The following is a 67,934-nucleotide window of genomic DNA, read 5'->3' on the forward strand; positions in this document are numbered from 1 at the left end:
ACACCAAACTTAAATTGTTGCTTGTCCCCAGGCAACTGAAAATCAAATAGGATAAAAAGAAGAGAATATACTATAAATTTCAAACTAGCAATGAAACATAGTTTCAATCATATGAGCGGGACTTATAGCTTTTTGCCTCTTGAATAGTTTTGGCATCTCACTTTATCCATTGAAGTTTAGAATGATTGGCATCTATAGGAACTTCAGATTTCGAATAGTGTTATTGACTCTCCTAGTTCAGTATGATGATTCTTGAACACAGCTTCTTTATGAGTCTTGGCTGTGGCCCTAAGCACTTTGTTTTCCAGTATTACCACCGGATACATAAATGCCACAGACACATAATTGGGTGAACCTTTTCAGATTGTGACTCAGCTTTGCTAAAGTCCCCAATTAGAGGTGTCCAGGGTTCTTAAGCACACTCTTTGTTTTTGCTTTGGACCTTGACTTTAACCGCTCAGTCTCAAGTTTTCACTTGACACCTACACGCCACAAGCACATGGTTAGGGACAGCTTGGTTTAGCCGCTTAGACCAGGATTTTATTCCTTTAGGCCCTCCTATCCACTGATGCTCAAAGCCTTGGGATCCTTTTTATTTGCCCTTGCCTTTTGGTTTTAAGGGTTATTGGCTTTTTCTGCTTGCTTTTTCTTTTTCTTTCTATTTTTTTTTCTCTATTTTTTTCGCCCTATTTTTTTTTTTCTGCAAGCTTTGTTCTTTGCTGCTTTTTCTTGCTTCAAGAATCGTTTTTATGATTTTTCAGATTATCAAATAACATGTCTCCTAGTCATCATTCTTTCAAGAGCCAACATATTTAACATTCTTAAACAACAACTTCAAAAGACATATGCACTGTTCAAGCATACATTCAGAAAACAAGAAGCATTGTCACCACATCAACATAATTATGCTAAGTTCAAGGATAAATTCAAAACTCATGTACTTCTTGTTCTTTTGAATTAAAACATTTTTCATTTAAGAGAGGTGATGGATTCATAGGACATTCATATCTTTAAGACAAAGTTACTAACTACTAATGATCATGTAATGAAGGCACAAACATAGATAAGCACATAACATAGAAAATGAAAAACAGAGAAAGCAAGAACAAGGAATGAATCCACCTTAGTGATGGTGGCGTTTCCTTCTTGAGGAACCAATGATGTCCTTGAGCTCTTCTATGTCTCTTCCTTGTCTTTGTTGCTCCTCCCTCATTGCTTTTTGATCTTCTCTTATTTCATGAAGTATGATGGAGTGCTCTTGATGTTCCACCCTTAGTTGTCCCATATTGGAACTCAATTCTTCTAGGGAGGTGTTGATGTGCTCCCAATAGTTTTGTGGAGGAAAGTGCATTTGAGGCATTTTCGGAATCTCATGGTGATGAGCTTCTTGCGCCTCTTGAGCTCCATGACTGGGCTCTCTTGCTTGCTCCATCTTTTTCTTAGTGATGGGCTTTTCCTCTTTAATGAGGATATCTCCCTCTATGTCAATCCCAGCTGAATTGCATAGGTGGCAATTGAGGTGAGGAAAGGCTAACCTTGCCATGGTGGAGGACTTGTCAGCCACCTTGTAGAGTTCTTGAGGTATAATCTCATGAACTTCCACCTCTTCTCCAATCATGATGCTATGGATCATGATGGCCCGGTCTATAGTAACTTCAGACCGGTTGCTAGTGGGAATGATTGAGCATTGAATAAACTCCAACCATCCTCTAGCAATAGGCTTGAGGTCCAATCTTCTTAGTTGAACCGGCTTGCCTTTGGAGTCAATCTTCCATTGAGCTCCTTCTACACATATGTCCATAAGGACTTGGTCCAACCTTTGATCAAAGTTGACTCTCCTTGTGTAGGGGCGTGCGTTTTCTTCCATGTATGGCAAGTTGAACGCCAACCTCACATTCTCCGGACTAAAATCTAAGTATTTCCTCCGAACCATTGTAACATAGTTCTTTGGATCCGGGTTCTTACTTTGATCATGGTTCTTGGTGATCCATGCATTGGCATAGAACTCTTGAACTATTAGGATGCCGACTTGTTGGATGGGATTTGTTAGAACTTCCCAACCTCTTCTTTGAATTTCATGTCGGATCTCCGGATACTCATTTCTTTTGAGTTTAAAAGGGACCTCAGGGATCACCTTCTTCCTGGCCACAACATCATAGAAGTGGTCTTGATGGGCTTTGGAGATGAACCTTTCCATCTCCCATGACTCGGATGTGGAAGCTTTTATCTTTCCTTTCCCTCTTCTAGAGGATTCTCCGGTCTTAGGTGCCATCAATGGTAATGGAAAAACAAAAAAGCTATGCTTTTACCACACCAAACTTAGAATATTGCTCGCCCTCGAGCAATAAACAAAAAAATAGAAGAAGAAGAAGAAGAAATATGGAGAGGGAGAGGGAGATGTGGTTTCGGCTAAGGAGAGTGTAGAGGGGTGTGTTGTGTGAATTTGGTGAAGAATGGAGGTCTTTATATAGGGAATGGAGGGGGGGTTAAGGTTCGGCCATATGGGTGGGTTTGGGTGGGAAATTGGTTTTGAATTTTGAAGGTAGGTGGAGTTTATGAGGTAGGTTTATTGGGAAGAGTGGGTGGATATGAGTGGTGAAGAGGTGATGGGGAAGAGAGTTTGAGGTGATTGGTGAAGGGTTTTTGGGTAAGAGTGTTTATGGGGTTGTGTGAAAGAGAGTGGTGAGAAGAAGTGAGTGGAGGTAGGTGGGGATCTGTGGGGTCTACAGATCCTGAGTGGATCCTGTGGGATCCACAGATCCTGAGTGGATCCTGTGGGGTCCACAGATCCTGAGGTGTCCAAGGATTTACATCCCTGCACCCATTAGGCATGTAAAAATGCCTTTGTATCCAACTCTGGGCGTTCAGCGCCAGGTTGGTGGCCATTTTGGGCGTTCAACGCCCATCTGTGTGCCATTTCTGGCATTGAACGCCAGAACCATGCCTGTTCTGGCGTTCAGCGCCCAGAAGCTGCCCATTTTGGGCGTTCAGCGCCAGAACCATGCTCTGTTCTGGCGCTGAACGCCAGACAGATGCTCTTCCAGGGTGTAATTTTTCTTCTGCTGTTTTTGATTCCGTTTTCAATTTTTATATTTATTTTGTGACTCCACATGATCATGAACCTAAGAAAACATGAAAAACAATAAAAATAAGAATTAGATAAACATTGGGTTGCCTCCCAACAAGCGCTTCTTTAATGTCAATAGCTTGACAGTGGGCTCTCATGGAGCCTCACAGATGTGCAGAGCTTTGTTGAAACTCTCCAACACCAAACTTAGAGTTTGGATATGGGAGTTCAACACCAAACTTAGAGTTTGGTTGTGGCCTCCCAACACCAAACTTAGAGTTTGACTGTGGGGGCTTTGGTTGACTCTGCTTGGAGAGAAGCTTTTTCTGCTTCCTCTCCATGGTTGCAGAGGGAGATCCTCGAGTTTTAAACACAAGGGACTTCTCATTCCATTGAAGGAATATTTCACCTCTGTCAACATCAATCACAGCTCTTGCTGTGGCCAGGAAAGGTCTTCCTAGGATGATGGATTCATCCTCTTCCTTTCCAGTATCCAGGACTATGAAATCAGTAGGTATGTAAAGGCCCTCAACCTTTACTAATACATCTTCTACTTGTCCATAAGCCTGTTTTCTTGAGCTGTCTGCCATCTCCAGTGAGATTTTAGCAGCTTGCACCCCATAGATTCCCAGTTTCTCTATTACAGAGAGGGGCATGAGGTTTATCCCTGAACCAAGGTCACACAGAGCCTTAAAGATCATGGTGCCTATGGTACAAGGGATTATGAACTTTCCAGGATCCTGTCTCTTCTGAGGCAATGTCAGTTGATCCAGATCACTTAGTTCATTGATGAACAAGGGAGGTTCAACTTCCCAAGCATCAATGCCAAATAATTTGGCATTCAGCTTCATGATTGCACCAAGAAACTTGGCAGTTTGCTCTTCAGTGACATTCTCATTCTATTCAGAAGAGGAATACTCATCAGAGCTCATGAAGGGCATAAGGAGGTTCAATGGAATCTCTATGGTCTCTAGATGAGCCTCAGAGTCCTTTGGTTTCTCAGAGGGAAGCTCCTTATTGATCACTGGACGTCCCAGGAGGTCTTCCTCCTTGGGATTCACGTCCTCTCCTCTCCTCACAGGTTCGGCCATGGCGCTTATGTCAATGGCCTTGCACTCTCCTTTTGGGTTCTCTTCTGTATTGCTTGGGAGAGTACTAGGAGGGATTTCAGTGATCCTTTTACTCAGCTGGCCCACTTGTGCTTCCAAATTTCTAATGGAAGACCTTGTTTCATTCATGAAACTTACAGTGGCCTTAGATAGATCAGAGACTAGATTTGCTAAATTAGAAGCATTTTGTTCAGAGTTCTCTGTCTGTTGCTGAGTGGATGATGGAAAAGGCTTGCTATTGCTAAACCTGTTTCTTCCACCATTATTAAAGCCTTGTTGGGGCTTTTGATCCTTCCATGAGAAATTTGGATGATCTCTCCATGTTGAGTTATAGGTGTTTCCATAAGGTTCACCTAAGTAATTTACCTCTGCTATTGCAGGGTTCTCAGGATCATAAGCTTCTTCTTCAGAAGATGCCTCTTGAGTACTGTTGGATGCAGCTTGCATTCCATGCAGACTCTGAGAGATCATATTGACTTGCTGAGTCAATATTTTATTCTGTGCCAATATGGCATTCAGAGTATCAACTTCAAGAACTCCCTTCTTCATAGGCGTCCCATTACTCACAGGATTCCTTTTAGAAGTGTACATGAACTGGTTATTAGCAACCATGTCAATGAATTCTTGAGCTTCTGCAGGCGTTTTCTTTAGGTGAATGGATCCACCTGCAGAAGTGTCCAGTGACATCTTTGATAGCTCAGATAAACCATCATAGAATATATCCAGGATGGTCCATTCTGAAAGCATGTCAGAAGGACACTTTTTGGTCAACTGTTTGTATCTTTCCCAAGCTTCATAGAGGGATTCACCTTCTTTCTGTCTGAAGGTTTGAACATCAGCTCTAAGCTTGCTCAGCTTTTGAGGCGGAAAGTACTTGGCTAAGAAAGCCGTGACCAGCTTATCCCAAGAGTTCAGGCTGTCTTTGGGTTGGGAATCCAACCATAATCTAGCTCTGTCTCTTACAGCAAAAGGGAAAAGCATGAGCCTGTAGACTTCAGGATCTACTCCATTAGTCTTAACAGTATCACATATTTGCAAGAATTCAGTTAAGAACTGAAAAGGATCTTCAGATGGAAGTCCATGAAACTTGTAGTTCTGCTGCATCAGAGAAACTAATTGAGGTTTCAGCTCAAAATTGTTTGCTCCAATGGCAGGAATGGAGATGCTTCTTCCATGTAAATTGGAATTAGGTGCAGTAAAGTCACCAAGCATTCTCCTTGCATTGTTGTTGGGTTCGGCTGCCATCTCCTTTACTTGTTCGAAATTTTCAATCAAGTTGTCTCTGGATTGTTGTAATTTAGCTTCTCTTAATTTTCTTTTCAGAGTCCTTTCAGGTTCTGGATCAGCTTCAACAAGAATGCCTTTTTCTCTGTCCCTGCTCATAAGAAAGAAGAGAGAAGAAGAAAAGAAGAGGAATCCTCTATGTCACAGTAAAGAGGATCCTTATTGTTAGTAGAAGAAAAGAAGAAGAAATTCGAACACAGATAGAAGAGGGGGTTCGAATTTGGTGATGATGTGAGGAAGAGATGTTAGTAGATGAATAAATAAATAGAATAAGATGAGAGAGAAGGAGGGAATTTTCGAAAATTATTTTTGAAAAGGAGTTAGTGATTTTTGAAAATGGTTTTTGAAAAATGTTAGTAATTTTCGAAAATTTTTGAAATCAAAAATAAAAATAATTAGTTAATTAAAAAGAAATTTTTGAAAAAGAGGGAAGATATTTTCGAAAACGAGAGAGAGAGAGTTAGTTAGGTGGTTTTGAAAAAGATAAGAAACAAACAAAAAGTTAGTTAGTTAGTTGAAACAAATTTTTAAAAGGTAAGAGGTTAGGAAGTTAGAAAAGATATTTTGAAAAGATATTTTTTTGAAAAAGATAAGATGAGAAGATATTTTTGAAAAGATATGATAAAATTAGTTTTGAAAAAGATTTGATTTTTAAAATCACAATTAATGACTTGATTCATAAGAAATCACAAAATATGATTCTAGAACTTAAAGTTTGAATCTTTCTTAACAAGCAAGTAACAAACTTGAAATTTTGAATCAAAACATTAATTGTTTATGTTATTTTCGAAAATTTGATATAAAAATAAGAAAAAGATTTTTGAAAAATATTTTTGGAATTTTCGAAAATAATTAAGAATTTTGAAAAAGATTTGATTTTTGAAAAATATTTTGAAAAAGATAAGATTTTCAAATTGAAAATTTGAATTGACTCATGAGAAACAATTTGAATTTTTTTAAAAATTTTTGAAAAAGTCAACTCAATTTTCGAATTTGATGAGAGAAAAAGGGAAAGATATAATTTTTTTGATTTTTGAATTTTTATGATGCAAGAGAAAAACACTAAAAGGATGCAATGCATGAAATTTTTAGATCAAAACGATGAATGCATGCATGAATGCTATGAATGTCAAGATGAACACCAAGAACACTATGAAGAACATGATGAACATCAAGAACATATTTTTGAAAAAATTTTTTTTTTTAATGCAAAGAAAACATGCAAGACACCAAACTTAGAATTCTTTAATGCTTAGACACTAAGAATTCAAGAATGCATATGATAAACATGAAAATACACAAAACAAAAAATCATCAAGATCAAACAAGAAGACTTACCAAGAACAACTTGAAGATCATGAAGAACACTATGAATGCATGAATTTTCAAAATATGCAAGATGCATATGCAAGTGACACCAACTTATAATGTGACTCAAGACTCAAACAAGAAACAGAAAATATTTTTGATTTTTTTTTATTTTCTAAATTTTTTTTGGATTTTTTTCGAAAATTATATGAAAAAGAAAAATAAGGATTCCAAAATTTTTAATATGAATTTCAGGAATCTTGCATTCTTAGTCTAAAGCTTCAGTCCAGGAATTAGACATGGCTCACTAGCCAGCCAAGCTTTCAATGAAAGCTCCGGTCCAAAACACTAGACATGGCCAATGGCCAGCCAAGCTTCAGCATTTAACACCAGAGTATATTGCTCTTGATAACAAATTGCTGCTCATCATTTATCAAGTATGTAACTCACCTCTGATGGTTTGGAAGCCTCAGTCCAAAAGAATTTAGACATGGCTTTACAGCCAGCCAGGCTTCACATGCTTCATGAAACACTAGAATTCATTCTTAATAATTTTGAATAAAATTTTGAAAACATTTTTATTTTTTTCGAAAACAGATGAAAATTTTTTTTTTTTTGAAAATATTTTTGAAAAATTTTTGAAAAGAAAACAAAACGAAAAGAAAATTACCTAATCTGAGCAACAAGATGAACCGTCAGTTGTCCAAACTCAAACAATCCCCGGCAACGGCGCCAAAAACTTGGTGCACGAAATTGTGATGTCCAGGCTCAAACTATTCCTGGCACGTGAGCAACTTGGTACGCATGTGATTACACATTCATAATTGTCACAACTTCGATACAACTAACCAGCAAGTGCACTAGGTCGTCCAAGTAATACCTTACGTGAGTAAGGGTCGAATCCCACGGAGATTGTTGGTATGAAGCAAGCTATGGTCACCTTGTAAATCTCAGTCAGGCAGATATAAAGTGATAATGGTGTTTTCGAATTTAATATAATAAAATAGGGATAGAGATACTTATGTAAATCATTGGTAGGAATTTCAGATAAGCGAATGGAGATGCTTTTCGTTCCTCTGAACCTCTGCTTTCCTGCTATCTTCATCCAATCAGTCTTACTCCTTTCCATGGCTGGCTTTATGTGATACATCACCACTGTCAATGGCTACTTTCGGTCATCTCTCGGGAAAATGATCCAATGCCCTGTCACGGCACGGCTAATCGTCTGGAGGCATCACCCTTGCCAATGGCTTCATCTTATCCTCTCAGTGAATAATATGCTCACGCACCCTGTCACGGCACGGCTATTCATCTGTCGGTTCTCGATCATGCTGGAATAGGATTTACTATCCTTTTGCGTCTGTCACTAACGCCCTGCAATCGCGAGTTAGGAGCTCGTCACAGTCATTCAATCATTGAATCCTACTCGGAATACCACAGACAAGGTTTAGACTTTCCGGATTCTCTTGAATGCCGCCATCATTCTAGCTTATGCCACGAAGATTCTGGTTAGGAGATCTAAGAGATATTCATTCTAGCTTAATTCATGTAGAACAGAAGTGTTTGTCAGGCACGCGTTCATAAGGGAGAAGGATGATGAGCGTCACACATAATCATCACCTTCATCACGTTCTTGGGTGCGAATGGATATCTTAGAAGCGAAATAAGAAGAATTGAATAGAAAACAGTAGTACTTTGCATTAATCTTTGAGGAACAGCAGAGCTCCACACCTTAATCTATGGAGTGTAGAAACTCTACCGTTGAAAATACATAGTGAAGGTCCAGGCATGGCCGAGATGGCCAGCCCCCTTGATCTAAGAACAATGCATTCAAAGATGATCCTAAGATCCTAAGATGATCAAAAGATGCCTAATACAATAGTAAAAGGTCCTATTTATAATAAACTAGCTACTAGGGTTTACATGAGTAAGTAATTGATGCATAAATCCACTTCCGGGGCCCACTTGGTGTGTGTTTGGGCTGAGCCTGAGTGTTGCACGTGCAGAGGCCATTTGTGGAGTTGAACGCCAGTTTCTGTGCCAGTTTGGGCGTTCAACTCTGGTTTTGGATCCTTTTCTGGCGCTGGACGCCAGATTTGGGCAGAAGGCTGGCGTTGAACGCCAGTTTACGTCGTCAATTCTTGGCCAAAGTATGGACTATTATATATTGCTGGAAAGACCTGGATGTCTACTTTCCAACGCAATTGGAAGCGCGCCATTTCGAGTTTTGTAGCTCCAGAAAATCCACTTTGAGTGCAGGGAGGTCAGAATCCAACAGCATCAGCAGTCCTTCTTCAACCTCTGAATCTGATTTCTGCTCAAGTCCCTCAATTTCAGCCAGAAAATACCTGAAATCACAGAAAAACACACAAACTCATAGTAAAGTCCAGAAATGTGAATTTATCATAAAAACTAATGAAAACATCCCTAAAAGTAGCTAGATTCTACTAAAAACATACTAAAAGCAATGCCAAAAAGCATATAAATTATCCGCTCATCAATGAGCTCCAGTGGAATCCCCTCTCAACCATTACCCAATCCCAAGGGTGGCATTAATGTCATCACTCTAAGGTCCGGAACCACACTGCAGGAGAGGAACCAGGAGGAGCCAAGCCCACCAGAACACACCTCAGCTGAAGAGGTAGTGGAAATAGAAGATGTTGAAGAGGAAGAGGACATACAAGACATAGCTAAAAAAGAAGAAGTTCAACCACAGGAGAAAGCACCACAGGGCGCAGATACTGCAGAAAACACCACTCCCATTCCATTTCCACAACTTGCAAGGAAGCCCAGGAAGCAGCTGGAACCTGATCCCAAAATGGTAGAGATATTCAAAAAGGTTGAGGTAATTGTTCCTCTTTTTGATGTTATTTAACAGGTACCTAAATATGCAAAGTTTCTAAAAGATTTATGTATACATAAAGACAAAATTAATGAATTAGAAACTATTCCTTTAGGTAGTCTCCATATCTACTTTAATGGGAGGTTTACCTGAAAAGTGTAGTGACCCAGGTCCTTGTATGGTTAATTGTACTATTGGTGGTGTGATAATTTCTAACTGCATGTGTGATTTAAGAGCATGTGTGAGTATAATGCCTTTGTCTATATATGATATTTTGAGGCTCCCTCCCTTAAAAAGGTCGGCAGCTCGTTTTGTGTTCGCAGATAAAAGCATTATTACAGTGGTTGGAGTTGCTGAAGATGTATTAGTGGGTATTAAGGGACTCACATTCCCCACTGATTTTTATATCTGGAGATGCCCCAAAATGACTCAGAGAAGCTGTCATCAATCCTACTTGGAAGACCTTTCCTGAAGACATCAAGGTTTAAATTGGATGCTTTTTCAGGAACATACTCTTTTGAAATAGATGACCAATTAGTAAGTTTCAATCTGAATAGAGTTATGAAGCACCCTCCAGAAGATCATTCTATCTTCCAGTGTGACATCATTGATGAAACCGTAGCTGAAGTTCACCAGGAGGAGTTAGAAGAGAAGCACACAGGACAAGGTCCGAGTGTGGGGACACTCTTGAACGACAATGAGGGCACTTCGCCATTTTCACCAGCTTCAGACAAACCAGAGCCTGACCATGAGCAGAAGTTAGAGTTGAAATCCCTTCCTCCACACCTCAAATATGCTTACCTTGAGGACAAGCAAAAGTGTCCAGTTATCATTGCAACAGAACTCACTTCTCAACAAGAAGAGCAGTTACTCAGTGTGCTGAGGAGGCACTAGAAGGCAATTGGGTGGAGTTTGGAGGATATAGTAGGCATCAACCCTCAAGTATGTGAGCACAGAATATTTTTAGAAGAGGGAGCAAGACCCGTTCGTCAACCCCAGAGAAGACTGAACCCCACTATCTTAGAGGTTGTCAAGAAGGAAGTGACCAGACTACTAGAGGCAGATATCATCTATCCCATCTCAGACAATGAATGGGTGAGCCTAGTACAAGTGGTGCCAAAGAAGTCTGGAGTCACTACAGTGAAGAATGAGCATGGAGAGCTCATAGCAACTAGAGTATAGAATGCTTGGAGGGTCTGCATTGATTACAGACGCCTCAACCAAGCAACCCGTAAGGATCACTATCCTCTTCCATTCATTGATCAAATGCTGGATCGCCTGTCAGGTAAATCACACTATTTCTTTTTAGATGGTTACACAGGTTATTTCCAGATTCATATAGCTCCTGAGGATCAGGAAAAGACTACTTTTACATGTCCTTTTGGGACTTATGCTTACAAGAGAATGCCCTTTGGCTTGTGCAATGCACCAGCTACTTTCCAAAGGTGCATGATGAGTCTTTTCTCTGATCTTATTGAGGACTGTATGGAAGTTTTTATGGATGATTTTAGTGTTTATAGCGATTCCTTTAGCCTTTGCTTAGATGGATTATCTAGAGTATTAGATAGATGTGTCAGTACAAACCTTGTATTGAATTTCGAAAAATGTCATTTTATGGTTAAACAAGGTATTGTACTAGGACATGTTGTGTCTAATACTGTCATTTCTATAGATCCAGCAAAGGTGGATGTTATTTCTAGTTTACCTTACCCCTCTTCTGTGAGGAAAGTTCATTCGTTCCTTGGCCATGCAGGTTTTTACAGGAGATTCATTAAGGACTTCAGTAAGGTAGCGCTTCCCTTATCCAGACTACTGCAGAAAGATATTGAGTTCGAGTTCAGTGAGGATTGCAAACAAGCGTTTGATAAGCTGAAGACCGCCCTGACTCAAGCTCCAATTGTGAGAGGACCAGACTGGAGTCAGCCATTTGAAATAATGTGCGACGCTTCCAACCATGCAGTAGGATCAGCACTGGCTCAGCGTGAAGGTAAGGATCCTTTTGTTATTGCTTATGCGTCTAAGACTTTAGATGCCGCTCAGTCCAATTACACTACTACTAAGAAAGAGCTTCTTGCTATTGTTTTTGCTCTGGACAAATTCCGAGCCTATTTACTTGGTACGAAGGTAGTAGTGTACTCAGACCACACAGCTCTAAAGTATCTATTAGCTAAAAAGGAGTCCAAACCAAGGCTTATATGTTGGATACTGCTATTACAAGAATTTGATTTAGAAATTAAGGATAGGAGTGGTAACCAGAATTTAGTGGCAGACCTCTTGAGTCGCCTTGAGCACATTACAGATGACCCCACTCCTATAGCTGATAATTTCCCATTTGATAACCTGCAAGCAGTATCTGAGGTAGTCCCTCGGTATGCACCTGTAGCTAATTATCTAGTTAGCCGCACCTTCCCTCCAAACTTTTCTAAGCATCAAAGAGACAAGCTGAAAAGCGAGTCTAAATATTATATATGGGATGACCCATATTTATGGAGATGTGGCGCTGACCAAGTAATTAGATGGTGTGTGCCTCAATCAGAATTTCAGTCCATCTTAGAGGCCTGTCACTCATCTGAGAGTGGAGGACATTTTGGCCCTCAAAGAACAGCTAGAAAAATCTTAGACTGTGGATTCTGGTGGCCTACACTTTTTAGAGACGCTATTGAGTTTTGTAAATCTTGTTTTCCATGCCAAAAATTTGGTAATATATCCAAGAAGGATGAGATGCCTCAACAAATTATGCTTTTCTGTGAAATTTTTGACGCATGGGGCATTGATTTCATGGGTCCATTTCCAAATTCTAATGGTTATTTTTATATATTGTTAGCTGTGGATTACGTTTCCAAATGGGTGGAAGCAATTCCTACCCACACTGATGATGCTAACACTGTTGTTTCCTTTGTGAGAAACCACATTATTTGTCGCTTTGGATCACCACGAGCAATCGTGACGATCAAGGCACCCATTTTTGTAACAGGAGACTAACATGATTAATGAAGAAGCATGGGATCATTCATAAGGTTGCAACAGCATACCACCCTCAGACTAATGGATAAGCCGAGGTGTCAAACAGAGAGATAAAGCGTATCTTGCAGAAGATAGTCAAACCCCATAGAAGAGACTGGAGCACCAGGCTACAAGATGCACTCTAGGCATACAGAACAGCATACAAAACACCCATTGGGATGAGTCCTTTCCGCTTAGTTTATGGAAAAGCTTGTCATCTCCCTGTTGAAGTAGATCACAAAGCCTTTTGGGCAGTAAATGAGTGCAACATGGGAATTGAGAAAGCTGGAGCTGAAAGGAAATTGCAACTGCAAGAATTGGAAAGCCTTCGCCTAGAAGCTTATGAGAACTCAAGACTATACAAGGAGAAGATGAAGGCTGTACATGATCAGCACATCAGGAAGAAAGAGTTCCATCCTGGGGACTTAGTCCTCCTTTACAAATCTCGACTGAGGCTCATGCCAGGCAAGTTGAGATCAAGATGGGAAGGTCCATACAGAGTAGAGAAGGCCGAACCGTACGGAGTTTATCACCTAAGCCATCCTTCAAGCTCTGAACTTATCAAAGTTAATGGACATCGTTTAAAGCTGTACCATGGAGAGAGGATGTAGAAGAACAAGGAGCTCGAGATCTTCCTCTTGGAAGATCCTCACGTAGCCGAAGAATGAGCTAGTGGAGCGTCCAAGTTACGGACGTTAAAGCAAAGTGCTAGGTGGGAGACAACCCACCATGGTATGATCGTTCTTTTCTTTATTTTTAGTTTTTCTATTTAATAACTCTTCTCCTTATTAGTACATTTCGTGCATCTGCATTTACATACTTTTATTTAAAAAAAATTTCACACGATGCGACCGCATCATTGACACATCCGCGTCGCCAGGAGATGGGAGAAATAATAAACGAACAGCGGGTCACGCAGGAGCGTGGCTGGAGGCGTGCCAATGGCACAAATTACCTCACGCGACCGCGTCGCCGACGCGTCCGCGTCACTAAGGAACATTGGCCTCCTACGCGACCGCGTGCCCTGGATTTCGACGTAAAAAGGGTGCACGACCGAAAGTTGTGCAAGAGTGGTGCTGGATTGGTGCTAACGCACAAATTCTTCCCACGTGGCGCGTGACCAACGCGACCGCGTCATATCCTTCTTATGACCACTCGCGCGATCGCATGCCCCACGCGATCGCGTCACCCAATATTTGGCAACTAATGATTTTGAACAGAGAGTTGTGCGAGTGCGAGGCTGCCCTCGCGCCAGTAGCATATAACGGGTCACGCGACCGCGTGACCGACGCGACCGCGTCGATTATCGTAAGCGCAATTCACGCAACCACGTGCCCCACGTGGCCGCGTCGCTTGCGCCGCACAGCTTCCCTGATTTGCCAATTATCTTATCTTTCTTTTACCCAAATCCTATTTTCTCCTTTCCCTCCTTACTTCTTCCTTCTTCCTTCTTCCTTCTTTCTCACTTTTTACACCCTCACTCTCTCTCTTACCCCCATTAACAAGGTTTTTCTTTTTCTTCTTCCCTTCTTACTTTTCTATTTTTCTTCCTATTTTTTATGTTATCTTCTTTTCTTCTCTTTTTACTTTCATTATTCATATTTTCTTTTTCTTTCTTTTTCCTTTTTACTTGGTGTTGGAAATTTATTTGAGTCATTATTTCTCATTATATGCTTGTGAATTGTTCTAAATTTGTTTGGCAATTATATATTACTTTTTAAAGGATTGCTTGCATGTTCAATTTAATACTTTCCTTACCCTATTTACCATGCATGCTATGTGTTTGTGAAAAAGTCCATATGGCATTATGCATTTTTCTACATTATCCTACTATTCAATGCTTGCTTTTCACAAATTCCCTTTACTTTTGTATTCATTTGAAATTAATTGTCAATATAAACGTGATGGTTTGTTACGAGTGATGCTTGGTCTATGCTACTCATGCCTTTTCCAGCATGCCAATAAACACCTTGCATTCACTTGTCATCAACTGCACTAACTATTTTCCATTAATGACTTTTCACATGTAGTCATGACCATGTGTTAACATCATTTACCCTTAAATGTGCATTCATAACCATCCTTTTCCGTTCTCTTCCTTGCTCTATCTCTTTGAATTTAATTTACTTTCTCTTTCCTTTTTCAGAATGGCCACCAAGAAAGGAAAAGAGAAAGCTACTCCCAAATCCACAGCAAGAAGAGGAACAAAAAGAGCACTAGTGGTAGAACCCTCTTCAACTGCGGTAAAGCCCTCAACAAAGCGACTTAAGAGGATTATAAAGGTTGATGATAAAGAAAAAGCCTTCCCAGCAAAGAACACTGCGCGATTTCCCAATCGCTACTGTGAGCAGATGTTCCCCATCCTGGCAGAAAGAAGCTACAACAACGAATACCTTCTTCTCCTCCCAAACCATATTGCTACCTTTGTTTGAGCCGCAAATTGCACAAAGACAATGGAGTTTCCTACAGAGATAGCCGAGGCAGGTCAATCTTTCTTGGGTAGTCGAGTTCTACTCCAACTTCCACCTGCCAACCCTGCAGTCGATCTTTGTCCGTCAGAAGCAAGTCCCCATTACAGAAGAGGCCATTCAAAGAGTTCTAGGTCTTCTCCCTATTCTAGAAGGTTTGGACGCCTTTCAAGAAGCCGCACTCAAGCGCCAGATGTACCAATTTGACTGGGACGCCGTTCTCAGAGTTATCGCACTACCTGGCAGCTGATGGATCTACGGATACCATCGTACCTGCCCTAAGGGAATCTCGGCTTCAGCACTTACCTTGGAGGCTCGCATATGGGCACAGATCATGTCCCATTTCGTCTTTCCGAGCACTCATGAGTCCTCCTTTACTGCGGACATGGCCGTTCTACTATGGTGCATCCTTACAGACCAGCCTCTGAACCTACCAAGACACATTCGGAATGCCATGGGACACGTACAAATTGCGGGCAACTTACCTTTCCCCGCCTTGGTCTCAGATCTTGTCTCAGCAGCCGGAGTATCCTTCAGAGCTGGGGACACCAAAGCCATGCTTCCACAGGATGATCAATATGTCCCCAATGGGAAATACATCAGACTATCAGCAGCCACTACAAGCTAGCCTATTGAACCGGCTGCAGACATTCCTCCTTCAGTACCACAAGCACCTACACCAACTCAACTGCTCCATCAGATACTCAAAAAGTTGGATCGGCAGGAACACAAAGCTAAGATGAGGGAGCGTCGTAACGAGCGCCGATTCAAACACCTCAAGAAGCTACTTAAGGGAAAATTCAAGGACTCAGACACCCCAGACTCCACTTCCTTTACCAGCACAGGGAGCCATGATGGTCCCAACTGTGGAGATACTGCTACTAGCCCACCCCTGTTCCTGACAGATGGCACCGAGGACGGTGCAAAGCCTTAAGTGTGGGGAGGTCGGTCAGTACCTGACTTCCGGAGGTAAATTCTCTTCCCTAAACACCAATAAATTAGGACATTTAGTTAGTTTTTCTTTTGTAGAATAGGATAAATTGCATAGTAATAGATTAGTTGCATGCATGTTCTACTTGATTGAAAAGACAATAAGTTTCTTCTAAGACTCTATCTTTGGAACAAAATTTCACTAATTTTAATTAAAATTTTTATGTTAAATTTGTTTGAAGTTGTATTTGGAACATGATTTTTGAGCTAAAGAACACACAACCTGTGAGATTTGAGCCTTTATGCATGGTTACATTATTTAACCATAATTATTTTATTCTTGTGTGTTTACTTCTCTATGATTGCAATCTATATTTTGTTTCATCCTATATGTCCAATGTTTATTATATTTATATGTTTGCATATGATTGAGGCCATTATTTGTTTAGCTCACTTATCCAAACTAAGCCTACCCTTTCAATTACCTTTGTTAGCCACTTTGAGCCTTTAAATCCCATTTGTTTTATATTTTATCACATTACTAGCCTTAAGCAGAAAAACAATTATATATCCCAAACTGGATCTTTGGTTAGCTTAAGATAGAATTGTGTGTGCTAATTAAGTATGGGAAATTGTGGGAACAAAAGATAATAAGGGAGTGTGTCATGATAATATAATGGGAATTTGGATACCTACTCATGTGAAACTATAAGAATTAAAAATCTATGTGCATTGATGATAAAAAAAATAAAAAATATTTAATAAATAAATAAGGGGACAAAATTACCCCAATGCTAAGTTAAGAATTCAAGGATCAATGCATGTATGATAAAATTAAAATAAAAAAGTTGATACATGAGTATGGAATGTGAAAGGGAAATTCTGGGTAGCTAGGTATATATTCTAAAGTTATATAGAATATATGTATAGGTTATGTTAAAGCTTGGATTAATTAAAGATTCAGTTTATAAGCTTACTTAACCATATGTGTATCCTTACCCTTACCTTGGCCCCATTACAACCTTGAAAAGACCTCATGATGTTTGCATTGATATATTAAATGTTGTTGATTGGTCAGGAGAAGAACAAAAAAATTAGAGAGCATGATCAGAGAAGGATAGAGTGATTACCCTATACACTAGAGAGATTAGAGCGTACATACATCATCAGTGAGGGTTCAATGCTTGAAATTCTATATTCCCTGCTTTCATGAGCTATCTTCTTGCATTTTTATCTGTTCTTGCTATATGAGAATTGAATTAGTGGAATTTGATTTGTAATTATTTTGAAGAGCTTATTTACTTTTAATCAAGTGGACAAGAATCATATAGTTGTATTTACATATATAGGTTGCATTGCATTGCATGAGTTTTACATGTTCCTACTCATTTATTTTATCTCCTTCAACTAAGCATGAGGACATGCTAATGTTTAAGTGTGGGGAGGTTGATAAACCACTATTTTATGGTTTATAATGTGTTTAATTGTGTGGTTTTATCATGATCTTTACCCACTTATTCATTAAATAAGCATGCATTTGTAATTCCTTCCTAAAGATGCTTTATGATTGAAAACTTGCTTCCTAGAGACTTTTAATTATGTATTTTAGTTCTCTTTTATTCCATTCGATGCCGTGATCTGTGTGTTAAGTGTTTCAGGCTTTATAGGGCATGAATGAGTTGGAGATTGGAAAGGAAGCTTGCAAAAATGGAAGGAACACAAGAAATTAAGGAGATGACCAGCGAGAAGTGACGCGGCCGCATGGCTAGAAAAGTAGACTAGAGCCAGAGAACATGCAGAAACGAAAAACAACATTCATTCTACACAATTTTAGTTTTAGATCTAGTTTTACTCCTCTCCTAGGTTTTCTCTCTACACATTCATAGTTCTTAGAATTTTTATTGCTTTTTGCATTGGGATATTGAGAAGAGTTATTACCTCACCAAGACTTCGTCATTCTAGTTCATTTTCTTTACTTGGCTTTACTCTTCCATGTCCTTTAATTTACTCAATTTTACTATTGGATTATTTTAGAATTTATTAATACAAGAGTTACTTTTATTTTTAATTGATTCCTTTGAGTTTTATTTATCATGTCTTTCTTTAATTCCCTTACCTATGTTATGAGTTCTACATTCACAATGAGCGAGTAGTTCCCTAACTTGATGGGGAGTTGATTGAAAGGAACCCTTGAGTTGGAATGCTCAAAAGAAAAATTATAATTGGATTTATTGTTGGATTGCCATCTAGTCACTAACGCCAGTCCTTCCAAGTAAGCGGATTGGGACTTGTGAATAGAAATAACATTCCAACTTATTTGACTTTTCCTTACCTAGTAAGGGATAACTAAACAGAACAACCTTCAATTATCAATTAATCTTGAGAGTACTGCAACAAGAATAGGGCTTCCAACTAATCTACTCCCAGTCAAGGCTTTTATTTAAATTACTTAATTTTCCCAATTTAATTTCCTGTTTATTCAACTCAAATTCTTTTTGAAAATATCTGATTAATAAAATAGCACACCTTTCTGCAACTCGTTGGGAGACAACCTGGGATTCATACTCCCAATATTTTAATTTTAATTTTTGTGACAATCTTTCTAAATTGATAAGCGGATTTTTGGTTGGTTAAGAACTATACTTGCAATGCATATTTTATAACAATTCTTGACTCGCCAATTTCCACCACGTCAGCGCACCTGGCGCGTACGCGTCCTTTAGCCAAACTGCGCATCGGCGCGGAAGCGTGCATGATGCGTCCGCGCCGGGCAAAAAAAAAATTTCTTTCCTTCCATTTTCTTTTATTGCATTTGCCTATTTTCATTTATTGCATTTTAATTTTGTTTTTATAGCTTATTCTTGTTTTCTTTTCTAAGTTTCTTATTTTAATAATGGTGTTGAATTTTCTTACTCAATTGTTGAGAATTTCTTGGTTACTCTTGGTACTTTGTGACTTGTTTGACATTAATTGTAGTACTTGCTCTACACACAAGATTAGTGCTTTAGTCCCTCCTAACTCATGATCCCTTGTTTTTATACATTGTTGTTATTGTGTTAGGATAAGGCCAAATACTCTCATGCTTATCACTAATCTTGTTTGTGTCAATTATTGATTAAACTGGATGCAACATGCTCTTCATGTCATGTACCCATGCTTTAACTTGTTCTTGCATCAAGTATTAATTGATATGCCCTTTGTTTGTATTGCTCTCTCACTTACATGCGTAGCTAACATGTAGTGAGGACCCTATTCTTATTTGGCATTAGCTCTCGCCTATGTTCTATTTGCTTTAATGTCTTTGTTATAGGCTTAATTTTCTTTCTTTTTCTCTCCTTTGAGGTTGGCCACCAAGAAGGAAAGGAATGGAAAAGCTTCTAAATGGGGGCAACAAACAAGTTCATCCGCACAACCTTTTGAAGAAACTCATCAATTGTAGAAACCCATCCACCTTGCTCTTCTTTGCATGCACCGAGGACGGTGCAAATTTCTAAGTGTGGGGAGGTCGTCCGACCGATCTCCATGGGTAATAATTTCCTTTTTCAACACCAATTCTTGATTTTCTTTGTTAGTAGTTGTTTCATTGCATGATAAGTTGCATGTTAGTTAGAATTTGTACATATTTCATCATTTCTTTTTATGTTAGGACTACTTGGTTAGGGTAATAATTTCTTTTCCAAGAAAAATTGTTTTAGGGCACCCTACCATTTTGAAAAAAAAAATTTCTTGTTGAACTTGCTTGAAGAATTTATTTTGGAATATGGTTTTTGAGCTAAGAACACAAGCATGTGAGTTTTGAGCCTAATGGTGTGGTTACATCTTATAACAACTTATTTTCATTCTTGTGTGCATCATTCTCTCTCTATGATTGTAATCTTTGATTTGTTTGATTCTTTATTTCCATTATTCCATGTATACATGCATTTATATGATTGAGGCCATCATTTTATTTAGCTCACCCAAATAGCCTACCTTTCATCAACCATTGTTAGCCAATTTTGAGCCTATTTAATCTCCTTTGTTCTTAATGTTAGCACATCACTACCCCTAAGTGAAAAACAATAAATGTCCTTGATTTAGATCTTTGATTAGCTTAGGCTAGTGAGGGTGTGTATCAATTGGGTATGGGAAACTTGGGACATTGGTTGAGGTAAAGGTGTAATTTTTATTTTTGTTAAAAATATTGGGAATTAGGTACATATTCATGCACTATATGTAAAACCATATGCATTGATACATTTGTATAGACTTTAGAAAAAAAAATGATAAAGAAAAAGAAAAAGAACATATATATATAAAAAAATATATAAAAAAAAGAGAGAAAAAGAAATAAAAAGGGGACAAAAATACCCCAAAGTAAAGTTCAATAAAAATCAATGCATATGGAATGTGAATTAAAGAGAATGCATGAGTATGTGAAAAAGTGGGAATCATGGGTAGCTAGGTACTATATTAGAATTTTATAGGTTGTTGTATGTGTTTAGTGAGAGCTTAGGCTAATCAAAGATTCAAATTTCAAGCTCACTTGACCATATACATCCTACCTTGACCCTAGCCCCATTACAACCTATGAATAAGTCCTCATGATAAATGTATGCATGCATTGAATAATTGTTGATTGTTAGATGAAAAACAAATCATAGAAAGCATGATTAGAAGAGAATTGAGTGATCAACCCTATACACTAGAGCGACTAGAGCGGATACACTTTCGGTGAGGGTTCGATGCTCAATTCCTTGTTCTCGGCTTTCATGAGCGTTCTTCTTGCAAGTCTATTTGAACTTCATTTTGATATTCAAATTGGTAGAGTTGTGAGTCGTCATATGACCTTTACCCTACTTGCTTATATATGTTCTTGGAGATTGATTTGCTTTTGACCAAGTAGATAGAGTCATATTGCATTTAGTAGCATTCATATAGATAGGTGCAGATAGTTTATTTGCATTGAATAAATGTTCATAACCCTTTTCTTGTCCTTCTTTATTCTTAGCATGAGGATATGCTTGGTTTAAGTGTGGGAAGATTTGATAAACCCCGATTTCGTGATTTATCTTGTGCTTATTTTAGGAGATTTTATCACCTTTTTCCACATTTATTCAATGAAATAGCATGGTTTTGTAATTCTCCCTTGAATTGTGCTTAAGTGTAAAAACATGCTTTTTAGGCCCTTAAATTGGTTATTTTAATCCACTTTAATTCCATTCGATGCCTTGATGTGTTTGTTGAGTGATTTCAGGTTCATAAGGCAAGTATTGGATGAAAGAAGTGAGGAGAAAAGCATGCAAAGTGAGAGAACTCATGAAGAAATGAAGGAACCGTAAAGCTGTCAAGCCTGACCTCTTCGCACTCAATCGACCATAACTTGAGCTACAGAGGTCCAAATGAGGCGGTTCCAGTTGCGTTGGAAAGCTAACATCCGGGGATTCGAAATGATATAAAATTTACCATATGTTGCTTCGCGCTCAAGGGCGCGCACGCGCCATGTACGTGTGCGCGCCAATGCTGTTCGTGGGTCCACTTTAATGAAATCGCCCCCAGCAATTTTACAACTCATTTTGGGCCAAATCCAGCCCATTTCTGATGCTATTGAACCCAAGGATTGAGGGGAGAATGAACCAAGTAGTCATAGTAGTTTTCATCATGTTTTAGGTTAGAATTCTAGAGAGAGAGAGGCTCTCTCCTCTCTCTAGATTTTAGGGTAGTTTAGGTTTAATTTTCTTAAATTCAACTTTTAATTCTTGTTTTAATTTAGTTTCTCCTTTTAATTTCTTGTTATGACATCTCTATTCTTCTAGTTTTACTTGTCATTTCCTTTATTTTTCCATTTTTATGTTTATGAACCATTGTTAAATCTTAATTTTCTTTAATGCAATTTTATGTTTCCATGTTCTTTTAATTGATGATTTGAATTGTTGATTTACTTTTCTTGCAATTGATAGTTGGTAGATTTATATTTCTTGCACATTTTACTATGCTTTCCATTTGTACCCACCAAGTGTTTGACAAAATGCTTGGTTGGGCCTTAGAGTAGATTTTGAGCATTCTTGGCTTGGAAAGAGTAATTAGGCAATCTTGAGTCATGAAAACCCAACTTATGTTGGTGATCTAGAGTTGTTAGCTAATATTGTTTCCATTGACGCTAATCTTTTGCTAATTAAATTAGTGAGTTGATTAGGACTTTTGGATTGAGATTAGCTAGTCTTATTAGACTTTCTCTCATGGAAGATAATATGATACCTTCTTCCAATATTGGAGATGACGTAATAAGATAAATTCTTGTTACTATTGTGGTATGATTGATTAGTCTTGTTTGACTTTCTCCCTATTTGTTGGAGTTAACTAAATAAGATGAATTAATTATTGCATGACTAGGATAGAAAGCCTATAATCTCAATCTTTGCCATGAATGTCTCTCTTTATTAATTTCTTTCTTTATTTACTTGCTTGATTTACTTTTCTTGTCATTTATCTTGTTGCCCCTCTTATCAACCAAAAACCCCTTGCCCCTTCATAGCCAATAATCATTCACTTCATTGCAATTCCTTGTGAGACGACCCGGAGTCTAAATACTCCGGTTAATTTTCATTTGGGGTTTGTTAATTGTGACACAACTAAAATTTTTGATTGGGAGGATTGTTTGTTGGTGTAGAACTATACTTGCAACAAAAATTCATTCATTTGAGGAAATTCTATACCACGACAAATCTTTTAAATCACCATGCCAAAGGTTTGGTAATATCTCCAAGAGGGATGAGATGCCTCAACAGATTATGCTTTTCTGTGAAATTTTTTATGTTTGGGGCATTGACTTCATGGGTCCATTTCCAAATTCTAATGGTTACTTTTATATATTGTTAGCTGTGGATTACGTTTCTAAATGGGTGGAAGCGATTCCTACCCGCACCGATGATGCTAACACTGTTGTTTCCTTTGTTAGAAACCATATCATCTGTCGCTTTGGATCACCACGAGCAATCGTGAGCGATCAAGGCACCCATTTTTGTAACAGGAGACTAACAGGATTACTGAAGAAGCATGGGATAATTCACAAAGTGGCAACAGCCTACGATCCCCAGACTAATGGGCAAGCCGAGGTGTCTAACAGAGAGATAAAGCATATATTGTAGAAGATAGTCAAACCTCATAGAAGAGACTGGAGCACCAGACTACAAGATGCACTCTGGGCATACAGAACGGCATACAAGACACCCATTGGGATGAGTCCCTTCTGCTTAGTTTATGGAAAAGCCTGTCACCTCCCAGTTGAGGTAGAGCACAAAGCCTTTTGGGCAGTGAAGGAGTGCAACATGGGATTTGAGAAGGCCAGAGCTGAAAGGAAGTTGCAACTGCAGGAATTAGAGAGCCTTCGCCTAGAAGCTTATGAGAACTCCAGGCTTTACAAGGAAAAAAATGAAGGCTATGCATGATAAGCACATCAAGAGAAGAGAGTTCCAACCGGGGGACTTAGTCCTCCTTTACAACTCCCGATTGAGGCTCATTCCAGGCAAGTTGAGATCAAGATGGGATGGCCCGTATCGAGTAGAGAAGGCTGAGCCATACAGAGTTTTCCACCTGAGTCATCCTTTAAGCTCTGAATTCATCAAAGTCAATGGACATCGCTTAAAGCTTTATCATGGTGAAAAGATGAAGAATAAGAAGGAGCTAGAGATCTTCCTCTTGGAAGATCCACCCACAGCAGAAGACTGAGCTAGTGGAGCGTCCAACTTAAGGACGTTAAAGCAAAGTGCTGGGTGGGAGACAACCCACCATGGTATGATCGTTCCTTTCTCTCTTCTTAGTTTTCTTTTTCAATAACTCTTCTCCTTACTAGTGCATATAGTTTACATTTGCATACTGCATAAAACAAAAAAAAAAAAAACAAAAAAAAGAGAGAGGAGGAAAGAGGCTTGCGACGCGACAGCGTCACTGACACGTCCGCGTCGTATGGGCCCTAGGAAGAAAAGCAAATCTTACAGAGAGTCACGCGAAAGCGCGGCTAGAGGCGTGCCTTTGGTGCAACTTGATCCATGCGACCGCGTCCCTGACGCGTCCGCATCATCTGGGAAAAATGTCTCCCACGCGTCTGCGTTAAGCACGCGAACGCGCGCTCTGAAAATCGACGTAAGAGAGGGTGTATGGCAGAATGTTACGCTGGACCGGGGCTGGAATGGTGCTAGACGCACAAGCCCTACCACGCAAACGCGTGCCCCACACGTCCGCATCGTTTTCCAATCTTGGTCATTCACGCGATCGCGTCCACCACGCGAACGCGTCACCTTGAAATTTGGCAACAATGAGTTTCGAACAGAGAGTTGTGCGAGCGCGAGGCTGCCCTCGCGCCACTAGCACAGATCAAGTCACACGTCCGCGTCGGTTCATATAAGCGCCACTCGCGCGAACGCATAACCCACGCGTCCGCGTCGCTTGCGCCGCACAACTCATCCAAATCTGCCAAAATATCTTATCTTTTTCTTCCCCAAATCCTACTTTTTCTTTTCTCTTCCCCCCCTCCCCTTTTCTTCTTTCTTCCTTCTTTCTCCCTTTCCACTTTCTCTCTCTCACCACCATTATCAAGGTTTTTCTTTTCTTCTTCCCTCCTTTCTTTTCTATTCTTCCTCTTATTTTTATGTTCTATTCTTCTTTTTCTTTCTACTTTCACTATCCATGTTTTCTTTTTCTTTCTTTTTTTTATTGGTATTGGAAATTTATTTGGGTCATTATTTCTTATATTTTGCTTGTGGATTGTTAAGGAATTGTTTGACAATTATATATTAATTTTATCGGGTTTCTTGCATGTTTAATTTAATACTTTCAATAGCTTATTTACCATGCATGCTATGTGTTTGTGAAAACGCCCGTATGGCATTGTGCCCTATTTTTAGATTTCTTTTAATCTACTACTCTAAATGCTTGCTTTTCACAAAACCCTTTTTATATTTTATTAATTAAATATAATTGTTATTACAAACATATTGTTAGTTTGGCAGACTTGGTAATCTAACTTGGACATTGAATGCTTGATCTGTGCTACTTTTGCCTTTGCCGGCATGCCAATAAACACCTTGCATTTAACTGTCGTCATATGCCCTTGCTATATTTCCATTGATAATTTTTCACATGTAGTCATGACCATGTGTTAACATCATTCATCTTTAATGTGCATTGGTTACCACCTTTCCCGTTCTCTACCTTGCTCTAACCCTTGAAGTTTTAACATCCTTACTCTGTCCCTTCAGGATGGCCACCAAGAAAAGAAAAGAGAAAGCTACTCCCAAGCCACCAGCAAGGAGAGGAACAAAAAGAGCATTAGTGGCAGAGCCATCTTCCACTGCAGTTAAGCCCTCAACAAAAAGAATTAAGAGGATTATAAAGGTCGATGAAAAAGAGAAAGCCTTCCCAGCAAAGGACACTGCGTGATTTTCCAACCGCTACTGTTAGCAGATGTTTCCCATCCTGTCAGTAAGGAATTACAACAACGAATACCTACTTATCCTTCCGACTCGTATTGCTGAATTTGTTGAGCCGCGAATTGAACAAAGACACTGGGGATTCCTACAAAGACAGCCACGACAGGTTAATCCCTCATGGGTAGTCGAATTCTATTCTAATTTCTACTTGCCAACCCTGCAGTCTGTCTATCTCCGTCAGAAGCAAATCCCCATTACAGAAGAGGCCATTCAACGAGCGTTGGATCTCCCCCCTGCTCCAGAAGGACTGGACGCATTTCAAGAAGCCGCACTCAAGCACCAGACGTACCAATTTGACTGGGACGCTGTTCTCAGAGTTATCGCACAACCTGGAAGCAGATGGATTTATGGATACCATCGTTCCCGACCTAAGGGAATATCGGCTTCCGCACTTACCTTGGAGGCTCGCGTATGGGCACAGATTATGTCCCATACGTCTTTCCGAGCACTCATGAGTCCTCCTTCACTGCAGACATGGCCATTCTACTATGGTGCATCCTTACAGACCAGTCTCTAAACCTACCAAGACACATCCGGAATGCCATGGGACATGTACAAATTTCGGGCAACTTACCTTTTCCCGCCTTGGTCTCAGATCTTGTCTCAGCGGCCGGAGTCTCCTACAGAGCTGGGGACACCAAAACCATGCTTCCACGGGATGATCAATACGTCCCTAACGGGAAATATCTCAGGCCACCAACAGCCACTACCAGCCAGTCCACAGAATAAGCTGCAGACATTTCCCCTTCCACACCACAAGCACCTTCAACAAGTCAGCTGCTCCATCAAATACTAGAGAGGTTGGACCGGCAAGACCAGAAGAAGCTACGAGAGTGCCGCAACCAGCGCCGATTCAAATACCTCAAGGAGCTACTCACAGGCAACCACAGACCTGACAAAGCCCCAGACACTCCGGACTCCACTTCTTTTACCAGCACAGGGAGCCATGACGGTCCCGACTATGGAGATACTGCTACCAGCCCACCTTTGTTTCTGACAGATGGTACCAAGGACGGTGCAAAGCCTTAAATGTGGGGAGGTCGGTCAGTACCTGACTTCCGGAGGTAATTTCTCTTCCTTAACACAAATAAAGTAGAATATTTAGTTTGTTTTTCTTTTTTTTTTAGAATAGGATAGATTGCATAGTAATAGGTTAATTGCATGCATGTTCTACTTGATTGAAAAGACAATAAGTTTCTCCTAAGACCTGAAATTTTTCACTAATTTAAATCAAAACCTTTATGTTAAATTTGTTTGAAGTTGTAATTGGAACATGGTTTCAAGCTAAGAAACACACAACCTGTGAGACTTTGAGCCCAAATACATGGTTACATTATTTAACCATAACTATTTTATTCTTGTGTGTTTACTTCTCTATGATTGTAATTTGAATTTTGTTTTATCCTATATGTCCAATGTTAATGTGTTATATGCATGCATATGATTGAGGCCATTATTTGTTTAGCTCACTTATCCCAAATAAGCCTACCCTTGAAATTACCGTTGTTAGCCACTTTGAGCCGTTTTAATCCAATTTGTTCTACATTTTACCACGTTACTAACCTTAAGCGGAAAAACAATTAAATATACCAACTGAATCTTTGGTTAGCTTAAGATAGAAATTGTGTGCTAATTGAGTATGGAAAGATTGTGGGAACAAGGGTTAATAAAGAAATGTGTCATGATGGGAATTTGGGTACCTACTCATGTGAACCCATAAAAAAAATTAAAAATCTACGTGCATTGATAAGCTATGTTTATTTAAAATAATAATAATAATAATAAATATATATATATATATATATATATATATATATAGAATAAATAAATCTAAATAAGGGGACAAAATTACCCCAATGCTAAATTAAACAATCAATGCACATGGGAGAAAAATTAAAACAAAGGTTGATGCATGAGTATGGAATGTGAAAAGGAAATTCTGGGTAGCTAGGTATGAAATTTGAAGTTATATAGAATATACATATATGATTAGGTGAAAGCTTGGGTTAATTAAAGATTCAATTTATAAGCTCACTTAGCCATATATACCGTTACCCTTACCTTAGCCCCGTTACAACGTTGAAAAGACCTCATGATGTTTGCATTGGTACATTAAATGTTGTTGATTGGTTAGGTGAAGAACAAAAATTAGAAAGCATGATTAAAGAAGGATAGAGTGATTACCCTATACACGAGAGAGATTAGAATGCACACACACCATCAGTGAGGGTTCAATGCTCGACTCCATGTCCCCTGCTTTCACGAGCTGTCTTCTTACAAATTTACCTGCTTTTACTGTACGATTTAAACTAGTGGAATCTTCTCTATGTTCTGTCTTAGAGAACTCATTTATTTTTAATCAGATAGACAAAATCATATAGTTGCATTCATATACATAGGTTGCATTGCATGAGTCTTACATGTCCCTATTCATTCATATTTATCTCCTTCAACTAAGCATGAGGACATGCTAATGTTTAAGTGTGGGGAGGTTGATAAACCATTATTTTATGATTTATATTGTGTTTAATTGTGTGATTTTATCAAGTCATCACCCACTTATTCATATGATTAGCATGATATTACAAGTCCTTCCCAAAATTGTTCCATGGTTGAAAACTTGCTTCCTAAAGATCTTTTAATTGTATATTTTTATTCTCCTTTATACCATTCGATGCCGTGATCTGTGTGTTAAGTGTTTCAGGCTTCATAGGGTAGGAATGGCTTAGAGAATGGAGAGGAAGCTGACAAAAAATGGAAGGAACACAAGAAATTGAGGAGATGACCAGCGAGAAGTGACGCGGACGCACGGCTCACGCGACCGCACGAAATGGAGGAAATCGCAGTGACGCGCTCGTGTGCCTGACGTGAACGCGTGAATTGGAAGCCGCACGAGTGACGCGAATGCGTGGACGACGCACACGCGTGGCAAGGAAAAACGCTGGATGACGCGAACGCGTGGATGACGCAATCGCGTGACGTGCACGATCTGCAGAATTTGCAGAAATTGCTGGCGTGGATTCTGGACCGCATTTCAACCCAGTTTTCGGCCTAGAAACGCAGATTAGAGCCAGGGAACATGCAGAGACCAGGGAGAGGACATTCATTCGGCATAATTTTTAGTTTTAGATATGACTTTACTCCTCCTCTAGGTTTTCTCTCTACACATTCATAGTTCTTAGGATTTCATTTTTATTGCTTTTTAGATTGGGATATAGAGAAGAGTTATTACCTCCACAAGACTTTATCTCTTTAGTTTGTTTTCTCTATTTTTTTACTTACTCTTTCATATCCTTAATTTGTTCAGAGTTACCATTGGATTATTTTTAGAATTTATTAATACAAGAACTATTTTTATTTTTGATTGGTCTTTTTGATTATTATTTATCATGTCTTCCTTTATTTCCCTTTCTTATTTTTTGAAGTTTACATTCATGATGAGCGAGTAGTTCTCTAACTTGATTGGGAGTTGATTGAAAGGAGAACCTTGAGTTGGAATGCTCAAGAGTAAAATTGTAATTGGGTTTATTGTTGCATGGCTCTCTAGTCACTGACACTAATCCTTCCCAAGGGAGAGGATTAGAACTTGTGAATAGAAGTAGACTTCCAACTTACTTGACTTTCCTCTACCTAGTAAAGGATAACTAAGTAGAACAACCTTCAATTATCAATTGATCTTGGGAGAACTCCAACAAGGATAGAACTTCCGATTAATCTACTCCCGGTCGAGATTTTTATTTAAATTACATAAATTCTCTGATTTAATTTCCTGTTTATCAAACTTAAAACCATTTTGGAAAATCTCTTATTGATAAAATAGCACATCTTTCTGCAACTCGTTGGGAGACGACCTGGGATTCATACTCCCAGTATTTTAATTCTAATTTTGTGACAACCCTTCTAAATTGATAAGCGGATTTTTATTGGTTAAGAACTGTACTTGCAACGTATTGCCAATTTCCGCCATGTCACCTTCCCGACAACTTTGACAAAGTCGGCCATGAGGTGGTTCGACAGCTTGCCGCCTAGGTCGATTACCAGTTTCGACGATCTTGCACGAAAATTTCTCACGAGATTTTCAATTCAAAAGGACAAGGTCAAGCACGTGTCCAGTCTACTCGGAGTCAAACAAGAAGTCGGAAAATCCCTCAAAGAATATATAGAGAGATTCAACAAGGCATGTTTGGAAATCCAGGATTTACCCACCGAGGCGATAATAATGGGGCTAGTCAATGGTCTCCGAGAAGGTCCCTTCTCCCAGTCCATTTCTAAGAGACATCCGACTTCCTTGAGCAATGTATAAGAACGAGCTGAAAAATACATCAATATAGAAGAAAACACCAGGCTGCGAGAACTGAACTGGCGACCAGGAAACCCTCACCAAGCACGGGAAAAAGAAAAAGAGTCTAAGAAGAAAGAAGAGTATAACTCGGAGAAACCTAAGAGGTTTCACAATTACACTCTGCTACGGGTTTCTCTTGTGGATGTCTACAGGAAAATTTGCCACACTGAAAAATTTCCCCCTTCGCGACCAATCAAAAATAAGAAGGGGAAATTTGCAATGAGTACTGTGAGTACCATAAGCTGTACGGACACTCTACAAATGATTGTTATGACTTAAAAAATGTGATAGAAAAACTGGTCATGTTGGACAAATATCTCATGGAAAGGTCGTGCAATCATGGGAAAATGAAGAGAGATGACGAAGAGGTCAGCCCCCACAAACTCCAGAACGACATGTTCACATGATAGCAGGGGGGTTTGTTGGGGGAGGAGTGACCAAGTCGTCTCGAAAGAGGTACCTAAAAGAAGTCTACTACATCGAAGAAGAGACTCCCGACCTCCCCTACCATCTCCTTCACGAGAGAGGATGCACAGGGAATTGCACCAGAACATAATGACCCAGTGGTAATCACTATGATACTTGTCAATGCAAACCTACATAGAAATTTGATAGACCAAGGAAGCTCTGCCGACATAATATTTAAACTTGCGTTCAACAAGTTGGGGCTAGAAGAAAAAGAGTTAAAATCCTATCTGGACACTCTTTTCAGGCTGGGAGATACACCAATTAAGCCATTAGGGTTCATTTTCCTATATACCACTTTTGGAAAAGGGTTGAAATCAAAAACCATAAATATTGATTATATTGTTGTAGATGTGGTATTAGCCTACAACCCCTAATTGGCAGGACAACATTGAATCAGCTAGGAGCTGTTGTTTCTACTCTTCACCTTTGCATGAAATTCCCCACACAAAAAGGAATTGCTACCATCAAAAGAGATCCGAAACTGGCCAGAAAATGTTATAACGAAAGCTTGCACCTGCGAGGTAAACGTAAAGAAGTCAATGCCATTGAGTTTGGAGGAGTCCGAGGAAGGGAAGAGCTACGGCCACAACACAAAGGGAAGACAGAAGAAGTCCAAGTTAGGGAAGAAGTCGGAAAGAACACCAACATAGGAGTCAATATGAGAGCGGATCTGAAGAAGAATCTCGTAAGACTCCTACAAGAAAATGCTGACCTCTTCTCTTGAAAGGCCGCTAATATGCCCAAAATAAACCCCGAGCTCGTGACGCATAAGCTGGTGTCTATCCCGGATCCCAACCTATCCAACAAAGGCGTCATAAGCTCGGACCAGAGCGAGCTCAAGTGGTCGAAAAACAAGTTCAAGCTCTACTCGAAACTGGATTCATTAGAGAGGTCAAATATCCGACATGGTTAGCAAATGTAGTACTGGTAAAGAAGCAGAATGGAAAATGGAGGATGTGCGTCGACTACACCGACCTGAACAAAGCTTGTCCAAATGACCCATATCCCTTACCCAGCATTGATGCTTTAGTAGATTCTTCTTCAGGATACCAGTACTTATCATTCATGGATGCCTACTCGGGATACAATCAAATCCCGGTGTATAATTCAAACCAGGAGAAGACATCATTCATCACGCCAAGAGCAAACTACTGCAACGTGGTCATGCCTTTCGGATTAAAGAACGCAGGGGCCACATATCAAAGGTTGATGAACAAAATATTTGCACCTCACCTTGGAAACCTAATGGAGGTATATGTGGACAACATGTTATTAAAAATCAAGGATGAGGCCAGCTTTCTATCCGACCTTTCACAAGTTTTCGGCACCATAAGAAGACATGAGATGAGACTAAATCCCACCAAATGCACCTTTGCAGTAGAAGCAAAAAAATTCTTGGGTTTTATGCTTACACAAAGGGGGATTGAGGCTAACCCCGACAAGTGTAGAGAAATCTTAGAGATGAGGAGTTCGACTTGTTTAAAAGAAGTCCAATAGCTGAATGGCCGACTTGCAGCCTTGTCCAGATTTTTGGCGGGATCGGCCTTGAGATCCTTACCACTTTTCTCACTACTTAGTAAAGGATGCCAATTTGAGTGGACCTCTGAATGCGAAGGGGCCTTTCGAGAATTCAAGAAATTCTTAAGCGAACCACCCATCTTTACCCGGCCACAAACGGGAGATGAGTTGGTGTTGTATCTGGCCGTCGCTAAAAAGGCAGTAGCGTCAGCACTGATACGAGAAGATAAGGTCGGACAGCACTCCATTTATTTCACTAGGAAAGCCCTACAAGGGCCAAAGTTAAGGTACCAAAAAATAGAAAAATTTGCATATGCCTTAATCATGGCATCTAGGAGACTCTGACCTTACTTCCAAGCACACACCATAAGAGTCCGGACAAACCAACCTATGAAGCAGATACTCTAGAAGATAGACATAGCAGGTCGGATGGTGCAATGGGCTATAGAACTATCCGAGTTTGACCTGAGATACGAAACTCGGACAGCCATCAAAGCTCAATGCATCACCTACTTTGTCGCAGAATATACGGGCGATCAGATTGAAACCTCCACGACCTGGTAACTCTATGTAGATGGGTCATCTAATAAAGTCAGAAGTGGAGCGGGTATAATACTGGTCAATGAAGAAGGAACTCAAATAGAAGTTTCCTTAAAATTTGAGTTCCCTGCTTCCAACAACCAGGCAGGGTACGAAGCCCTGATTGCAGGACTAAAACTCGCCAAAGAAGTTGGGGCGACTAAAATAATAATCTTCAGTGATTCTCAGGTAGTAACCTCACAAATCAATGGAGTGCCAAGCAAAGGATCCTAATATGAAGAGATACTTAGAGAAAACGCTTGAACATCTTCAACAATTCAGTGATACCAAGGTCCGACATATAACTCGGGAACTTAATAGCCGAGCAGATTCCCTTTCTAAATTGGCAAGTACCAAACTAAGGGAAAATAATAGAAGTTTGATACAAGAAGCCCTCAAAGAGCCTTCTGTAATCAAGTCAGATAGTAAGTCGGACATACTATCTGTCTCCGGCTCAAACCTCAGGTGGATGATCCCCCGTGTTGAATGCCTAAAATTCGACATCCTTCCCAAGAAGTGTAAGGAAGCCAAAAGAATTCGGAGGAAATCCCATAATTACACCTTGGTACAAAATGTCCTTTACAGAAGGGGGGTATTCGCACTTTTACTGAAATGTGTTCTGACTAGTAGAACTGAAGAAGCCTTGGAGGAAGTACACAATGACATCTATGGGAACCATCTTGGGGCACGATCTTTGGCTAGAAATGAGATCCGAGCTGGATTCCTCTGGCTGACTTTACAAAAGGACGCTACCGACTTTGTCAAAAAGTGACCGCCTTGTCAGATGCATGCCAACTTCCACATCGCCCTACCCGAGGAGCTCATCAGTGTAACCTCTCCATGGCCTTTTGCGAAATGGGGATTGGACCTACTCGGACCTTTTTGTCAAGCGCCAGGACATGTTAAATACATAATTGTGGGAGTGGATTATTTCACTAAGTAGATAGAAGTAGAGCCACTAGCTACTATCACAGCTCAAAGAAGTCGAAAATTCCTATACAAGAATTTCATTACTCGGTTCGGAGTTCCTCACTCCATCACCATAGAAAATGGTACACAATTCACCTACTCTACTCTCAAAAATTTAGTAGCAAGCATAAAGATCAAGCACTAGTTCATATCGGTAGAACATCCCCAAGCCAACGGACAAGATGAAGCAGCCAATAAATTTATATTAACTGGATTAAAGAAAAGACTGCAGGATGCAAAGGGGGCTTGGTCAGAAGAGCTCCCGTAAGTACTATGGGCTTACCGAACAACACCTCATTCCACAACTGGAGAAACACCCTTCTAACTTGCATACGAAATAGAAGTCATGATCCCAGTAGAGGTCAATGAACAAAGTCCAAGGGTAAGATTTTATGATGACGTCAAAAATATTCAAGCCCGTAGAGAAGAACTCAAACTCCTCCCAGAAGTCCGAGAACAAGCCCAGACAAGAGAATCAGCGCTGAAGCAAAGGATGTCGGCCAGATATAACAAAAAGGCCGTACGAAGGAACTTTGCCACAAGCGAGCTGGTCCTGATAAGAAATGATATCGGGTTAAACAAGTCGGGCGAAGGGAAGCGGGCTGCCAACTAGAAAGGACCTTACAAGATATCTGAAGTCTTGGGAAAAGGCTATTACAAAGTGTCCGACTTGAATGGAGCCGAGCTCCCAAGGTCATGGCACGCATGTAACTTGAAGAGATATTATAGCTAGTAGTGCACCTCGCTCCCTGATGTACTCTTTTTCCCGACTTCAAATTTTTTTCCCCGAGAAGGGTTTTCCTGAAGGGTTTTAATGAGGCATCAGAGCGAGGACTAGGGGCAAGAAAATCATTCCCTTAGTAGCAAAGAATTTTTGTAAGTTACATTTCATCAATAACAATGTCTCTTTCCATTTATTCCATTACCATTTTTTACAATATGCACTGACTTAAGCTCAAAAAAAGCACGAAAATCTGTTGTCCGACCTACATGGTGGACAAGATAAAGCGACGAGGTACAAGTCGGTGTAAAGAGATTGTAAATGACGATTATGAAAAAGCTCGGAACCAAACGACTTATAAGTTGGAAAGCGGACGAGCAGAATAAAATGTATCGCAAAAATAACCTAAGTTACGAAAATGATTCAATAACAAAACTAATTGGTCGTTCGCACCAAAGTAATGAAAAACAGAAACTTTTCTTTAAAAGCCTGAGGTAAAAGGTACTCATAAAAGGATTTCATAAAAGCCTCACAAATAGCTCAAATAGCAGACAAGTTATCCGAAGACAAAAGGGAAACTCAGAAACATAGAAACCCTTTCAAAATCATTACAACTACTCATAGTTAAGAAAAGTTATTAAAGCCCTAATTAAAAAAGGACTAACCACAGCAAAACAAAAGTTGTTAAAGGTCCTTCAAAAGGGACCAAAGTCAAGGCATATAAAAAAACACAAGATAAAAGTGTTCATAACAAAGACCTACAAGCCAGGCCGCAACTAAAATATCAAACAGGGCCAATTAAAGGATTCTGATCAGGAGCTGGAGAGGAATCAGGTTCGGTGCAGGAGGTCGGAGGATTTCCTCAATTGGAGCTGCTTCTGGCTGAGAGGAAGAACTCGGCATCACCTCCTCCCTAAGACGATTCATTTGCCTCTTCAAATCCAAGTTCTCCCTAAAAGCCCTAACATAGTTCTCCTCGGCCTTTTTTAACAAACCCTCGGGCAGAGCACAAGAAGCTGCATATTCCCTCTCCTGATCACGAGCTTTGAAGATCTCAGCCTCCAGACTTATTTTTTCCTCTTCTAACCCCTTCTCGGCCTCCCGAAGAGTGGCCACCTCGGCTTGAAGGGCCTCCAAAGAATGCTGAGTAGCATTTAGAGGAGTCCTCTCCAACTCTTTCAGTAGGGTAGAGCATACTCCAGCAGTCCGGATCCCCCCCCCCCCGGATTAAGACTTTGAGGTGATTTTTGATAGAAACATCATCCATAACGATAAAGTTATGAGGAATGATGTGCTTCTCACAAAACTTCACCCCATCAAATTCGGCATCATTAATATTGAGGGCACCGAATTCTGATGTCTTCCTCTTTTTAGAGCTCGGCTCGGAAAAGGGAGGAAATGGGGGAGTAAGAACTAGAACGGGAGGAGGAAGAGGAAGGGAGGGAAAAAGGGTTTACCGGCTTGCTCTGAGAAGAGGTCCCCAAATCAGACTTGGTCAAAGATGAAGTGTCCGACTTACTGCTCTCCTGTAGCTGGGCAGCTCAGGCACGGGCATTCCTCTTGGTCTCTTGAACTTTTTGATAAGCCTTGGAACCGCTTTTCATTTTTTCTACAAAAATAATATTAGACGTCGAAAAACAAGTCGGAAAAATTGATAAAGGAATCTATAAAATTATAATAATATAAACTACCTACCCCGGTACGAACATAACTCGGAGTCCCGAGAAGGAACCTTTTTGTATCAAGGTTTGGATCCCGTCCCCAAACCTCTCGGAAAAACTCGACTACAACTTCCTCGACCTCATTCAAGTCTGTCAGGTTATATTTTTCGACAGGGGCCACTTCCATCCAGTACAATGGGAACGGGGCTCATTATTCTCATTCAAAAAGAAAGGGTGATGACCCTCAGCAACACGGACTTTAAAGAAGAAGTTTTTAAAATTATGGAATGACTTATCAAAGATAGAAAAAACTTTCCAACCTTGGATGGCTCAGAAGGAAACCCATTGTTGCTTATTTTTATTTGAAGTGGCACTAAAGAGTTTGGTAAGATGAAATAAAAAGAAAAATATCTTTAAAGAAGTCGGAAAATCAAGCTCACGACTCACAAGCTGGTATATCTTCATAAAACCCCAAGAATTTGAGTGCAGTTAGGAAAGAGCGACTTCACAGCAAGATAAAACCTCAGTTTCAAAATCGGAAAAAGGAAACGTCACCCCAAGTCGGGTGAAAAAGCAATCATGCATGAAGATAAACTGCGACTCCGAATTAACAACTTGGCCAAAACAAACCCGGTCTTCAGGGTCAGGGGCAACTAACTCGTATTTCACCTCATCATCCTTAGAACTACAAAACCTATGGTACTTTTGAAACTCATCTACAAAAACACTATCTACCATCGGAACAGCACAACAAACTGAAGAATCTACCCATCTCAACAGATCCTCAGGAACCCTCGAAGACATTTTTGAAATAGTTGGGCGAGACATTTAGAAAAGATGCACCTACATTATGAAAAGAAGGTGTCACTACTAATCAAAAACAAAAGAAACTCCTTTCCAGATCACAGCATCCGACAAATACGAGCAAACATCATTAGAAAATGAACAAAGGTGTAGTAATCACAAGTGCTACCTAAAAGCATCTACATTCATGGCAGAATCACAGCAGCAAAAAACCAATCATCAAAGAAGTTAAAAGGTTTCACCCACAAACAGAGACCTATTGCGTTTAAACACAAACACTTCAAAGGCAACAAAGAAACTTTACACAAGCAACACTACGTTAACGAAAAAGAAAGCTAACCTCTTCTTTTAAAAAGGAAGATAACAGCGTCACGAAAGCAGCAAAGAAACCCTTCAAAACAATTCGTGCACCCTCCAAATTCTTCACAGGAAGAACAAAGCACCAAATATTATATGTGGAAGAACGTAAGGGAAGAAGAAGAAGGTTCCAGCGTATGAAAGTGAGCAGAAAAACTTGAGAAAGGACAAGTGCACCTAATTTGCAGAAGAAGAAACAAAAAGAAGAGAGAGGAAGGGAGAAAAAAGCGTTTTTTAAAAGACCCAAGGGGCAGAAACATAAAAACATTCCCACTCATTAAAGACGTGCGCAGTTACAGATGCAACCGCAGCCCACGTGGCAAAGAAGAAAAACCAACGGAGGCGACGATTCACCATTCCACAATCACGCCGATTTTTCGATGTGATCGAAAATACTGACCTAAGAGGTTCCGACTTCACACATACTTGATTCCGACTCCGGAAAAGAGATCGGATTCAAGTAGGGACATTGTTCATACCTGGCCCAAAAACGTAAGCCAGGCCCAAAAGCATATGAAAATCCAAAATACATCTACTGTGTAATCAACCTCTTGAGAGGTTGAACGAGAACACTACCAGAAGTTAACTCCCCGCTGAAGGAGTTATAACTTTTCCTAATATCTCTCTCACTTCTAGAAGAGGGATCATAACCACCCTAAGATCAAGGAACGGTTATCCACCACCAAAAGTAGAACTACTCTAACGGTAGTTATTGGCTTACTCCCTATAAGTACACTGACACCTTCAGGTATAACTAGGTCTAATACACTAAAAACCTACTAAGACTCTTACTGACTTAAGTATCGAAGTGGGGACTAAGTCGGAATCTACCCCATTGAGAATTTGGGCCTCATTTACAAGTCTAAAGACAACCCAATTTCAAGTAATCCTCGGAACACAACTAAAAAATAACTTAATAATAATTTAATTAAATTTTATACAAAAAGAATTTTATTTATTAAGGTATAAAAATATATTAAAATTAGTAAGTTTAAAGAATATTAAAAATATAATATTATGATAAAAAGAGATTTATATAAAAATTAATTTAATCAATTTTTAAAATTTTAGAAATAAAAATAATTTATGTATATATTATTTGTAAAGACTAATTTAACTCTAAATAAATTTATAACATGCGACATATCAGGTATTATTAACATGATACATAAACTAATTATTTTATAACGTGACATTAGTATGTGGTACTTATCGTAACATATCATTTAACTAATAAAAAAACCGATTTAATTTATAATTTATCTTTTAGGAACTAAAATGACTAATTTAATCTTTCAAAAACCACGGATTTGAATATTAACCCCATGTTTCCAATGGTGCTTCGTATTTGCTCAACTTAACACATACAAATTAGTAATTACCTAGATATAATTATGTTTAGGGTTTAAAATCATAGAAATCACTAAACCCCAAACTTTAATTAAAAATCTGGCAAATTCGAAGTTGGCAACAAGTTAGCTGTATCATTCTTGTACTTTGGAAGCAAAAACATTTCGAGGATTAACAATAACAATAATTGACAAGCATCCCAACTCCAACCTCCTCCATCTGATAATCTAAATATTGAACTCAAATTTTTTTTTTTTTTTTGTTTTACGGCGAATAAAGAAGACAGTAATAATGGCATCCATAAACCCACTGTGGATGGTAAATGGAGACTACCATTCAGTTCCAAACTAAATTGACATGTGATCTGAGGAGTGTAACTGGTTAATCCATTCTTCCCTTCAAGATCCTTTCCTTTACTTCAGTTGGTGTACTGCATGAGTGAAATCAAATGAACAATAAGCCACCATGATTACAAGCCAGAGAAAAAAAAAATAAACAAAAGTGTAGAACAAGGTAGTAACAAATATTTAAGCCAGGAAATAAGTTACAAGAGAAGTATAAGAGAAATAAACAATTAAGTTGAAATAACAAATATACCCTTTCTTTAAAATTGTAAATAAAATAAAATAAATATAACTATGCGTTTGTGTGCGTGATAGTTGTATCGTCCTACAAATTACCCCTTGGATAAAATTTTGTAGGACACATCAGAATTTAAAATTCTCTGTATCATATATGTTCATGTTATGTTCCTTACTAGTTTCGGACAGTCACTTTTACAAGGCAGTGGCCACTCCTCCCGGAATTGTTGATACTTTTTTGCCATGCCATTTTCGCCATATGCCCACTCCATCATAATGCCAAAACTATATATATGAGAATAACACTCTCTCTCCCATGCCCACCCATAAAAACATTTAAGCCTTATACCACTAAGTGGCATCGGCTATATAAATCACATGACCCAATATCATATCAGAAGCCAGCCCATTCGTACCACTTTCATCAACAATTGCAAAAGTGAAAGGACAAAACAGAACCGTTAATCATATAATTCCTCAACGATTCATGAAACCGAACTAAGAATATGCTTTTGTAGGTGTGTTTTGTGTAGCGAAAATGCAATCCCCCTCCCCCTGGGGCCTTTCTTTTCTGTTAATTTGATCCCTTATTTTTATTTTTGCAATTTAGTGCAAAACCTTCTCATTTGTCGACCACTCTAATCCTCCATTACATTTGTTAATCCTGTATGTGAATTGTCACTAAACCATTTCACAATATGACATGTCATGAAAGCCAATGACATCCCCTTTTAATATGACGATAAACTGAAAAGCACGAAAGTTAATGGGCCAATTTAAAACAACCCCCTCCCCCACAACCCAAATAAAAGTTACTTTCCCTATGTATAATGGCTAGTATAATGGTAAGAATCATAGAAAGTTTTGCAATTACTTAGAACCAAGATTGACAACTAATATAAAGATCTCAAGACCAAGTTACTATAAATGAAAATTCCAAACTCACACAACATAGACATGTCCACCCCAGCCACTTAAACAATCACGATCTACTGATGACAGCAGAGCTTGAGAGATAGTCTCAAACAATTCTTCTGGTTCCTGTATGATGGTACAGAGGGGAAAAAAAGATCTTATCTTCAAAAAATAATATATAGAATAATATATAAGAAATACCTGAAGCTAAATCAAAAGTTTTACAATGTGCAACAGTCTGATTTCTGAAACTAAATTGTGCCACTATTAAATGGATTTTTCTGTTTGTATTCCACCATCAAACTTCTGGATATCATCTTATTGCAAAATTGGTGTCATGTTTTTGTAACTTGATAACTCGTTTGTTTGACGTTGTTACACAGTTACAGACTTACAGATGCAACACTATTTTATAATTTATTTAGACAAACTTCTCATATGAAGAAAATGCCATTGTGAATTCACTTGCTGTGCATTGTGTTTTTAAATTGAACGACAAAATATCTTCATTGAATAAATGCAAAATGGTTGTATCACATAACATATTGAAAATTTTGGTCTTGGATTTATCATTTAGTTTGAACACGTGCTACCATATATAAACATCTGATTATAAAACACTGCTCCTAGCATGACCTTCCGCATCATCTGCTTCAAGTTCAAGTCATCAACTAATTTGGCAGTATTCAGTTTTACAATCTATGATGATTTCATCCTTCGTCTACATGTTCACACTTAAGCTTAATCTATAACTATGATCTATGATGCACTATAATGTAAAAGACACATGATTGATTTTTCAATCTACTACAAGGAACTATACTATGCATATACCCATTTAGAGTTTTCTTTTCCAGTGATTTCCATTTATAGAATTTTAAAGTTTATTTGTTTCAGCTTCTGAAAAAGCGATGCTACAACTACAACCTTCTGTATAATTGAAAAAGTTGAAAACTAATTTTTCTAAGAGGCTACTATTTTAAGAATCTATCCAGTAGGAAAGAAAAAAAGAAAGATGAAAACGTTTTTTTCCAAATCCTGGTTAAGAAGTTTATTTATCAAGTATCTGGAAAATGATTTCTCTTTTTAAGTTAAAAAGTGACGTTCAGGATAAATAAGTTGAAAACAAACATTTCCTACTAAAGCACTACCCACAAAAAAAAAAAAAATAGGCATGACTACATAGTGCACAAAACAACCACAGGAGACAAAGAAAAGGGTCACATAAAAGAAAAAACAAGTCAAACTTGGGGACACACCATGTCAGGCTTAAACATTGACTCGCAAGCACCATATAGAGATTCAGAGGCAGTGCCAGCAACAACAAAATCCTTAGCAAGCTCCCTGCATATAAGAGATGGCAATGCTTTTAGAATCACATACAGATAGCTCAAAATAAAGTCATACAACAGTCATATTATTTCATAATTAGAAGGAAGAACGGACATGACTAACAAAAAATCACCTCAAAAATTTAAAAGAAAAAAATAACTTTGAATATTGCATATTACAGGAAATAGTAGACGGAGGATGAGCACTAGAGAGGTAGGCAGGGGGAGAGATTCAAATCAAAATTTAATGCTTGGCTATCAAAGGTACTTGATACCAGGTACAGATTTTAGGAAGAGTGGTGAGGAGCAGGGACACTAGCCATCCTAAAAATTTTGAAAAATTCTCATATGAAGATAGTATATGTATATATTAATGTGAAAATCACAAAAACCAACTAGCTTATACACACAGATATAAAACAGCAAGGCTCTGAAATGTTTACTATCAAATATGGAGATCCCTCTAATTAGATTGTGTCTTGCAGCTGGTAGACACAACACATAATCTATAATCAATCCCACAAGACCTACTTGTCCAAAAGGCTCTATTAGAGATTAGAGTTATACTCCAACTAAATACACCAAACGATTGCATGGACAGCACATTTTTTAGAGTTATACTCCCCCATGTGTCTCTGAATTCGACCCTAATAGATAAAACCATAATCTGTTGAAGCTTGAGAATAGTCGTGGGAGTTCAAGACATAGATCAAATGGCAACATTGCAAGCAAGTTTTCTCTATGGAGGTAGTACTTTGTAACACATAGATATAATCTTTGATGCATGTGCTTTTTAACGTTTTCAATCTAGATCAAAACTCATAATTATTAGGCTTTAGAAACCTTCAAGAATAAAATATTTCTAAAACAGTCACATTTGCAGGTGATCATGACCCTATGCTTCCATCCAATTACATTACAAGATATCAAATTTTCCAAAGAAGAAATTTGGCTTCAGACAATGTATTTGGCTTCTGAAAGGTACTAATAACAAGTAATTGTGCAAAAACATTATTGCATGGACCTACAAAGCCAAGAAATGATGGATAATTTGAAACAATTTAACTTACTTTGCTCCAATTGAATCCATTGTGCAAATGAATGGTTTATCCTCATCTCCTAAGCCAGCAATTACAGGCTGGCAAAAGTATGGACCAAACCTGAAAAGGCAAAACAATGTATGGTTTGATTAAGAATTTCAAGCTACTGTGTTTATTAACATCATAGTTGTTAATCCAGATTAGAAAATAGTGGCAAAGCTCCAAAATGCTATGGTTGTAAAGATACAAGAATGATCCGCTGCAAATATTCTGAGAAAACATAAATTGGAACTCAAAAAAAGCACACTGAGCTTAAGATAAATTCATCACTTATTCACAAAGTTCATAGCTTAATGGTGACAATCATATTTAATGTAACAGAGTGAAGAGAACTAAGGATGAGGACTTCCTCAATATGACATTAACTATAAAAGGTTTCCTAGAGTTTTTCTCTACCATGGGTTTTAACTAGACTCATTCATAACTTATTAACAGCCCCCAAGTGACTTTTATTCAATTAAGTAGCAATAAGCAGCATCACCATAGTGGAGTGGACATTAGTTATGAATACCAGTGAAATTAGTAAAAAGACTATGCCAGTGTAATTCCTATTTTCTGGCTTCCCATTAGCTTCCCTCTATTTCGAGGGTTAACCATAAAGGGTCAAATTGCTGTCCTAAAATTGGGGGAATTTCTCAAGCTGTTACGCAAATTTTTGTTCAAAACCCCAATTTGTTAAAACCCTAAAAAACATTAAATAAACCTTGCTTCAAAACAGATCTAAAATTAAAATTGCATTTACCTTTTCTCATAGAGAAGGGCAGAGACCAAGCTAGCAAAGGTCTCGGGCTTCATATCCCTCTCTTCCCTAAGCTGATACAGTTTGTGCCTGAAAACCAGACGCTGGTACCTACAAGCAAAGCAAACAAGATCAAACCAAAACAAAAACAAAATGAAAACTTTAAATTAATTGATTAAAAAAAGAAGAGAGAAATGCATTGGCACGTACAGAGTTTGGGCATCGGTGGCGAGGCCAGAGAGACCGATGAAGAGTTTGTCGTGTATCTTTGAGATTCTTTGGAAATCGGTGGCTATGGTTTGAAGCTGGACACCGAGCCTCCGATCGCTGGCGATGGCAAAGCAGTTCTTGCCAACCATAGCCACTAGGGCACTCCCGTTGTACTCGAAGATCGACATTTTAACTTTGAGCAACCAAGAATAACGAAGAGAAGGGAGACACCGAGATGTTGCGGCTCGCGAGTTTTTTGATGTTTTAAAAAGTGCTTTTCTTTGGGATCAAGCCACGATGAAATAAGTTAGGAGGTCAATGTTCTGGTTATCAGTATAGGACCGGCCTGTCCGGTTCAATTTTAGATTAAGCCGGACGTGCACTTAAACCAGTCCACTCAAATTAGTTGAAAACCGTCCGATTCAATGCAAACTGGATGAACTGCTAGACCCGCGCGTCCTCGGTACACCAGCGTTCAGCTTGAGCGTCAAAGAAGCCTCCTGCTGCTCCCCCAATGCTCCAATGGTCGGAATTTTGAAGTTAATACTGCTCCAAACATTTGGCAACTGGCAAGGACCCTTAGTGATATTATATGCTAATTAATATTCAAATTATTACGAATACACTAAAAATTAATTAAGTTAATCATAATGTATTATTGATTTTTTGTATATATACAGTATGATTGAATTATTTCTCATTTTTATTGTTTTTATTTCTTTTTTTATCATTATAATTATCAAAATCAAATCAAATCGGTAATCCATACAATTAGAATATTAAAAATTAATGGGTCACTAATTTAATCATTAAGTAACTGATTAAATCATTTGATCTAGTCATAATTAAATAATTATACATAATTTTATATTTTCTTTGCATTTTTATTTTTATACTAAATCAATTATTACTTTTTGTTTTAATAATTCGTTAGTTAGTTGGTAACTATTACATTTTTTAAGTATGTGTTAAAAAAATTAATATTAATAAATATTATATAATTATAAATAGAAAAATTATTTTATGATTAATAAAATTATTTTTGTTTATTTCTTAAATTTATAAAAATAAAAATTTAAATAAATATAAAAGATATTACGACATGCTTCGGTTTACCAAAAGGGATTTGTACAACTATATTCACCGTCAACGATGAGCACGAATCTTGGACGGCAACACAGCAAACACTATAAATAATCAGTTGAGTAACTTATTCTGGGTGGACGGTATCATGAAATTTCATTATGAGTTGTTTGGTGATGTCCTTGCATTTGATGCGACATATCATGGGAACAAGTACAAGAAATCTCTGGTGGTGTTCTCCAAGACGAATCATCGTAAGCAAACTTACATTTTTGGATTTGTCTGGCTGCAGGACGTGGAGGTCCGTACTTATAGGTGGATTCTTCTGAACCTTTTGGATGTTATTGGACAAAAAAAATTGAACCTCATTGTCACGGATGGTGATAAGGCAATGCACGCTGGCATTGCGGAGATGATGCCTTCTGCCAAGCACCGACTATGTGCATGGCATCTGGAGAAAACTTATATCCAACAGGTAAAGGAAATTGAATTTCAGCAAGTATTCAAGAAGGCTATCTATGCAAACTTTGATGTTGACAAGTTCAAGAGATATTTGAAGACATCCGTCAAGTTTCTCAGTGTGGTCAAAAATACGTGGGTGCAATTGACGTATGACATTAAAAAGAGTTGGGCAATAATCTATTTAAGGGAGACTTTTTGTGCCGGATATAGGACAATGTCAAGATGTGAAAGAATCAATTCTTTCATTAAAGCATTTCTAAAGTCAACGAATAGCATTCTTGAACTAGTTCACAACTTGGATAGGGTCGTAAAAGACTATCGGAACAACGAGGTTACTACACAATTTTACTATACTTATTACACGCTAGTGTTAACTATCGTATTAGATGCAATAGAGTTGTCTGCATCGAAGCTATATACAAGAGTTGTTTCCAGGGACGTTAAGAAGCAAATCAAAGGTGTTGCGACGCTATTGTTTCAGGGAAGGGTGAGCATCAACACGACCATCGTGTAAGGTTTTGTAAAATGGGTAACCCAAAGAAGGTATTCAACGTTTTATATGATGTGAATGACCGAAAGATTGAGTGCGAGTGTAAGATGTGGGATAGTGATGGCATATTGTGTTCACATATATTTTGTGTGATGAAGTATGATGGTTTGGAGAAAATCCCAAAAAACTATTATCCTTAGGTGATGGTGTAAGATTGCAAAGGACAGTACATTGTTGACTTGGGGAATGATTCGAGGGAAAAGGCCAGACTATTTCAATACAGTGCACTATACTCTGCATTGAGCTATGTTGTGACACTTGGTTGTGAAGAGATTGAAGATTTTTCCCTTGCACGTGATGCTATCTCGAACCTGGTTGAGATACTGCAGCATTGTTGTGTGAAAAAGGATGGTAGCAAGGTACTACTCAACCAGTGTGGGGTCAGAGACCCAACGATGACAGCTACAAGAGTGCACCAAAGTGGAATCGAGTTAACTCGTAAACCCTAAACCCCTAAACCCTAAACTTAGGGTTTATGGTTGTCAAACTCGCGAGTTATCTCGTAAACTCATACGAGTTTACGAGTTTAGGTAGTGGAATCGAGTTGACTCGGAAACAAACTCGTTTCTGGGTAGACTCGGGTTGACTCGGCTAGACTCGGATAAAGTCGCTCAAACTCGCGAGTTTGCTAGCGAGTTTAAATTCGTTGCCCATTTTCGCCAAAATGGCGTCATTTTGGCCCAGAAAAAAAAACCTACAGCTAACCCAAACTCGGTAAGTGTAACCCTAATTCGAAATCCTTACTCCCTCACACTCCAGTGACTCCACCAAGCCCTCACGGCCAGCCTCACTCCTCATTCTCTTCTTCTAATCGCCACCATCTACCGGCGCCGTTGTCTGTGCCACCACGCAAAGGCCGGACGCCACCCACCTCGCCTTGTCGCTTCCCCTCGCCTCATCCCTCATCCCCCACCGCTCACCCCACGCAGAGTCGTAGAGGCCTCGCAGAGTCACAGTCTCATAGAGCTCACCACCATGCAGAGTCGCACAGCGCCAGAGCTCACCACCAAGCAGAGTCGCAGAGCGCCGGAGCCCACCACCACAGAGTCGCAGAGCGCCAGAGCCCACCACGACGCAGTGAAGGTTCACCGCTCCTGTTCTACCCTTGTCGGCCGTCGCACTCCTCCGTGTTCTGCTTCACTGCGTTTGCCTCCCCTCCCCTCCCATCCATGTTCTGCTTCACTGCTTCACTGCCAATCTGCTTCAATTTTGCCGATCTCCAAGGTAATTTTGTTAAACTAATTCAAATGCTAACAATTTTGGTATTAATTATTCAATTATGCAAATTTATTAAGGCCCTGATCTGCGTTTGATATGTTGAAAAAAAAAAATTAAACTGCTGTTGCGTCAATAAGTTAGTAAACTGATGCTGCTTGCCTGCTTCTGTGCTTCATGCTTCATGCTTCATGCTTCATGGTTAAAATGTGTGGATAGTGCTTATGATTAGATTCAGAAGAGAAAACATCATATATATTCAAATGCTATCATTATATATTTTTTCTTTTGTTTTCTGCTTCTGTTATGTACTTATGTAGTTATGTTTAGTTTATTGAAACTCTGAAGTCTGAATTGAAACTCTGAAGTCTGAATTGAAACTCTAAAATATTTGAATTGAAACTCTGAAGTCTGAATTGAAACTCTGAAATATCTGAATGAAACTCTGAAGTCTGAATTCTTAGTGTTACTGTGTTAGTTACTTAGTTTAGTTAGTGTAATTCACATATCAACAATCTTAGAATTTGGCTAAGTTTTTAATTGTAATTTGCAATGTGCTCTCCTCCTTATTCTCTTAATCAGCGCTTGTTTAAATGAAAATGTATCTGTTGTGTGATAAGGTGAGTATTGGAGTGATGATTAAGTCTTCTGATGCTGAAAAGTTTTCAACCTTTGAACATTATTGTTGTAAGTGTAGTTGAAACTAGTGTTAGTTATGAATTTAGTTAGTGGATAATCTGAATCTGAATTTGTTATTTGGGTTGTTGATTTTTAGGGATAAAAATACAAAATGTATGAGAATGTTGGTTCAGGGACAGGGTCTTTGCTTCCTAGTAATCCTAGACCTACACCTGCTGTTTCTAGGAGAAAAAATGCAACTGGAAATAGAAGTGATATAGGATGGAAACATGGGATTGATGTTCAAGGAAATGGTAAAAAAGTGAAGTGTAATTATTGCTCAAAGACTATAAGCGAAGGGATTTATAGATTCAAGCATCATCTTGCCGGTACTAAAGAGGATTCAGAGCCTTGTGCTTCAGTATCTGAAGAAGTTAAGGCTGTGATGTTGAAAGTCTGTGTGGAGGCTAAAGAAGCATCATTGAAGAAGAGAAGATTCGGTGATGATGAGGATTATCCTGAACAAACAGAAAAGGAGAAGGACAATTCTCAACAAAAGGGGAAAGATATTTGCAACTTTGTCACAAAAGGAAAAGGGGCTCAAGTTCAATCACAATAAATCAAATGATGAAGAAGGACCTAAAAGAACAATGTGATCAACAATGTGCCATATTTTTCTATACAAGTGCTATTCCTTTCAATGTTATTAAGAATCCTGAGTTTTTAAAATTTTGTGAGATGGTTGGGAGATATGGAATTGGCTACAAACTCCCTTCTTACCATGAGTTAAGAGAAACCCAATTAAAAAAGCAGTGAACAATGTTGATGAAATGCTTACCGAATTTAAGGCAGAGTGGAAGAGAACTGGTTGTTCAATCATGTCGGATGGATGGACTGATAAAAAAAGGCGTAGTATTTGTAATTTCTTGGTGAATAGCCCTAAAGGAACAGTTTTCCTTTATTCATTGGACACTTCTGACATCTCAAAAACAACGGATAAAGTTGTCAAAATGCTAGAAGATGCCGTAGAATTTGTTGGTGAAGAGAATGTAGTCCAAATTGTTATAGATAATGCTGCTAATTATAAGGCTGCTGGAGAAAGAATGATGGAGACTAGAAAAAGTTTGTACTGGACACCATGTGCTGCACACTGCATAGATTTGATATTGAAGAATTTTGAAAAGAAGCTAAAGGTGCATGAAACAACCATAAAAAAGGGAAGAAAAATCACCACTTTTATCTACTCCCGGAGTATGCTCATTAGCATGTTGAGGAATTTTACAAAGGGAAAGGACTTGGTTCGGCCAAGTGCCACAAGATTCGCCACTGCCTATTTGACTCTCACTTGTCTTCATGATAATAAAGGACCGTTGATGACTATGTTTACTTCTGCTTATTGGAAGACAACTAAGGTTGCATCAACGCCTGAAGGAATAAGAGTCCAAAACATGGCCTTGGATAGTAGGCTATGGAAGAATATTGTATGCCTCAAGGCTGCTACTCCTCTCATTACAATCCTTCGCTTGGTTGATTCAGATGAAAAACCAGCCATGGGTTTCATCTTTGAAGGCATGAGAAACGCCAAAGAAACAATCAAGACTAACTTCGGTTGTGTTAAAAAGAGGTAATCTTGAGTCTTGACTAATTGAAAGCTTTAATATTTGATTATCAATGTATCATGTTACCATGTTTTCTTGTTATATTCAGTTATTTATTTAATTTTCTTATTTTTATTCATTTGCATTGTTATTTTTAGTTATAAACCTATATGGGAAATTATTGATGGAAGGTGGGAAAGTCAATTGCATAGACCATTGCATGCAGCTGCATATTATCTTAATCCTCATTATCACTATGAATCAAATTTCATGGTTGATGATGCTGACATTAAGATTGGTCTATATAGTTGTTTGAAAAAACTGGTTCCTAACCAGGAAGAAAGGAAAAAGGTTGGTCTACAGCTTCCTGACTTTCATTATGCTAGAGGCCTCTTTGGTAATAAAACTGCAAAGAGTAGTAGGAAGACCATGCTACCTGCTGAGTGGTGGGACTTCTATGGAGATAGCTGTCCAGAACTAAAGAAGTTTGCTATCCGAGTTCTAAGCTTAACTTGTAGTTCATCTGGTTGTGAGCGTAATTGGAGTGCATTTGAAATGGTGATTCCTTAATCCTTACTTCCTTAGAACTATTCATTATTTATTTTAATTTTAATTTTTGTATATTTATTAACTATTGGCACTATATGTTTGTAGGTTCATACAAAGAGAAGAAATCGGTTGCATCAAAAGAAAATGAATGATTTAGTGTATGTGATGTATAATTTGAAGTTAAAGGGCAAGCAAATTAGAAAAAATCCAGAACTTGAATTTGATGCAGTGCATTCTGATGATGAGTGGATAACTGAGGATGTTAATGAAAATATTGCTGAAAGTGTTGAGCATTCTCACTTGCCAACGAGTGACAATACTAATGATGATCCAAATAGTAATGAATTTGCTATTTCAGGTATGAATAGTAATGAATTCAACATGGGTGAGGGAGGTGAGAATGAGTTTATTGGGGATCCACAACAAAATTTAATAGAGGAAGAAGATGAACATGTGAATGATGATACTGATTTTGTTGGCCGTGTTGAACCTGAGCCTGAAAGAAATGATGTTTCTGATGAAGATGATGAAGATGATGATGTTGATGCCATGGAAGATGAAGATATTGGAGGATTTGAGTTTTAGAGTTTATTAGAATTTAGAAATTTAATTGTTGCTTTGTTGTTTTCTTTTGTGTTTTGGTTGTCTTATGAACCTTTGATTGTGTAATTGTGTGTTTTATGTTGAACTAGATAGATACTTGTGAAGGATTTAAATGTGTGAACCAAAGTACTTGTTGTAACTTGTAATTGTAGTATTATGTTAATTTATTATGTGTTTTGATGTTGAAATTGTTAGGTTTGAATGTCTATATCTGAGTAAATATATATATTATACATGATATATATATTTTTTTATAAAAAATGTATAACAGGTAAACTCGTACGAGTCTACGAGTCGAGTCTACGAGTTTAGTCTAGGTCAGCTCCACGAGTTTACCTAGACTCGCGAGTTTGACAACCTTGGCCCTTACCATCCACAGCGCCACCTCCTGCATCCCCACCGTCGACGGCGCCGCCATCATTGGCCCCTGGAAGGAACCATCTCGCGCCGTCGTTGGCTCCACAGAATCGGATTCATCGCATCGTCAACCCTAAGCCGTCCCCAACACCCCTAGTAATGGTAAGCAACCCATCTCGCATGAAAAATAATCATCCCCATCTGCATGAAAAATAAACATTCGGGGTGGTCCTGGGGTCGAAAACCGCAATGAAGGCGAGAGCATAGGATCATGAAACAACTACAGGTGTGACTGCACGGGGTGCGGAAGACAACAATGCTCTTGGAAGGAAAGGCACCTCGCCACAAAGCTGCCTCCGGCGATGACGGCAAATTGTGGATGTGGACCAGAGGGGCATTGTATAGGCTACACAGTGGACGTCAAAAATTCTATTACAGTAGGATTGGGAGTAATCGTACGTAGTGTGAATGTGTTTAGGGGTGCTAATCCTAAATTTTTAAATTTTAAAAACTGATAATAATTAATTAATTAAGAATCTACTGAAATTTAAAATTAACTTAACATTCCTTTTTTAATTCATTGTTCGCATTGTTTACTATATGCGTTGTTCACCTATACTTTCTTTTTTAATAATCCTATGACCAAGACCGGATTATTAATGTCCCTAAGAACAGTTTGGATTAAATTATAAAAGATTTATCTCTTATTATTATGATCACTATTACAATGATAAATCTTTAAATTTAATTACACACACAGAGAGATCTATGTCCTTATTAATAATTCTATGACCAAGAGCAGATTATTAATGTTCCCAAGAATAATTTGAATTAAATTATAAAAGATTTAACTCTTACCATTATGATCACTATCACAATGATAAATCTTTAAATTTAATCAAAGACCTTATTATATTAACCATTTAATATAATAACAATAACAAATTATTCGACACATGATAGATTGGATCATGGTCATACTGCTTATTCCTAATAATAAGCAACACTGAAGATCTGAAAATGGAAGGTTGCTTTTCACTCCAAGCTTCTTCAGGAGTTTTATCATGAATACCTTTTGTTGGACAGTTGTTTAAAAGATGAACTGTTGTTGCGACTGCTTTTGCCCAAAATATTTTAAGCATTTGTTTTGACTTGAGCATACATCTAACCATATCTATGATGATTTTGTTCTTTCTTTCAACAACTCTATTTTGTTGAGGAGTATATCTAGTTGTTAGTTGGTGTTGAATTCCATGTTGTTTAAAGTAATCTAAACAAGCAAGATATTTTGTTCCTTGTCTGTTCTAAGAATTTTGATTTACACCCACTTTTTTTTAGACAAATGCTTAATCTTGAAAGCATCACATGCTTTTGATTTTTACTTCAGAAAATATACCCATGTATATCTATTAAAGTCATCAATAAAAGTGATAAAGTACCTGCTACCAACAGTGTCTGGAACTTCAACGGAACAAAAATTTGAATGCACAATTTTGGCTCTCCATGACTTTTTCTGTACGGAATGAATCTCTATACTTCTTTTTCATTTGACAAATCTCAAAAATACATTAAAGAATATGAATCTATGGTAGACAAAAAACAAGTCTTTTTCTTAACAGATAATTCAGGCCTAAAAAATGAAAATGCCAAATCGCATATACCACATTCAGCTATTATCATGTATCGCATAACTCATGCAAGAGGGATTAACATATTGATTTTTTACTGGAAACATTCTGTTGAAATCATCTTTGCTTTGTCAAAGAACCTTTCTTTGTTGTCAAACACAGTGTAATATCCATCATAGATTATCATCTTATATCCCTTTTTAGATAATTATCGCATACTTAGTAAATTGTAATCAAATTTAGGAGTAAAAAAAATATCAGAAATATAATTTAAAGAACCGTCCTTCAATCTAATTGGTATTTGTCCTTTTCTTTTAATAGAAACCTTTATACTATTATCAAACTTCAGTAATAATTTAACTGAATCACTTAGTAAAAAAAAATTCTTTTCTACCACTACAAGGGACACAGCTCTTACCTGCGGTAAAATACCAGCCCTTTTCCAGATCACTGCTATTCGAGTGAGCTGCTGTAGTTCTTGATGTGTTTTGATGGTCCGCCTCCAATAGATCCAAATTGGTTGCCCTTTTTGTCCCAATCGCATCTAATAACAGGGTGGGGGGAGGGGGTTGTTTCATTAAAGTACCCTAACCAATACATTTCGGCGCCAATAACCTTCCCTCTTTTGGCGCAAACCCTAGCAGAGCATAGGCGCCAATCGCAGGTCTCCTTCTACCACCGTCGTGACGTCATCGGTGGTCGCTCCAACCATCCATCCCGGTGTCATCGTCGGCAGCCTTCCCCCTTGCCCTTGCCCTGCTGTGTGTCGATCGCCCCCTCTGCCCTCTCTCAGGTTTGTTCTTGTCCCCTCCCCCAATTTAATTTGAGTGGCTGTCCATAAATTAATTTTGCATCAATTTCATCCCTGTGCCATGTGAACTTTTGGTGTCAAAAGCATGTGAGGAACGATCCTCTCCCTCGTATGTTCCAATTTTCTCCCCCAATTTAACATGCAGATTTGATTTTTTTTCCCAATTTCTAAACCCCTGAGTCTTGATATGTTTGTGCTTAGTGCAATTTCATATTGAAATCCAGTTTTGCACTTTCGATTTGGCTTAAACTAATGTATTTCCTGCATGACGGTGTGGTTGACTAAATTAAGTAGAATCCACTTTTAGTAAGCAAGAATATTGGGTGCTTTATCAAACTATCTATGAACTGTATGTTCTCTTATTCCTGAATTATTTTCCATCCATTCAAGTCAAGCAAGTCTTTATTCATAATCCTGTCTGTTTTGAATACTAAATTAAGTTTGAGAGACAATGCAAAGAGTTTTTGCTTGGATTCCTCAGCTTCTTGTTGAGCTTGTTTCTTGCATGATTCAGATAAACTTAGCTGCTCCCTCACTTTCTTCAAATCCTCTCTCAGATGAGAAACCTGAGATTCCAATTCAGGTATTTAGCTTGGCCTTTTCCTCTAATACCAAAAGCAAAATTATAACAAAAAATTGTACATTACAGAATACAATAAAAAAATACCAAAGGAATCAATTGAGTCTCTGACACATGTAAACAAATTTCAATCACAATTGTTGCATATACAATAATGCCATCAACCTTCACAGTTTACACATAAATGGAATCAATAACCGGTTATTATAACAGTAGATAGGGTAGCTTATTCTATCCACTCTCCTTAAAAAGTCCATTTAATATCTATCTAACATCACAAATAAAAATGAAGAAAACTCGCGTCCAGTTGTCTTTAAATATATCAAATTATCTAACAGTCTAAACTGTCAACTTCACATGGACACAACTATACATGAGTTTCTACCACAAATAAAACTTAGTCTAATAATATAATAAAACTGCATAACCAAAATTGTGTATGATTTTGTGTTGCAAAGGTTCCAAGTTCCGAGACATAACATATTGCTAAGGAAACAGTGTTATTAATTTGAAAGAAAGTGATACCTCAGGAGCAGGGCTTCTAGGTGATCTTCTTTTAATGACTTTTGAGCTTCTATCCTTTGATGTTGTTCTATGAACTTGATTTAATGTTGATGCAGAATCAATGTACAGCGCAGAAGGAACTTCTGCCATTTTTTTGTTTCTGAAATATTAATATTGAAAAGGTCAATTGACCCTGAAGTTGAACTAGAGCTTTTTGCTTATTTTTCTTGTTGATTTATACTTCAATAATTGGAATCTAGTTAAACTCAATCATCATGTTCTAAATAATTAATCCAAATAATTAATCTTGTCCTGTTAATCTTTTCTGAAATTGAGATGTTCTATACTAGGATTTAAATTCATCACTATTTTAAAGTTCGATAGAAAGTGATATATATTCAGAGAACTTTTGTATATCAGTGTTTTTCTATGCCATTGGAAATAAGAGGCAAAGATTAAGATTATTACACTTGTTCATTGGGTAAAAAAGCTCACAACTTGGCTTCTCTTAGTATAACTGAATTGTCAACTTATCTTTTTCTCTTGATTCTTTTCCAAGATTATTTTAGTCTTTGTCTTGATCAGTTACACCAAGGCATCATATTCCTCACTAAAAAAATAATTGTTTTCCATATAATATATTATTCTGATGAAACTTTTAAACTTAATTAACTTCTTTTTCTCCCTAATGTTCATTTTTTAAATATTATTGATTGTCCTCCTATGCATTATTTAATTTTTCTCTAGTCCCTTTTCTTATGCTACAAAATGTGCTCCTTACACAATCTTCTTCCCTCTTAATCTATAAATTCATTATTCTTCTCATAGATACTACAGTTATTATGGAATTGCTTGATGACCATATGACTTTAGCATAGGTACTTACAATTCAAAGGGGTTGAAAATTATGCATAAATTATTAGCGCGTTGACTATAACATGTATCATATCACTGTTCACACATTAATATTTTCATGTTTATGTTTGTTTCAGCTTGATAACATTGACTTAGACTTATCACAGTCCTTGGAGCTATATTATCCCATAACATCACAGCTCCTACTCCAGAATCAAAGCTTCCTTCAGCTTATACTTGTTCTATTCAGGTAGGTTAAAAGTTGAAACATTTCAGAACTTTTTATACATTATATTTCATCATCAAGCTGCATCTAAAACTATATAAGAAATGCTTATACATTATAAGTCTATCAAACTTTAAAACAGTGATGAATTTAAAATACTTCAATATCTGGTTCTGGAGGTACATTGAATCCAAATAATTAATCTTATTGTGTTAGCAAAGATGGCTTATAGTTCTGCTTTGCTAACTACTTTTAATGTGAATTTTTTAAGAACTATACCAGCAAATGCTTGAACAAATGAAAGAAAGAAAGCAATTATTGGTTATGAAATTCTTGAATAATATACAGTTAATAGCTTAGAAGTTAGTTGAAGATAATTACAACCTCACAAGATGTACAAAATAATGAGTCAATCCTATGTATTCCATACTCAAATGAAGTCTTCATTTATTTTATTATATATCTTGTGTTCTTATTTGATATAATTAATGGGTCAGTTAGATTTCATATAATTTCCGTTCCGCAATTTTAATATATAAGAACTTCAAACTGATTCTTTAAGAATTAAATATTAAACATATAAAGGTCAACTGAACTTGAACACCCCCTAAACTCAATCATCACGTTCCAATTAGTTATCAAGTTATCTACGTGCTTTGACATGGCTATGTTTCCTCAATTGTGAAACACGGAAACATTTGGGTTAGGAACCAGCAGATAATTACTTATTAAGCCATGTATCATCAAATTATTGATGTGAAAGTAGAAGAGTAAGAATAACCCACCTATACGCACATGACTGTGGATAAATACGGGATGTGTTGTTCAGCTTCTCCTTTATATTGGTCATATTTCTACTATAGATTTTGATACTTTCAGTTTGGGTGTTTCCAAGCATAAAAATATCCTCCTTGTTATCGCTTTTACCATTTTGATTTACCCATTTCCATTTCTATATTGGTTAGTTCGCCAACCTATACATTATATTGTAATACTATATTAATTTATCATTTTATTATTTCTCAGATTAATATAATATACCTCTTTTTCTTTTTTAAGGAAGGAATTTTATTTTCCATTTCAAATATTTGGCATTGGACCTAGAGTTTCTTTCTTCCAGTAATTTTTTTTGAAAGTGCAGAATTATTCAATGAGTAAGCAAATTTCTCGCATTTTTCTGTTAGTTGTGTATTATCCTGTATGCTAGTAAATATGTGTTTTATTATCTTTGGTACAATTGTTTAATTCAATGGTGATATGGCTGGTTGCTAACCTTTATTTTGTGAAATGAGGTACTGAATGGGAAAGTAAATAAATATATGCATGTTCCTAGATTAAATATTGAATAATTGACTCTCAAATCTGAGCAGGCACGATAGCATGTTATAGTAAATTGTTATTTACTCCAACGGGATCATAGCAATTTAAGCTAGTATACCTCAAGTCTTTCCCTTTTCCTCTTAGTTTGTTCCATTATTTTTCTTTTTACTTCCTAAGGAGATTGTTCGGAAGAAGAGAGTTGAAAACCAAGAACTGGAGGTGGATGTAATTTAGTAAGTTAATTTTCTTCATTGAATCTTGCAATAAGCATGATTTGTACACTGAAGCATGATGAAGGATTTTCCAAATTATTAATTGTAATATTACTGTATTAGTGTGATATTTTCTTGTTTCAGTTGGAACATTGTTAGTGTATCCTGTTAGTGAAATGAACGTGATTGAATATTATAAATGGGTTGGATTCTAGCTCTTGTTGATTGTATGTAGTTGCTGGCAGCCTAGTAGCTGACCTAGCACTTGGCATCAAGCTTTAGAAAAGATACAGATTTCATTTTATAATTTACTTGCTGATGTAGAAGTTATATTAGTAAATTTACTTCCATAGTCACATATTGAGGTGCAAACACGGTAATTTGCTCTTTCTTTTTTTTCCTATTTTATTGAATGATCTGGTCTCTCTAAGATACTCCCTGTACTCTTTCTTCTGTTTAGTACTTTGTGTGCTTGAATGATTTTGATATCTTTCCTGGAATTTATTTTGAAGATTGTTTTATCAATCTGATTCAGGATGGCTTCATACATTATTCCTCTTTATTGTATCTTGTATTCCTTTTCTTTTTTTTTCTTCTATCTTATATTCCCCTTCCAGATTCCAAGTGTTGACCTTAGCATGTTCATGTGTAGGTAGAATAGAACACTTATACATGATTTATATTTCTGTTTGGTCTGGTTGGTTCTGAAAATGAGAGTTTTTGAATGGTACTTTATTAGTTACTTAGATACCACGATGTCCATTTAGCATGTTCTTAAGTTGAAACGTGAAGCATTAAATGTTGCTGAAGTATCTAGAAACTGCCTCTGATTAGTGTTGTTGATGACTTCTAGCTACCAATTACTGCACCTTTTCAGCTGGAACCTCTTTAAATTTGTGCAGGCACGCTATCAGAATAGTCTGCTAGTTGAACTTGAAATTGCGTCTCGGGAGGAGTTCACTCTTATAGAAAGAGGTCTTACGAAACTTTGGGAACGTAAGCCAAACCAGCAGTTTATAACATGGAGCTATTTTGTAATTTGGTTTTTGTAAAATTTGTAAAATCTATTAACTTGGTTGATTATGGTGTATCCGTCAGGTTTGGCTCGGGAAAAGACTCAAGAAGTTCCAGAAGAGACAGGCGAGATAGTTCAAGATTTAATGCTCGAAGGAGACGTTGTGCCAAATAGTTCTGATGAGATTGTCTCCAAAGGACACCAACCTTCCATCATAACCTTTGACCTCAATAAAACTCCAGAGGAGAATGATATCTGTTGACTCAATACTTTATTATTAGTCTGACTTATCTTATGAAATGTTGGGACTAACTTGAACAAAGTGACTGTTTGTGTTTTTTCCTTTGGATCCTGAATTTGATGAAGTAGATATGAATTTGGAGGAGATTAATCTCAAATTAGTATATAATTCTTGAATTAATTTATATTGTGAGTTGTTGGATTAATGGTTCGTACGAATTCAAGACTTTTATATTACCGATTTGTCATATATATACGTTTTTAAATGTAATACAAATATAAATGCATAAACCTAGATGGTGAAACTGCTTAATGAACTACATTCTGTAATCATGACTATCATATTGGCAAAATGATATTCTCTGACTTGTACCTTGTATTTTATAGAGGAGAAATTATTTATAGAATAAATACCTACAATTGATTCTAAAAAATTTTGGATGGAACATTTTTGTCTTAATAAATTTTTAATTTTTAAAAATTTTTTAGAATTATTTTTGTATGACAGGTTAATTCTGTATAATTTGAAGAAGAATAATTTATGTTAAAACATATTTTTTGAAGATCTCATTATCTTATAATAAAATTTATTAAAAATTTATTTTTCTAATATGTATATATATTATAAAATTAATTAAAAGAACAAGAGAGGTCAATCTGCCTTAGAAGAATAATTTTTGAAACGTATGTCTGTAGAATTTTTATATCTTGTTTTATTTCATTAAACTAAAAAAATTAGTAAAAGGATATAAATTCACTTATCTAGATGCAGATATTATTACAATATTTTTGAAGGACATATACTTGATTTATAAGTGATTTTTCTTAGTTCTGTGTGCTTGCAACTAATCGATAATTCATGCAGAATATTTCCATATATTAAGTTTTTAGAAGTTTCTTTGATATTGCCATTCACCTATTTTTTAAACGTTGCAGTTATTTTCATTATTTTTAAACTGATTCTTAAAATTTCATAATTACTCTTTCAATAAATTAAAAGATTAAAATTTACTAAAAATATACAGGCAAGATTAAAATAAAATAAAATAAAAGACAAAGAAATTAAAATAGTAATTGAGAACATTTTTATTTTTATTTTTATTTTTGTTAATCCGATTCAAAGTTCAAACTTCAAACCACATTTTTGTTTATGCTTAAATTTCAAATCAGAGAAGCCACCGCCACATCCCTAATCCTTATTATTCACCTAATACTAAACCATTCAATATTGTCGAACCACTAAGAAGCCTTCTTCGTCCTGGTTCTTCTCCTCCACGCCTGTCTCTGTGGCTATCCAGTGTCCTGGAGCCCCTTCTCGCTCTGCCCGAAGCCCGGTGGTTCCACTCTCACCCTCAATCCAGTCATCCACCTGCGGGTAAGCACCACTGGACACCCTGTGCTCAATTGCTTGTTTAGTGTTTGAAAAAGAGGCCAATAATGAGTTTAAAGTTGACATGCAAGTTTCTCCTAATGTGGTTAGCTGAGTTAATTTGTTAATGGGGAGTGGCTTTTGTTGATGAGGAGCATGAGTCCGTTAATGGTGGATTCTGAGTGGGGTATTAAGTCTCAGTTTGACTGCGTTTTTTATTTTCTCACTGTTATATTTGAATATTGCTGCTGATAATAGTTGCTTGCGTTTTTTATTCAATTGTTTGACTGCGTTTAGTATTTTCTCAATCAATACTAATAACGCTAAACCAGTTTATCATGATTCTCAAGTCTCCCACTCCCCACTTACCATATAGGATCATTTAACTTATTTTTCATGCTAAAAAATATCTAATGCTTGGTGATGATGACACGAACAATTAGACCTTAGAAAAGGGGAAAATTTTCAATCTTTCAGAAATTAGTAACCTTCAAATACAGGAGAGGTAATTTAAACTAATAAGAATGGGCATGGAGTATTATATACAAGAATTAGGATTCTAATTATCAAATATTGTTTGCTATGTATCAAAGAATTTGCACTTTTGTTATGTATCCATGACTATATATTTTAGGTCAAATGAATTGTCTTAGTTTAAACTTAGAAAAAGTAGTATTAGAATAACGTGTATGATCAATATAAGCCTAATCAAATAACAAAACATGAATTCTCTGAAGGCTGTAGTGCTCCTTGGGTTTTTTACTTTTCTAGATACTTCTATTGACTCAAATTTCAGGTTTCAACTTTGAAGTGACTGGTCTATAAGGTGTTAACAGTGACACTATTTAGGCGATAGGAAGAAATTAATAATCAACTTAAAGTGTGAACTACGGAAGATGTTGCTACCTAGGACATAGAAATTTCTTGCAAACAATGTTCATTGTCCAAATTTTGCAATGACTTGTGACGTTGTTAACATAGAAATAAGTAATGACCTCTCCAGTATGTTTAGTTTGCATTTAGTAGTTAAGTCTCAACTCTCCAATATTACCCTAATTATTATAACTAAACATGATATTTTCTAATTGATAAACATGCTACTGCTAAGTCTCAAGCCCAAAATTAACCTCCAATAGTGTAGAATATTATGATGATTCTAGGCATTATAGAGTAATTATGAATACATTAATGGTTAACCTTTTTAGACCCAACTTTGAGTTCTTTGTTAATAGAGTCTCTCAACTCATGTACTCATGTACTCTCCTAATCTATATATAAGCTTGGAATGAATTTATGAATTGTGAATTGCACATGCTACATATATTTCTTATTATAGTTTATATGTATGTGTTTTGTTTGGTGATGATACGCTATGTCCCACCATTAATATAATGAGCTATATGATGATATATACAATTGCAATAGGTACGACTTGGTAGTGTATTCCAAACCACAAATTTAGGCATAATTTCTGTATACCAAGTAAGCTTAGTATCACATGATATTGATTTACAATAACTGTCATTACTTATTAATATCTTTAATTGTTAGTGTATTTTATAATTCTGATTAGATTATCTATTATCACCCTTAACTGCGGTCTTTGGTCTCATTTTATAAATTTTTTAGTATTAATATGTCATAAATACCCGAGTTCAAATAATAGTAACTGGGGTATGCTAGTGTCATTTTTGCATGTTAATACATATTATTATTTTTATCATTAATTATTATCACTTTGTTTTGATCCGAATGCAGTTAGAAAAAATGCCCAGAGTAGGTCGTTTCACGAAGAAAGCCCATGTAGACACAACATGTCAGCCGTCTCAAGTAGGATTTGATGCGGCCTCAACTTCACAGAGAGTGGACTGCCCAATTCCGCCGCCCAGTGGCAGTGGTGCCCCCGCATCCTCGTCTTTACGCCCCTTTTGTCCGCCACGCAGCGAACCACTGCCTGCTCCACAGGCTTGCATGAATGATGTTCAAAACTCGGAGCCGGACGTCGAAGACTTAGACCCAGAGGCAGATGAGGTAGATTCTTTTGACCAACATATTGATAACCTTTTTTCTGCATCGGATGCTCAGAAGCGCAAGGGACGCAAGACCACAGAATTTTGGGATGTTAAAACAATTGGTATAAGAGAATTTATTTAATTCTATTTTTTATTCAGCTATTTTCCTATGATGTCATCGTAGCTTGGCTCCAATGGTAACTAACTAAGAATAAATATGTTTCACAGAATCCGATGGCACAATCAAACAGGTCAAACTGAGTGTGAAGGAAGCTATGAAGCCACCTAACGAAAGAAAGATCGTACTCAGGTTTAACAGTGCACTGCAACCAGTTGGGGATGAAGCAGGTCTACTGAGCAGTGTTATGGGACTGCTAGGATCTGACTACACCAAATTCCCAATCTGCGAGAAGGACTGGAGAAAGGTTCGCACCAGGGACAAGGTCCTATAATGAATGTGTAAAGGTAAAATGTTATTTTTATTTTTTCGTACCATTCCAAACTCATAATTTGAACACTACTGACAACTTAATTTTGATGTTGTAGGAAATGTTCCATTTTGAAGAAGATAGTAGAGGAATTATCAAGCGTATAATATTCAAAATGCTAGGAAGGGCTTGGAAGGAAACGAGGAACAGATTATACCATCACTGCTATGACCCAGATCTTTCACTTGAAGAAAATATTGAAAACCCCCCAGATGGAATTACTGCGGACCATTGGAGATGGTTTCTCGATTATCGCAATAGCAAAGAGACACAGGTAATATAGTTTTGTTTCATAACAGAAAAAGTCCTTTTATGTCACATTGAGTTAGTCAGAACTAGTGTCTAGTAACTCTTAATTTGATGGCATTACAGGAGAAGTGAAAGAAAAATGCTGAGAATCGATCAAAGCAGCTTTACACCCACACCGGTGGATCAAAAAGCTTGGCAAGGCTCGGAGAAGAAGAGGTAATCTAATTTTGGGAATGTTTTTGAACTATCTCTTCCTCTACTTATTCACTTTGTCATCATTATTGGTACAGTCGGAACGACAAGAGAGGAGAGTTAGTAGAGGAGAGTTGTATCTCTTAACGCACAAAAGATAAGGCAGAGTTGGCAGCAGAGAAATTGAAAAGGAAGGCAGTGGAGGATGAAGTAGCAGTCGAGAAGACCAAAAGACAGGCAGTGGAGGATGAAGTAGCAGCCGAGAAGACAAAAAGACAGGCAGTGGAGAATGAGGTAGTAGCTGGGAAGGCTAGTATGCATGCAATGGAAAGTGCTTTGATATGTCTACTTCAAGGACAAGGTGGGAAGCTGCCATCAGACATTGCCGCATGGATGAGTGCATTGGAAGGACAGAATAGAAAGTAGATCTTAGGATTGTGGAACCTTTTTTTCTTTCAGATATACACTTTTTTGGTATTGATTATGCAACTCTTAGTAAGGAGTACACTTTATTGATATTCGGATAATTATATCTATTAAATTAATGGTTTTGCTATTGTCGTTTACCTTGCAATTTATTTTTCGGGATATAAAATAATTTAACTTACTAATATTAAAAAGGATTCAATTAAAAAATAAAAATAAAAATAAATTGTACATTAAAATAAAAAAGAGCGTTGATTGCCACTGTACAATACAGTATTTTTGCGGCCATTTATCCGGAAAATAGCGGCGCTTGTGAAATAGCCGTTAGAAATTTGAAAAATCCTGTTAGGAGATAGCGGCGGTTTTAAACCGAAAACCGCCGCCAATTACATTCGAAAAAACGGTGGCCAGTAAACAGCAGCCTTTTGCAAACTGGCGGCTGATGCGTTAACATCTTTCCTATCTTTTCCTAGTGAATTTGCATTTAAATTGTTGAGTTTAATCAAGAATTAATTATCTTTTAGCCACTATGGATGCTACTTTGAGTCTTGTGCAATTCTGTTTATTTTAGGTAGCATTTGGCTGGATTTGATGGAGTTTTCGCAGAAAAAAAGAAGAAGGCGAATGATGCTGTCAACCCGGACCTCTCTGCACTCAAACCTGAATAACTCGAGCTACAGAAATTCAATTGATGTGATTTTAGTGGCGTTGGAAAGCTAACTTCCAGAGCTTTTCAACGATATATAATAGTCCATACTTCTTCTCCGAACTCGCTGCTAAGGCTGCGCCTAACTTGAGATTTCTCAAGTTAGGCGCAAGACACAACAACAATACGCGAGATTGGTCCTGCCCACTTCAAGTTAGGCGCACTAAAGCCCAAGTTAGGCGCAGCTTCACTCAACTAAACTCCAATTCATGCTGCCAAACCCAAGTTAGGTGTGGATCCTAGTGAAGTCAAGTGGTCCCCATCCATCAATTGAAGATTTGCTGATTGCTATAATTAATTCTAATTTAAATTCAAATTTTAAAAATAGGAAAAGATATTATTTTAGTTTTAAAGATAGATTTTAAATTAATTAGGATTAGATATAAATAGAGGGATACGACCTCAACATTATTCGATCCCAGACTACCAAAATACATTTTATTAGAATCTTTATTTTCTACTCTGAACCATGAGCAACTAATCCTCCATTGTTAAGGTTAGGAGCTCTGTCTATTTCTATGGATTGATTTTATTGCTTTTTCTATTTTAATTTATGCCTGGATTTATAATTTAAGAATTGTTTTCGCTCTTTATCTTATGAATTTGGGTGGAACGGAAGTATGACCCTCTTTCTATTTAAGTTCTTGTATAACTTGGAAAAGCTCTTTACTTGAACAACAACTTGAAAACATATTCTCCTAAATTTTAATTATCTGGATTTAACGGGATACGTGACATATAATCCTTTTATTTTTTAGGTAATTAGAGTTTTTGTGGCATATAAACTGGAATTTGATCATCACTCTCTAATTGAAATTAATTGACCAAGGAATTGGCTGTTGATGAATTTTAGAGGAGACTAGGAAGGTCTAAGGAATTAAGGTCTAGTCACATATAGTTTGCCATAAATTAAATCCTACATAATTAAAATAATAAGTAAGAAAAGTTAATTCGAAAAAAATAGATAACTCTGAAGCCTTAACTATCTTCTCCATATTTTCTTTCCAAAGTATTTACTTGCCTTTATTTAATATTCTTTATATTGTTTAATGTCTTTTATATTGCATCTCAACACCATTTTCTGTTTGTCTAACTAAGCCAATCAATCAATTATTGTTGCTTGATCTATCAATCCTAGTGGGATCGACCCTCACTCACGTAAGGTATTACTTGGTACGACCCGGTGCACTTGTCGGTTAGTTAGTGGGTTACAAATACCGCATCATATTTTTGGCGCCGTTGTCGGGGATTGATAGTGATTAATAACTATTCGTTGTTTAATTGCTTAGATTAGATAATTTTTATTTTAATTAGATTTTTTTATTTTTTAATTATTCTTCTTTTGTCTTTCTTTATTTCGGTTCACCCCTCCCCTACCCCGTTTTTCTTTTTATTTCTTTTACTTTCGTTTCTTTTTTTTTTTTCTCTTTTCGTTTTGTTTTCTTTTTAATTTTTTTCATCTTTCTTTCGTTCTTTCACTTGTACCCCTCCCCTGATTGTTTCATTCACGTCCCTTGCCCCCCTGTCCCCTGTTTTCTTCTTTTTTTTTTTTTTCTTTTTTCACTTTCTTTTAATTTTTCTTATTTAAATCTCGTCCGATCGTTAATTTTTTATTTTATTTTCAATTTTTTTATTTTTATTTTCGTTTTGTTTTATTTTTTTATTATTTTTTTACTTTCTATATTTTATTAGTTTTATTTTATTTTTGTCTTTAAAAACAAAAAAAAATTAAATAAATAAATAGCACTATTATTTTTCTGTAATTTCTGAAATTAAGTTTGGTGTCACCTAGTTAATTTCATTTTAATTTTCTTGTTTATTTTTCCTGTTAATTTTCGAAAATTTTTGTCTAATTTCAGTTATCATTTTTGAAATTTTTCTGTTTTATTTATTTAGTATTTCTATCTTATTATTTTACACATGTTACCTCACTGGGAATTCTCTACACTCTGACGTAGAGATTCTCATCTTTTCTTGTTTTCTGTTTGTTTATGCGCAGGAACAGAGACAAGGAACATCTCTTAGACTTTGATCCTGAATCTGAAAGAACTTTCAGGCGGCGTTTGCAACAAGCAAGACTTTACAAGGCTGCAGAGTCCACTATGGATAATAATAATGCTGTTAATGCCAATGTGGCAAATCCAAATGGGGATGATCAACAAAGGAGAGTACTTGGCTCTTATTCTGCCCCTACTGCGGATCTCTATGGAAAAAGCATTGTGGTGCCTCCTATAGCTGCAAACAACTTTGAGTTGAAGCCACAATTGGTCACCTTGGTGCAACAAAACTGCTAATATCATGGACTTTCTCATGAAGATCCAAATCACTTTATATCTGATTTTCTGCAGATATGTGATACTGTGAAGACAAATGGAGTGAACCCAGAGGTGTACAGACTCATGCTCTTCCCGTTTGCTCTGAGGGATAAAGCAAAGCTATGGCTAGATTCTCAACCAAAGGAGAGTCTGAATACTTGGGAAAAGGTTGTTACAGAGTTTCTCACTAAATTTTTCCCACCAAAGAAGCTGACTAAGCTTAGATTGGAGGTTCAGACATTCAGGCAGAAGGAGGGTGAAACTCTTTATGAAGCTTGGGAGAGATACAAGCTACTGACTAGGCAATGCCCTCCGGACATGTTCTCCAAATGAACCCAACTAGATATCTTTTATGAAGGCTTGGGTGAGATGTCCAAGATGAGCTTAGATACTTCTGCAGGCAGTTCATTGCACAAGAAGAAGACACCAGAGGAGACTATTGAGCTAATTGAATTGGTTGCTAACAACCAATATTTATACTCATCTAACAGGAATCCTGTGAACTCTGAGACCTCTCAGAAGAGAGGCGTGTTGGAAGTAGAAGCTGTTAATGCTCTTCTTGCTCAGAACAAGCTTATGTCTCAGCAAATAAATCTACTTACTCAGCAGATGGATGGCATGCAAGTCTCAGCTATCAACACCCAAAATCCACCTCAAGAGGCCTCCTATGACATGGCAGGTAATTTTGTGCAAAATAATAATTATGATTATACTCAATCCCCTTATGAACAGGTCAATTACATGGGGAGTGCTCCAAGAAATCCCAATAATGATCCCTATTCTCAAACCTACAATCAAGGGTGGAGAAATCACCCAAATTTTGGATGGAGAGACCAACCTTAGAGACCTCAGAACTTCAACAATAATTATCAGGGTGGCTTCCAACAGAACAATTACAATAACCGCCAATTTCAGTCTCAGCAGCAACAATCACCTCAGCAGGCAAACTCTAAATCCCAAGAAGATTCTAATTGGGAGATGATGAAGAGTTTTGTGCAGGAAACCAGAGCATCAATCAAGAATTTGGAGATTCAGATGGGTCAAATAGCCACAAGAGTTAATGAAATTGATCAGAGGACCACTAATAGCCTTCTTGGTAACACAATTCCAAATTCAAGAGAGGAATGCAAGGCTATCACCTTGATAAATGGACAAGTGGCAAGTATGGAAGCACAAGTTAATGAGGAGCCCGTTGAAAAAGAAGCTCCGGAGAAGAAGAAGGAAGAAGTAGAGCATGTCCCTCCAAAGCATGCAGACAACCCATTCCCAGACTCTCTTGACACTTATCCTACATTGCCAAAGGCTCCTGAGTACAAGCCTAAAATGCCATATCCTCAGAGACTTCAAAAGGAGACCAAGGACAAGCAATTTTCAAAATTCTTGGAAGTCTTCAGAAAGTTGCAAATCAATATTCCTTTTGCTGAGGTTTTGGAGCAAATGCCTCTCTATGTCAAGTTCATGAAGGAGCTGTTTTCAAAGAAGAAGCCTTTAAAGGGAGATGAGACAGTGGTCCTGACTAAAAAATTCAGTGCCATCATTCAAAATAACTTGCCAAGGAAGATGCCATATCCAGGGAGCTTTCAAATTTCATGCACCATTGGGAGCACAACCTTTGAGAAAGCCTTATGTGATCTGGGGGCAAGCATAAATCTAATGCCCTTATCTGTGATGAAGAAGCTGCAAATTCAAGAGGCACAACCCACAAAGATAGCATTACAGATGGCAGATAAATCCATGAAGCCTGCATACGGATTGGTGGAGAATATTTTGGTCAAAGTGGGTAAGTCCTTCCTCCCAGCAGATTTTGTGATTCTTGACACAAGGGAGGATGAGAATGCCTCTATATAATTCTAGGAAGACCATTCCTAGCCACTAGAAGAGCTCTGATTGATGTAGAAGTGGGTGAATTAGTGCTTAGAGTGCATGATGAGCAACTAGTCTTTCATGTCTTCAAAGATGTATATTCAACAGGTGAAGAAGAGAGATGCATGCAGACCGAGCTTATTGATCCAAACCTTCAAGAACCCCCTAATGATGCATAGCAAAAATTGCAGCTCAAACCTCCTTTGGTGACAATCAATAAAATTCCTCCTGACATCAAACCTAAGTTTGGTGTTGGGAATACATCATCCACCAAGGAGGAGGTTCCCAAAAAGAAGAAAGTACCCAAGGGATGGAGAAACAAGAAGATCCCCACTGAAGGTTTCTCTCCAGGAATGAAGGTGGTGTTGACTAAGAATCCAGTGTGGATCTATACAGTAAACAGAATCCTCTCTATGGAGCATATTGAGCTAATTTATGGAGACACAGGAAAGAATTTCAAAGTAAGGGGTGAAGAGTTGAGCCCCTATGATCCTCCTCCTTAGAGGAGCTGACCGTCAAGCTAGTGACGTTAAAGAAGCGCTTGTCGGGAGGCAACTCGATAATTTCGTATCCTTAGTTATTCTTCGTAGTAGTAGCTTTCTTACTTATTTGATTTTTATTGAGTTTTTATTATTTTTCTGATCATACAGCTATTTTAGAACAGGAACCGGAGATTCCTCTTACTATTTATTTTTATTTTCAGTTCTTCTTTGCTTGAGGACAAGCAAACCTTTAAGTTTGGTGTTGACGCTTCGCTTAAGGGTT

At 37.5% G+C, this 67,934-nt stretch overlaps 3 protein-coding genes and 1 non-coding gene across 4 annotated transcripts; 3 read left to right on the plus strand and 1 right to left on the minus strand.

Annotated features, from left to right (window-relative positions):
- Positions 1-4,917: 4,917 nt before the first annotated feature.
- LOC112752548 (small nucleolar RNA R71) lies at positions 4,918-5,025 on the plus strand. The gene has a single exon (XR_003176980.1). It is a non-coding gene; the product is annotated as a small nucleolar RNA R71 (small nucleolar RNA).
- A 27,568-nt stretch (positions 5,026-32,593) lies between these two features.
- LOC140179337 (uncharacterized) lies at positions 32,594-33,157 on the plus strand. The gene has a single exon (XM_072218094.1). It carries the CDS (start codon positions 32,594-32,596, stop codon positions 33,155-33,157), a length of 564 nt encoding a protein of 187 aa, XP_072074195.1.
- Positions 33,158-38,317: 5,160 nt separating this feature from the next.
- On the minus strand, positions 38,318-43,498 carry LOC112750788 (proteasome subunit beta type-3-A). Its single transcript, XM_025799639.3, has 6 exons — positions 43,124-43,498; positions 42,917-43,024; positions 42,145-42,234; positions 41,003-41,087; positions 39,775-39,869; positions 38,318-38,677 (listed from the first exon to the last, which is right to left on the minus strand). Exons 1-6 carry the CDS (start codon positions 43,309-43,311, stop codon positions 38,629-38,631), a joined length of 615 nt encoding a protein of 204 aa, XP_025655424.1. The 5' UTR covers positions 43,312-43,498; the 3' UTR covers positions 38,318-38,628.
- Positions 43,499-44,354: 856 nt separating this feature from the next.
- On the plus strand, positions 44,355-45,182 carry LOC140179338 (protein FAR1-RELATED SEQUENCE 5-like). The gene has a single exon (XM_072218095.1). It carries the CDS (start codon positions 44,355-44,357, stop codon positions 45,180-45,182), a length of 828 nt encoding a protein of 275 aa, XP_072074196.1.
- Positions 45,183-67,934: the final 22,752 nt, after the last annotated feature.

The sequence above is a fragment of the Arachis hypogaea genome, chromosome 15, assembly GCF_003086295.3.
Source record: "Arachis hypogaea cultivar Tifrunner chromosome 15, arahy.Tifrunner.gnm2.J5K5, whole genome shotgun sequence".
In the NCBI taxonomy this organism is placed as follows: Eukaryota; Viridiplantae; Streptophyta; class Magnoliopsida; order Fabales; family Fabaceae; genus Arachis; species Arachis hypogaea.

Excerpts from the sequence above, each read along its gene's own strand:
- LOC140179337 (XM_072218094.1), top strand. The coding sequence starts at position 32,594 with ATGGAGTGCCAAGCAAAGGATCCTAATATGAAGAGATACTTAGAGAAA.
- LOC112750788 (XM_025799639.3), bottom strand. The coding sequence starts at position 43,311 with ATGTCGATCTTCGAGTACAACGGGAGTGCCCTAGTGGCTATGGTTGGC. Across the intron at positions 42,235-42,916 it reads GCCCTTCTCTATGAGAAAAG|GTTTGGTCCATACTTTTGCC; the intron begins GTAAATGCAATT and ends TTGCCTTTTCAG. Across the intron at positions 39,870-41,002 it reads CAATGTTTAAGCCTGACATG|GAACCAGAAGAATTGTTTGA; the intron begins GTGTGTCCCCAA and ends ACCATCATACAG.
- LOC140179338 (XM_072218095.1), top strand. The coding sequence starts at position 44,355 with ATGAAATTTCATTATGAGTTGTTTGGTGATGTCCTTGCATTTGATGCG.